Source organism: Chelonia mydas, chromosome 2 (genome assembly GCF_015237465.2).
Source record: "Chelonia mydas isolate rCheMyd1 chromosome 2, rCheMyd1.pri.v2, whole genome shotgun sequence".
NCBI lineage: Eukaryota > Metazoa > Chordata > Testudines > Cheloniidae > Chelonia > Chelonia mydas.
The window spans coordinates 45,747,208-45,819,296 of record NC_057850.1 but is presented as its reverse complement, the minus strand read 5'-3'; positions in this window follow the sequence as shown (position 1 = coordinate 45,819,296).

The window sequence follows — 72,089 nt, the reverse complement described above, 5'->3', positions numbered from 1 at the left end:
TGCAAGATCAGGGCCTAAAGGCAAGGAAAGAAACTCAGAGGGTCTAAAGTTTCCCTCTATGATCCACTGAGTCATATAATTAAAATATATATATATTTGTCTGCCATCTTTGGAGATGTTGTTAAAATGTTTAAAAATTTAATAAACAGCTTCACATGGTATCAACACAGTTTAGTTTAAAAGCTTCAGATCTTTCAGTCCTGCATACAGAGACATCAGAACTTGAAATAAACATAAAAGAAATGCAGGGACACTACAGTAGTGAATGCAGAAAACTATTTGTACACAATCAAGTTAGGTAATGATGCAAAAAATTGCTCCATAAATCAATCAGCCCTCTATGCATGTTTCATTAAGGGATAATATAACTGTGCTATCATTTCACTAAAATTGGCAAGGCTTCTCAGATTTTATTTCCATCCAATTTTTTTAGCAGAACTCAGCACTTTAGAAACAAAGGAAAGAGAAAATCCAATGCAGATGTACGTTTTCATGATGTTTAATGCATAGCAGCAAGGTTGCAGTACATTAGTCATCATGGCAAGCAGCCTATATAGAATGTTAACTAAACTTTGAAGACAAGCTGTATTTCTTCTAAATGCTCATGCAGATCATTCAGAGTGGGCTAAATATTCCAAAGAACTGCTTATGTGAGCAAGTCCTTGTTAGTACACTATAGGCCAAAGTTTGCCCTAAGTATGTGCAGCTCCCAGTGAGACTAAAATATAAATGTACATTCATACTGAAGGGCAACGTTTTGCCCTATGTGCACGTATTGCCTGTTCACGCTGACTTGTATGACAGGAATTCTTTATTTTCAAAGGCTGTATTGATTGTGCAGAAGGTAGTGAACTTAGCAAGTAATACCCACTAGTAGTGCATATTTTCACCTCACTTCTGACTACCACCTGTGCGCTGTGAACTTGATCCTTTGAGGTACTGAGCCCCTTATGGAACGTGCTAAGCTTCCTCAGCTTGCACTGATTTCAGTAGGGTGACACCAAAGGTGATTGTGCAGACACACTGGGCCAGAATCTGTCACTTTCAAGATCTTTCATGGTGGGAGTGAGATGAGATTCTAAATTGGCACAAATAATTTTTAAAAAATCATGTAGCACTCCAAATTGTGACCTACTATACTTTTTAAAAAAATCTTTACAAGGCAGAATAAAATCCACAAAAGAGCCAGTGATATAACCATCTTACAGGTCCCTCACTGAATTACTACAGAACTCTTTGCAGCAAAATCCTAGTGACTTTTCTCAAAGATGCAAAAATACTATTGCCACAGAATGAATCATTTCCATTTCAGCTCTTGGTAGATACCGGAACTGATGAAAATAAGCAATTGACGTGATTATGCTTTTAACACTACATAAGCTAACAGTTCTACACTAATTTTTGCCACTGATGCCTTGTTATTTGTCAAGTTAAAGGAATAGGTTATTTAGTCACATGTTTTTAAACATTGTATTCCCTTTCTGTAATCATCATCTTTTTCATTCTCTGGAACTGATCGTATCTTCCTCTGTTCTTTATTCCAGTACTACAATAAATATATTGTTTTTTCTTCTATTGAGAGCTGGTTGGAATTTTTCTGACAGAACACTGTTTCATCAGAAAATGTTGATTCGATGGAATTGACATGTTACATGGGAACATGTTGATTCCATCGGAACTTTCAATAGAAACTAGGCAGGCAGGCTGGCCAGCTTGTCCAGAAAGCTGCCTACCTACACTGCCCAGGGTATAAGGCAGTCCCAGGAGGCTGCTGCATGGAGGCAGAGCATGCAGAGTTGGGCAGCTGGGAGCATGGAAAAATTCTGTTTTGGTTCTTCTGAAATGTAATTTAAGATTTTTTTCCTCTCTTGAAATTTTGAATGTTTGGCTTTTTTTCCTGTTCTACAAGACTTCTTTCCAAAAAAATTTGAATTTTTTGCAACAGAGGAATTCCTTTTTCCAGCCAGCTCTACTTCTATTTCTGTTTGTTCCTCTACATTTGTTCACTTCCTTTCTGTATTGTCTACCTGTCTTGTTCTGTCATGCACTTCTTCTTCTTTCCTGTTATCCTGGGAGTGACTTCTTTTTTCATAACCCCATCTGTACTGCAGCTCATCTTCTCCTCTTTCTTGTTCCTTTTTCCCCCTTTGATAACTTTCTTGCTCCTGATTCTGCTTTAACTATGGATATTTCTACTGCAGTAATTTAGGCATACCCAACCTAGCTTAAGTAACAATAGCAATGCATATGTGACAGCATGGGTGGCTAACCACCTGAGTAGGTACCCAGGGTCCTCAGAAGTGTTGTGCTCAAGAGGCAAGCCCATGTTGCAACCCCTGCTGTGGGGGCTGATAGTGTTACCCAAGATAGCTTGAGTAACACTATGCCTACAGAAGCTGAAATTACACCTCCTGATTGCAGTGTAGATGTACCCTATGTCTCAACTTGTACGTGGATGGGACATTCCAAGGAATACCCAAAATGCTGTAGAAAGTGGTGCTGAAGATTCCGTAGATTCAGATTCTCAGCCAGTACTGAACAAAGGAACCAGTATGATACTAGGGACAATATGCCCCCTGGAGATGTTTTTTTAGATGATATATAAAATTGAAGATCTGATCATCTGTGGCCATTAAGGGCCCAATTTCTACAAATAAGTGTCAGTGTTATGCCCACAATATATGTCTATTCTGGCTTCAGATCTAGTAGCACCTTTTGCAAGAACAGGGATTTCCTCTCCAATGTCCAGAGCATGTTCCAAGTTGGATGAATATATTTTGCCCAACTAAATTCCTTGTGATAGGATATGTTTAACTTCTTGTCCTAAGTAAACATTTCATGAGTAGTGTTCTAGCCATGTGAAGAGTGAGAAGAGTCTCTGGAATTTTCCAGCACTTCATCCCACCTACTCAAGGATCCAACTCCCCAACTATGACTTGCCAGGAATGTTATGCTCCTCTGGGAAAATGCAGCTAAGCAGAAGTGTGCTGCAAAATGCCTCAGGAATGGAACTAGAAGAGATGGGGATAGTACAGTAGGGGACAAAGATAAGAAAATGGAAGGTGTTCGAATAGATGTAGACAAGATATAGGCAAGTATGTGAAAAGAAGTGGGGGGGAATCGAGCAATAATGGGTATAAGTAAGACACAGTGAAATAGAAGGCGAAGAGCTATGGACAATATACAGAAGATGGGCGTGGGGAGGGAATAGATGAAAATAGAAGCTATAAATCTGATCTTTTTTCTTCAAGTGGAATTATTTTATGGCCATATTGAAAGTAAATGGAAAGCCTTCCATTGATTTTGGGGGGAGACGGATAGAACCCTTAATATCCTTGGAACTGTTGTAAATCACTGATATAACCAGTCATCTGGATAGTAAAGGTACTGCTGCACTGATAGGCAGCATTGCCAAAAGAGTTAATTAAGACTATTCCAGTTCAAAATAGTAAATTGTCAGCTTTCAATTATCCCCATGTTCTGGCCTAAACCCCTGTCTTTCCATGGACAACTATAAAATAGTTGGACAAGCATTGTACATATTTTGATATTACAGATGAACAATTTCTTCTTTTTAAGATTAGGATTATTCTCATAAATTATTCACAAGAACTTGTTGGTGATATTTAGCATTGTAATACACAGAGAATACTAAAGCCAACTGCTGACTCAATAGCGAAGAAAATAAAACTGGGACATATATAACCCAGACCAATATATTAAGTATGCTGCTTTCGAGGGAACCACCTGCAAGATAGGGATAAAGATGTTGGGAAATTTCCTGTAATTATAGTCTTAGCTGAGACCATAACTCAGAAGGAGGTTTGACAGAATCGAGGGTTACTCCAAGGAACTGGGAAAAAAAGAACAGAAATGATACAGGTAAACTTCTTAGGTATCCTTCCAGGGCTGGCTATGGATCAAGAAAGAAAAAGACTAATCCTGTTGACCAGCCACTGATTCTTTCCTTTCTGAATACCAAAACCTTCTCTGAATGTTATGAGGATCCTTGCTTGAAAAGAAGGGTTAGCAACTTTTCAGGAACAAAAATGACTGGGTTTATAAGAAGAGCTTTAAATTGTGAAGAAACAAGTAACTGAAGGAGACTTCATTCTTTTTTAATGCTCAAACAACCAGAGTTCATAAAGACAAAAAGATAAGGATCGTGATGGTCCTGTGGACTAAAAGAGAACAATGGGAAGTAAAAGCAGCCCTCAGTGGTGAAAGAACTGTTAAGGACTATTTAGAAAAGCTGGACATGCACAAGTCCATGGGTCCAGATCTAATGCATCCAAGGATGCTGAGGGAGTTGGCTGATGTGATTGCAGAGCGACTGGCCATTATCTTTGAAAATTTGTGGTGATCGGGGAGGTCCCAGGTGATTGGAAAAAGGTAAATATAGTGCCCATATTTTAAAAAGGGAAGAAAGAGAACCTGGGGAACTACAGACCATTCAGCCTCACTTCAGTCCCTGGCAAAATCATGGAGCAGGTCCTCAAGGAATTCATTTTGAAGCACTTGGAGGAGAGGAAGGTGATCAGGAACAGTCAATATGGATTCACCAAGGGTAAGTCATGCCTGACCAACCTGATTGCCTTCTATGATGAGATAACTGGCTCTGTGGATATGGGGAAAGCAGTGGATGTGATATATTTTGACTTTAGCAAAGCTTTTGATATGGTCTCCCACAGTATTCTTGCCAGCAAGTTAAAAAAGTATGGATTGGATGAATGGACTATAAGGTGGAGAGAAAGCTGGCTAGATTGTTGGGCTCAATGGGTGGTGATCGACGATTTGATGTCTGGTTGGCAGCCGTTATCAAGTGGCGTGCCCCAGGGGTCGGTCCTGGGGCCAGTTTTGTTCAACATCTTTATCAATGATTTGGATGATGGGATGAATTGCACCCCCAGCAAGTTCACAGATGACACTAAGATGGGGGGAAAAGTAGATATGATGGAGGGTAGGGATAGGGTCCAGAGTGACCTAGACAAATTGGAGGATTGGGCCAAAAGAAATCTGAGGTTCAACAAGGACAAGTGCAGAGTCCTGCACTTAGGAAGGAAGAACCTCATGCACTGCTACAGGCTAAGCAGCAGTTCTGCAGAAAAGGACCTGGGGATTACAGTGGACAAGAAGCTGGATATGAGTCAGCAGTGTGCCCTCGTTGCCAAGAAGGCCAATGGCATATTGGTCTGTATTAGTAGGAGCATTGCCAGCAGATGGAGGGAAGTGATTATTCCCCTCTATTCGGCACTGGTGAGGCCACACCTGAAGTATTGTGTCGAGTTTTGGTCCCCCCACTACAGAAGGGATGTGGACAAATTGGAGCGAGTCCAGCAGAGGGCAATGAAAATGATTAGGGGCTGGGGCACATGACTTACAAGGAGAGGCTGAGGGAACTGGGGTTACTTAGTCTTCAGAAGAGAAGAGTGAGTGGGGATTTGATAGCAGCCTTCAATTACATGAAGGGGGGTTCCAAAGAGGCTGGAGCTAGGCTGTTCTCAGTGGTGGCAGATGACAGAATAAGAAGCAATTGTCTCAAGTTGCAGTGGGGGAGGTCTAGGTTGGATATTAGGAAACACTATTTCACTAGGAGGGTATGAAGCACTGGAATGGATTACCTAAGGAGGTGGGAGAATCTCCATCCTCAGAGGTTTTTAAGGCACGGCTTGACAAAGCCTTTACTGGGATGATTTAGTTGGTGTTGGTCCTGCTTTGAGCAGGGGATTGGACTAGATGACCTCCTTAGGTCTCTTCCAACCCTAATCTTCTATGATTCAATGGGAAGGCTCTGTGGAAGGCTGTTCTTACTCCAAATGCTATAAGAAAAAGTGGGGAGATGGGACAAAGAAGAATGGGATAAATGTGTTTTGCAAATGCTAGGAACATATATAGCAAGGTTGCTGAATTAGAAACATATGTTGAGGGAGAAGTGTGATTTAATTGAAATGACAGACTTAGTTAAGCCAACTTATCAGTTGGAAGATTAAATTACCAACATATAGAGTTTACAGACAGGCTGGGTAAAATAAAAGTAGGTGGAGGGACAGCAATATGAGTAGGGGGAATACTGAGTAAACAAAAATAAACGGTACTAGGATTTTGGCCAACACAGCAGGGACCATATGGAGCGAAGTGAAGAATTAAATATGAGAAAGTTGGTCTGTAGCTGTAACCAGAGACTTTCTGGAAAGGATGAGAAAGCACACCAGGAAATGTTTGCTGATAAAGAAAGTCTACAACAATGCCAATGCAGTGATCATGTTAGAAGTTCAATTACCTAAATGTTGACTGGGAAGACAGTGGGAAACCTAAGGAAGGAAGCATGACCTGAAGGGGAGTGCAGGATTGCTCCTTTACAGAGTATGTGTCAAATACCAGCCAGGCCAGATGACAGGATATACTGGATGTAGTAGCTGGAAATGAGCCAGACATGACAAATATTGTGAAAGTTAGGGAGCCTAGAAGATTTAATGATCACAATATCAGGTCTGAAGTGCTGATAAGGCTTTGTAGAATGGGCAATAACAAAGATACAGTGCTGCATTTTAGAAAATCAGACTCCTAAGGAATGTGAAATAAGTTAAAGAAAACTGGTGTGACTTTAGTACCACCTTGGGAGCTGGGGGTGGGAGGGATATAGAGAAGTATTTAAAAGACATTTAGCAAGGATAAAATCAAAATACAGACCTGAAAAGAAATCAGACAGGAAAACAGAAAACAATGTGGCTAAGTAGGAGAAGTACAAACCAGTGTATCTATGCTGGGGCATAATTTAAAAAAATGTTCTCTGCTAACACATTTGTGCATGTGGATGGGATAAAATTTAGTCAAAATTTATTCACAAGACTAAGTGTAGCCTAGGAGAGCCATTGTTTATTACTCTCTGGAACCACACGGGGTAGCCCTGCTAGCATTACCTGGCTGGGCAGTAAAGAGGAGCTATATTCTGAGGATCCTTAGAGCAGAGAACAAAGACAGTCTGGATGCTCCTCACCCCTGCATCAAGAATAGAGGCATCATGCCCCAGTTATTCTGGGTATAATGAAACTCCACTCTAAGTGAAGTCAACCTATGAAAAATTGATTTCAAAAGAGAGTTTACTTACACCAGAATATCAATGAATACAAGAGAAAGTCAGGTCAAATATTTAGTTACTAACTATTCTTAATCATAATTCAAGGAAGCAAGACCATATATCTCAAAAACTCAGCATTACCTGATGAGATGTGCTCTGCATTATCCAGATGACTTACTGCTAATAACCATTCTGCAGATTTCTTCAATTATTAGCTGTTCTCCAGTCTTGCACAATCAACCCCTTAGCCATAATACTGTTTTTTAACAAGAGTATTTTATGTACCTTGCATAGATCTGGCAAGTCAATTTCCCTCCAGCCTTGTTCCTGCCTCTCATTTTGGGCCTACAAATTTTGCAAGTATGCCACATTCCCTCTCACCCAAATAATGCCATCTTTAACTCTTTTTCAAGTGACTAGATTTTGAATTGGTATTGTCCCTTATACCTGAAGAACTGTACAATTGTTACAAGGGCATACAGTGGCAGAGCTAAGGGGAGTTGACTGTCTCCCAGTGGCTTTAGGTGTCTGGTGCCTTTTCAAGCTAACAGGTATAATTGAAGGTGGCAACACCAATGATCCATTGCCTCCCAAGCTCTCTGTGCTGGGGTATGCTGAGCCCTTTGAGGCCCCCTGCTGCAGACCTCATGGTCCTACTGCACCCTGCCCCAGAAAAGGAACAGTGAAGATGGGTCCTCCAAGCCTGCCTAGAAAACTTGCAGGGAAGCAGCCAATCAGGGCACAGGAGGCTCAGATAAAAGGAGTTGCAAGGGTTGAGCAGGTTAGTTGCTGGCTGGGACCAGAAGGGTGAGGAAGAACTGGAAGACTCTGAAACTCTCCAGGTGAGGACACCTGGGGGGAGAACTTGCTCAAGCAGGGAACAGACAATGAACCTAAGGACCATAATCCTAAGGTAATAGATGGAGGTGATGGGACAGAATGGGAAGCAGCCCAGGGTAAAGCAGCAGCAACTATCAAAGGAAGCAGCACATGACTGCTATTTGTAGGATCCCTGGGCTGAGACCCAGAGTAGTGGGCAGGCACGGATCCTTCCACTGGTGAAATGGCAAAAGCCCTGAGAAGGGGACAAGTTTCTTTTGGGAGCACAAGAAAGGGGCTGTGAGTTTAAACAAGCCCAGGGATGGGGCTGAAGACCCTGAAGAAGGTCAACCCTTTGTTGAACTTTGTTACCCCCAGAAGGGGACTGAAGTTAAGAAGTGGCCTGTCTGGAAAGCTGGGAAATTACAAAAGGCAAAGAGTCTCCATGGAGAAAGCTCTGGGGGCACTGCTCTATAACAGGGTAGGGACAGACTTAAAGCTAGCCCAAAGGGGCTGAGAACTGAGCCCAGAGACAGGGCCTCAGATATCAACAAGGGCTCAGTGATAGTCCTGGCTGGACCTTTGTTACCCTGAAAGGGGGTTGTTTGTATATATTGACTGTGTCTGACTTGGCTGGAGGGCTGGGCCACCAAAGACCCACCTGATGAAGTTAACAGCTGACAGGGGGCACCGGGAGCAGAGAGAGAGAGGGAGTGCAGGTTTGCATCCAGCCAACAAGAGGTGCTCATGAGAGTGTCCTTTATCACACTCTGCCACTGTGGTATCCTCCTGCTTGGCAATATCTAAGGTGCCAGTCTGCTCTTACTCTCATATTGAAGTTAATGTGGCTACAAGCATTCACAAGAGTTTGCCTGCACAGACCGGATTAGAGAACCAGGACTCTAATTATTTCCAAACTCTGCAACACATTTATATTCCAAAGTCAACCCTAGAACTTCATTTTCTGCTTACATTTAAGCATGGAAATTAATCATTTGGGACTGTAATTATACATATGATGCTTGGGGAAAGCGTAATAAAATTCAAAGTACCGCATCTTTAGCCTGCATTTTGGGTTTAGACATGTTAGATAATACTTAATGAAGCATTTTATATCCTATTAAAGCTTTATGGCACACAGTGCCTCATACTTCAAAGAAGCTTAGAGCCAGTATATAATTGTAACTTAAAAAGTTACTTATGCAATGTAAACACCTTCTATAATTCCCTTTCTAAATAATAAAGTGGATATTATAAAAATATACACATCCCTGTATGGCAAGTGCATGTTTGTGAAATACGGTCAGCAGGCTGCATGCACATATAGATACAGCTGTTCACAGAATGTTGATATATGACCTGCACAAAAGTCTCCGTATGTAATATCTTTGTCACATAAAGCACCAGGATTGATCATATACCAGATAACAGATTTTTCTATATTTATTAATGTACAAAAAACAGATTTCCTATTTGTAATTTCTGCCATCAACACATTAGCACCATTTGTCAATGAAGTACTTTTTTCTTATGCAATTTAACAAAATTATTTCAAAAGCCTTGGGGCCCACACTCAGACTGTGCTCAGTTGGGTGCAAGGATTGTATCTTTACTCCAGGAGCATGGTATGTAGCTCAAGTTCTCGTCGCAGTAAAACACTTGTGCACATGCTTACGTCTTATTGGAGCTGATGTAGCAAAACATCTTTACACCAGCTGAGGATGTCGCTCAGGGCAGGTCTGTACAAACACTTAGTTCATGGCAGGCTGGGGTGTAAATCTTACATGCACTAGGCTGTCATGCACTAAGTGTCTAGGTGGACTCTGGTGTTGTACACTAAAAGTTCCCTCCTGCACTTTGATCTACCCTCCTTTGAAATGGAAGTAGATAAAAGCACACTAGAGAACTTTTAGTATATAGCAGCAGGGTCCACCTGGTTAGTGCATGTGGTAGATTTACACCCCAGCTTCCCATGAACTATGTTCATATAGACAAACCCTCAGAGGCTCAAGCAAATGCAGAAAATACAGGGGGGCCAATGGAGGAAGGAAGAGCAAGAGTTGTGCCAGTATAACATATTTGCTTATAGATGCTGTTAGATGGCAATAATTTTTGTTTTATTTATTTGATTAAAACTTATGACCTCACTAGGTCATTTGCAACTGATAGCAATAGTGGGCTGCCATCCTCTGAGGGCAAACACTAATGGGAGATGAGGCATATATTTTGGCAGTGGGTTTCACAGCTATTTATTGATGGCAGATGGAATGTCTATTCCAGGATCTGAGTGGGGAGTGTACTCTAGAGAGTATTTTCTGCCCTGCTCCTGCCTGCCCTTTTTTGCCTTAGCCCCTCCAATCTGTCCTAGTCATAGTTCACAACCCCCAACCGGTCCACTTCCTAGCTCCAGTTTTCCTGCACTTCCATCCCCTTGTCCCAGACTCTACTCCCTGTTCCTTATCCCAGTCTGTTTCCTGCCCCCTCGCATGCCCCAATTCCCTTATTCCAGACACTTCCTCTCAGCACCCCTGCACCCTGGCATTCCAGTGACACTACTTTCTCTTCCTCCTCGTTGCTGCCTGGGCACCAGCAGTGGGAGCATTGAGAACACAGAAGAGAGCCGCACTACTACTTTCTGTTCCTCACTCCCGTGCCACACCTGTCTCTGGCTGCCAGGAGCAGCAATTGCAGGGCAAGTCCTTCTCAGAACCTGCAGTCCTGGTCTAGAGCATACTCAGTGTAGAGGGAATCTTCAGGGAATTTTGCTGCCACAGTCTAACAAATCTCTACTGAGCATGTGTGAACTGAGATTTTCAGAGATTTATAACTTGGGCTAATTTTCACAGGGATGACAAAAGGCACATCCTTAACATCAGGGCAATCCCCCTGTGAAATTTAGTCCTTGCTCCAAAGCATGAAGGTGCTAAAGGTTCTCAATGTGATGTTTATAGGGATTTTTAGCATTGGCAAAACAACTTATTTTTCCCTAACCTTGTTCTGAGAAACAGATGAATACTTTTGGCTGAAACTTTCTTAAAACTTAAGCCTGAGGCAGACAGATGGTGTGGAGAACTTCTGCCCAAATGTTATATGTTTATAAATAAATTAAAACAGGGTCTTATAATGGACAGTACTGGACAACCTTAGCTGTCCGCATTACTACAAGCTCCACCTGTAATATGTATAAACTGAAAAGATATTTTAATTTTAAAATATCTCCCTCTTTATGCCATATAGAGGTACCTAAGTGTACATAACTGGTGCTTTTGCTCTGATATAAGAATTCTGCTTCATTCACACCTTATAGTAGATGCCAGTTTTACTTAGCTTCCCTTCCCTGGGAGGGAGGGATAGCTCAGTGGTTTGAGCATTACCTGCAGCAAACCCAGGGTTGTGAGTTCAATCCTTGAGGGGGCCATTTAGGGATCTGGGGCAAATATTGGGGATGGGTCCTGCTTTGAGCAGGGGGTTGGACTAGATGACCTCCTGAGGTCCCTTCCAACCCTGATATTCTATGATTCACCATTCTCTCTTGAGGTGATACTCTAGCATAGAGTCTGAATCTGCAGCCCTCCCCCCCCCCCCCCAATACAATAATTACCAGTTACTCAGGAGAGTAGTCCCAATGACCTCAGGCCTATAATAGGCATCATCTATGGCACATAGGTTGGTCTAATAACTTCTTGTAGTAAAACAACCAGAAAATAAATGTCTTTGCACAGTCACTTGACAGGCTCATTTTGGACCAAATGTTGAAGTTGTAATTTTTATTTGGCCCTAGTCAGGTAAACTTCCAGTGAACTCATTACTATAGGTAGTTCTCAATTGGGGTTTTTGCCTGAATAAGGACTAAGTAGACACTGAAGGTGAAATTCCCCCTGATACAAAGGGCGAGCATAAGCCAAGCACCACCTAATCCCTAAATAAAATACATAGGCTTCTCAGATATCTTACTATCTTTTTAAACTTGCATCCTGTGGGACTAAGCATTTTAAGTGCTATAAAGAAAGTAGTATGAAGGTTACTGGGATTTAGGAACTGCCATACTGCATCAAACTATTGATTCATCTAATCTGGTATCCTGCCTTCAGCAAAGGCCAGTACCGGATGTGTCAGGGGAAGGCAAAAACTTCCAGAGTCCACCTAATGATGAGCTCATAATGAGATTTTATCTACATCAGCTGGAAGCAAGATCAGAGGACTTTTACATCAAGTGTTATAAAGGGTATTTAATGAATACAGAAGGTGGATGGTTTCTTGTTTAATTACTGTTAGAAAATTGTTCTTTTCAGGATGTTTGTTTCTGTACACACCATACATTTTACAGAAAAAAGTCATTTAATTTGCATCTCCCCTTTGTATCTGTGCGTTCCTGGTCCTCTTCAATATCTTCAGCTGCAGGCAGATCAGCCTCAGTGACATTGCCATCACAAACAATGAAAACAAAATCCAGTGAAGCACCTATGTGCAAAATTCAGGAACCAAGGCTTCAGGCTGATGGAAGTAAATGCTGAGAGAAAGTGTTCTGTTTCTTTAAATGAGCTGTTCTTTCAACAGTTGGACACAATTATAGCATTGTCTTTCCACAGAGTAAAGCAGAGCAACCTAAGTCACCTGAGAGTTCATCTATCCTAATCGTGTGTGTCAACTGAGAAAGACTAGGATTGAGGGATGGAAAAGCATGTTGCTTTGTTAAAGTAAGTGCTTTTAGTAAATATGCATGGAAAGGAAGAAGAGCTCCCGGTTAGGCAGCACTGTGCTTAAAGCAGGGGCCCGGGAGGCAGGAGACAAGTTTCAATTCCTGACTCTGATTTGATGTGTGCCCTTAGGCAAGTCTCCTAGGAATACATTTTCAAAGACCTTGCACCAGCCTGCAGCAAAGCTTTCTGATGCTTCTCTCAGAAACTAGTCTAGACAAGAGTATAGCCACAGATTTTTGGAGTGCATCCCCTGCCTTTTCAACTCTCACCACCACTAATCTGACTGTCGGTCTCCCTCTCTCCTATAAACTTGATTCTTTCCCTGAAGCCCTTCCTCTGTCTCTCTTGCTCCAGTAAACTGGCTGTGGGGTTAGAGTTCCATTCCTCAGCTGCTGCCTATTTTGAGCTGTAGTTCCTGTTCAGTCCTCCTGCTGCTGGGCTCTCTCCTCACGTGCCTCTTAACTTACACCTGACTTGGCCACAAGTAGCTGCTGTACTCCTAAATTCAACTGGGTAGCCCCCTCACAATTCTGAAGGCAAGTACCTATCCTGTGGCCCAGACCATTTGTGCATGCCCAAAGCTCACCCTTCTATGCCCTTTTGAAAATCTCATGCAAGCCCCTCTCCCTCCTGCACTATAAAACAAGCTCTCATGTAGGATTTGTGTCTAAAGTTTTTGAAAATTTAGGTTTTAAGCTTTGCCTGAGTTTCCCCATCCATAAAATCGAAAAGCTTTAAAATGCTCAAATAAAAGATAAGTGCATCCTGTGCTAATTATGATTATTTTGTAGCATTCAAGCTCTGCTTATTTTAGGTTAACAGCGTTCTTGGAGGATCAGTATGTGGTGTTAGCTGTCTCTAAATAAAATGGAGCTATCTTTCTAGTCAAATTCTAACAGAAATGGCTGTGCCTGACAAAGGATTGGGATGATTCATAATTCCTAGTAACCTCTTGCCGACTAACATCCTCTTTGTGCAATCACCAAGGAAAATCAAACTAATGAACTGCTGAAAAATAAAGTAAAGGCACTCCTATCAATTCCTGCTCAATGTGTTTAAATTAGAGATGGACCTGAGCTGCATAATTTGGATACAGATTTTAAACCTTCTTTCAAAATGTGGAGGCATCTGTAACTTGGGTTTTGATTCAGGCTCTTCTCTTATTTCAACAATTTCATTTATTAATCCCTGCTACTAAATGATTTGGACCTCTCATTATCAGAGTCACATTGCTATAACTGGTGATATGCGCTAATAGCTACACTCATTAGGGTCGTATGATGGTTTTGTTCAGAAGCGCTTACATTTTTGTAAGAAAAATTGACAGTAGCTGAACATTATCCTGCATGAATCATTCACTTAAGCCTTTCATATTTCACATGTAGCTGTTGCGTGAGGAGCTAATCTGTACTTTCCTCCTTATTTGTGGTAGTAACTAGAGCTGATCAGAAAAATTCAATGGAACCATTTTCCATCAGAAAATGCAGTTCCACCTAAATCAAAACACTTCATGAAATTGTGTTGATTTCACAGAAATTTTGTGGAGGAGAAAAACTGGTAAAAGGTTCCAATAATGTCAAAATGTCCCATGTTTGATATTTCTGGAAGGAAACATTGCAATTTTTGATTTGTTTTGAAATGACTTTTTGTTTTGAATTTTATTTTATGCTATACTACATACTGTAAAATTTTAAAAAGTCAAAATCAAAATGTTTAGATTCTGTTGAAATGAAACATTTTGATTTATCTAAAATTTAATGGAGGGGGGGGATTTTCCTGTGGGGAAAAATTTCAAAATGTTAAGATTTGGGGGGGTTATTCTTACTCAAAATGAAACCAAATTTTGAAATCCTTTGTGAAACAGGATTTCTGTGCTCCACAGAGCTCTAGTAGTAACTCCAATGTGAACATTTTAGATGGTGGCTCTCCTCAATGCTGTTGGATGTTTTCATGGCAGAAAAACAACTTCCATATGTGGCTGGCCCAAAGATTCTGTCCACCTTATCAGGCACAAATCTGGACAGATCAGTATCTACCAGTAAGAGGTCCAGATATTATGGTGATATGCTTACTTGGCTCCCCTAACAAGAAAGATCCCCTTCTCCGTCCATGGCTATTGCCACCCTGGACAGCTATGCTTCACTGGAACTGTGAAATTATTGATCAGTAAATGGGATGTAGGAGACCTTCTGCAGGACCAAGATTCAAGTTGTGTCTACACTGGAGCTAGAATGAATAATTTGCAGCTTGAGTTGACATACCTGCACAAGCTCTGATCGAGCTAGCACACTAAAAATAAAAGTGTAACCACAGCGGCAGCCATAGGCAGTCTAGTCACCCCATGTACATATCTAGAGTCTTGGATGGGATCGTCCTCACAGTGGCTAGCTGTTCTGCTGCTCACTTAGCTATGGCTACATTTCCATTCTTAGAGCTCTAGCTCAATTAAAGCTAGCGTAGTATGTCTACTCAAGTGGGAAATTACACCCTCAGTTCCAGTATTGGACATACTCTTAGACAATAGAGATCATCCGCACAAGGGAAAAAGAGGACCCTGGATCTCACCACTTTCAGAACTAAATGTAAAACTTAGCTTGCCCTTAGTAACTTCTTCACACATCCATGCACAATGAACCCACATCCTTACACAAGCAGAAATAAAGAAGCCAAAAGTACATAAACTAATCAAGCTATTTCTCCTGCAGGTTGGGGAGAAAGAAAGCGTGAGCAATTGTTGATGTTTCAAATACCTTGTAGGTAGCAACTACACAAGTCTAGAACTATGCAACTCTCTTCCGGCTTGCTGCTTTCATTGTTTCATCCACTTTTCCATTCATTTTCCTTTTCTATAATCCCATTCATTCGCTTTTCCACCACTCTAACATTCCCTTCCATCTGTTTAATCTCTTCTATTGTATGTCCTTAATATAATAGCCTTACCCATATAGACAAAAGTACACATTTTCACCTACAAGTCTTATTGCTTCCATGGACATATCAGTTTTCAATCAGGTAAGATGGTTAAATCATGACTTATGAATATTTATAGACCTATTTAATTGTATATCTCATCGCTTTTTACAACTTAGTCAACATTTGACATTCACTTCTTGCATCTTTACATTACAGCAACTCACCCAATCAACCTGTAAGTATCAATTTTAATTCCTGCCCCCACAATAAAAAAAAAAATATGGAGGTGCTCTAAAGAGTGCACTGCTGAGATAACGGTAACTGCAAATTCTCCATCAACATGAACTTTCTATTGATAGGATGCTGATGGGCCCAACAAAATGCCTTCTCTCAGTCTCAATAGTAAATATAGCATTAACTAACTGTGTGTTAATACAAGCGTGTTATGATGGGTCTCTAGCTTTCAGATCATTCTTGATACTAATCTTTCCAAATTCTTACATCAGCTTTCCTTACCTTGAAACCTATTTTAAGAATGCCAGATTGACTAATGTAAAATCCCTACACTTGACAACGTCAAACTTTTCATGATTCCCTCTACATTTATTCTGATGTTGTATCTCAGTGCTGCAAATGAATTCCATGCCTAAACGCTTGTACTCTGCTTCAGAAGATTCCATCCTTGTATACTAAACAAGAGATACGGACAATTTTTATGATCTCCACTATCTTACTTGGGGAAAAGAAAGATCGGGAGTGAAATCCTTACTTCTCTAAAGTCAGTGGTAGCTTTGCCATTGACTTCAGTGGGCCATTATTTCATCCCTAGAATCAATCACTGCCAAATCTCTAGCAGCATTTACTTTCCTGTATGTATTAAGCAATTTTAATTTACCCCTTTGCAGAATAACATCACATAAAAATGGTCAAAATGTGGCATGACAATAAAGGAAGATTTTATTTGGCATCCAACAATACTGGCTCATGAACTTGTCAAGAAATACAACCTTCCACTTTCCCACTGTTTACATTGCCAGAATTTAGAACCTTTGTTACTGTAACTTAATGGGTTATTTAGATTATTTATTGATTTGAAACATTAGCTGGTCAAGGTCAGATTTGGTTTATTAATCATAAGACTAGGCGTCTACAATCAAAGAGCACAAACAGAAAAGGCTAATTTACCAGTTCGGGGGTTCTAGACCTGCCCCCACACTCATCCAAGGGCAATGACCCTGAGAATTTACATAGACTTTCTCCTTTGTTTATCCCACACCACAATTTTTGTGGTTCGTCCAATTACAATTGTATGTTTACCTTGCAGTTAATTGTCTAGACAGTTTGACACTGAGCCAGCGAGGGTTAAACAACCAGCAGGCTAAGTGATCCAAAATCAACTTTTAAGGACATATTAGAGAAGTATTAAAATGGTAAACATCTACAAGAAATGGCCCTAAGTATCAAAGCCAGGTTAAATAGACGAGAGTTCTGTATTGTTAGAGAATTAGAGGTAAATACTAATTGTATTTGTCTGTGTTTACCTATATCTTGTTAGATGTTATTAACAATGTAACCAGATTAACTTGTGGATGCTAATTCCCTTTCATGTCTTAATTACATTATATTATGCACGTGGGTGATTCAGTTAACCTTAAGATCAAAGATGTAAAATATTGCAGGAAATATTACTTGCATTGTCTTGTGCTTAAATGGTCTGTGCCATAATGGAGTGCCTTGAGAGTTTGAATGGATAATTGCCTTATGTTAATTAATACTACTAGTTTATCTGTGTATACATAGGAAATAGAAGTTTAGCTTCAAAGCAACAATATTCACTGCCACTTCGTCTGGGAAGGCCACTCCAGTGATCTTGCTGTCAAGAGGCTATTAGCCCACTAGAGAACTATAAAGGAAGCTTCAGGCCTGATCCTTGCCATCTCAGATCTGCTTAAACTTTGTCAGAGGAAGTTCAAGCTGCAAGACTGAGGTCTCCAGGTCAATTTGGATTACCCTGATAATTCTCATGGAAGAATTTGAACAAACTCTACACATGGACTGGCTATTGGACCGTAACTTACTAAATTGATTCTGGAAGAACTTTTACAAAATCAGCTGCTCATCATTTCTGCTATGAAACTGACCTAAGAATTTTATTCATATCTGTATGCATAATCTTTTAACCACAGTAACTTTCTTTTTTTAAAAATAAATCTTAATTTAGTTAATAAGACTTGGCTGTAAACATGTATTTGGGTAAGATCTGAAATATTCATTGACCTGCTGGGTAATGTATCTGATCTCTTGGGATTGGCAGAACTTTATAAATTGTGAACAGGATTTTAAGTAATCTTCACCATATTTGACTTGGCTGTTTGGGTGGGAGCCAAAGGCTGGGTTGCTTAAGGGAAAATGTAATTTTGGGCTTCGTGGTAACCAGTAAGGCATTACAGAAACTATTTTGTGACTGGCTTGGTGAATCTAATTATAAGAATAAGGCACCAGTTTGAGGGATCATCTAGCCCATTCTTTGCAGTTTGGCCTGATTGAGCATTCTCAGGGTGGCCCCTCCAGTGATCATGGTCATACAGTTATATTTTGATTATGCCTTAATAAACTCCAAATTTCCAGTGTACAAAAGGTCACAACAGGTTGTTTTACCTACTTTAACATGGGGTTTTTTTTCTTTTTATAATGGTTTTTATCTACTTATCCCTTTCTTGAGGTTTTCATTAAAACCTCTAACTTGTAATTCATGCTGCTTAGCCAAACATGTTTTATCTAGCAAGCACATATACTATTAAAAACTTTAGACAATTATTACAAAAGGTTATGCTCTTAAACATATTTCCACTTAACAAGCAGTTTAGCTCTTCTTTGATAATTTTATATCTGCTCTTAAAGCTTTGCACAAAGCAATGCTAAATGGCAGTTTTCTTTTTAGCATAGCCGTGATAAATGCTTAGGTTTTAGGCCTCCATATAGCAACATTACAAAACACATAGGCCTTACAGAGAACAACCTGAGAAGCATCCTCTCCTCCTATTGCTTAAAAGGGGCTGCCCTGCTCATTTTTTATTAATGCAATTTATGCCACTATAAATGCACTGTGGATAAGTCCCCTATGGCCAGAGTAAGGCATAAGTAAGAAACAATGACATAGGTTCTCCCTCAGAAAATGAGCAATAAAGTAAAATGTATACAGGAGGCTCAAACTGCACTTGGAAATACATAATTTACTGACCTAGAATATAATTTATCTTTAGGGCTGTCGATTAATTGCAGTTAACTCACGCAATTAACTCAAAAAAATTAATTGGGGGAAAAAAAATTAATCCCGATCAATCGCAGTTTTAATTGCACTGTTAAACAATAGAATTCTAATTGAAATTTATTAAATATTTGGGATGTTTTTTCTACATTTTCAAATATATTGATTTCAATTACAACACAGAATACAAAGTGTACAGTGATCACTTTATATTTTTATTACAAATATTTGCACTGTAAAAATGATAAAATAGTATTTTTCAGTTCACCTCAAACAAATACCATAGTGCAATCTCTTTATCGTGAAAGCACAACTTAGAAATGGAGATTTTTTTTGTTACATAACTGCACTCAAAAATAAAACAATCTAAAACTTTAGAGCCTATAAGTCTATCAGTCCTACTTCTTGTTCACCCAATCGCTAAGAGAAGCAAGTTTGTTTACATTTACTTGTTAATTACACTGTCATTTGAAAGTGAGAACAGACGTTCACATGGCACTTTTGTAGCCAGAATTGCAAGGTATTTCTGTGCCAGATATGCTAAACATTCATATGCCCCTTCATGCTTAGGCCACCATTCAAGAGGACATACTTCCATGCTGATGATGCTCATGAAAAAAATACTGCGTTAATTACATTTGTGACCGAACTCCTTGGGGGAGAATTGTATGTCTCCTGCTCTGTATTTTACCTGCATTCTGCCATATATTTCATGTTATAGCAGTCTCGGATGATGACCCAGCATATGTTCTTCATTTTAAGAACACTTTCACAGCAGATTTGACAAAACGCAAAGAAGGTACCAGTGTGAGATTTCTAAAGATAGCTACGGCACTAGATCCAAGGTTTAAGAATCTGAAGTGCCTTCCAAAATCTGAGAGGGATGAGGTGTGGAGCATGCTTTCAGAAGTCTTAAAAGAACAACACTCCAATGCAGAAACTACAGAACCCAAACCACCAAAAAAGAAAATCAACCTTCTGCTGGTGACACCTGACTCAGCTGATGAAAATGAACATGTGTTGGTCTGCACTGCTTTGGATCGTTATCGAGCAGAACCCATCTTCAGCATGGACACATGTCCTCCAGCTACAACAGTGCAATGTGAATGCCTGTTCTCACTTTCAGGTGACATTGTAAAAAAGAAGTGGGCAGCATTATATCCTGCGAATGTAAACAAACTTGTTTGTCTGAGCAATTGGCTGAACAAGAAGTAGGACTGAGTGGACTTTGTTTTAATTTTGAATGGCAGTTATTTTTTTGTACATACCTCTACATTTGTAAGTTCAACTTTCATGATAAAAAGATTGCACTACATACTTGTATTAAGTGAATTGTAAATATAAAAGAAATAGTATTTTTCAGTGCAAATATTTATAACAAAAAATAAATATAAAGTGAGCACTGTACACTTTGTATTCTGTGTTGAAATTGAAATCAGTATATTTCAAAATGTGGAAAACATTCAAAAATATTTATAAAAATGGGATTCTGTTATTAACAGTATGATTAATCGTGCGATTAATCATGATTAATTTTTTAAATCATGCAAGTAATCACACTTAATTTTTTAATAGCTTGACATCCCCATTTATCTTCTAGACTTCATTGGCCAGATTCTGCTCACAGGTACACCAGTGTAACAGTGGTAATTTGCAGGGGTTCATATGCACAAAAACAAATAGATTAAATAAAAGCCTGATTAGCCCAGTGTAAACTATTATTGTCTCTATTTCTTCACATAAGTGCTGCATCAGACCTTCCCCTGTCTCCCTTCCTCGTTAGATGTATGTTTGTGTCTGTGTATAGAATAAATAGCTGTGGGAGCTTAGGGTGGGATTTTCAAAGGAACATAAAGTGATAAGCACCTAAATCCCAACTGGATTGAAAAACCTCATCCTGAATATTAGTTGTGATTTAAGTACTAATGAGTTATATCTCCCAGTTGTTGGCCAGATGGGAGGCTACATTTTAGCTGTTTATCTATCTATTTCAACTGGGGGCTGGACTGATGTATGCTTATTAGCACAACTGAGACTTGAACCAAGAATCCTGTAGTCTAATGGCAGAAACCAGAAGCCAAATGGCAACCTACCTGCGCAGATTGGAGCTGGTATTTAGTTTGCCTCAGCTGAAAGTCTCTCTTTCCATATCTTGCAGAAAGAAAGACTTGTTAAGTGTGTCCTCCATTTTTGTTATTTCGGACACTGTAGGCTGCGGTTAAGAATTCAAGGAGAATCTTCAGAGTGAAGCTAATGATTCTGATGGGGATTTCAATGTGAATATGAATTCTGCTGTTATAGACACAGAAAAAAAGACTAGTTAAATGCTGATGGACTCAGCAGGATCCTGATGATGTAATTTATGGGTTACCACAAGGTTACAGTATTGTGCGGTACCGTCTATTGAAACTGGATACAGCACTGAACTAATTGGGATAAATTACTCAGCACTGTTGGAGCTAAAAGGTCAGAGCAGCATACTTTCCTGACTGAAACTGAGGTGTGGTTAGTGTGTGAAACAGGAAGGAGCAGAATTTGCTGGTACACAAAAGGATTTATAATCTCTGCTCTCCGTCATAGGAGATACTCTTAACTGTCTGCATTGTGACACTATAAGGCTGGTAAAGTACCTGCTGCGGCTATCTCCCCCTTATAAGCTTTAGCCCAGTGATTAGGGCACTTACATGGGATGTGGGAGATGCAGGCTTAGTTCCTCTCTGCCTGATATGGAGCAAGGAATTGACTTGTCTCCTACATCCCAGGTGAGTGCTCTAACTGCAGGGCAGTAGAGTCAGTCTCACTCATTCCCTGACCTAATTGCTATTTGTTGTCATGAATGACCATGGGCTTCTCCATACAGCAAGTTAGTGTGTGGCAAGTTAAGATGTCAATATACAGCGCATGAGTTTGCAGAGCAGTAACATCTCATGTGGACCCTGCTAAAGCACACCAAAATTTCTGTAGTGTGCTTTGACATATTCCCACTTCAAAAAGCAGTAGGTCAAAGAGCACAATGGTACTTTAATGTGCTGTAGTACAATCCACGTGGTGAGTTGGTGGATAGCAAGCTAGTGATCTGTAGATTTACACCCTGGCTTGCTGTCCGCTAACTCATTGTGTAGACAAGCCCTTTGAATTGCCACTATGAATGAAAAGAAAAATAAGATACTTTAAATAACTGGAGGTTTTCCAAACTCTTAAGCTTTGTTTTCTGGACTCTTGTAGAGTAGGAGCTGGAACTGCAAACAAGGTTCCAGACAGCAGTGTTTTGCTGGCTTCACATTTCTTGCCAATGGACATTCTTTGGGTGCAAGGAAACTAGTCAAAGGTTGGCACAGGCTGTTTTTTTATGTTATGACTTCCTCTCCCCAAGGTGATCAGTCTTGGAGGTTCTGGAACATCAGGAGTCCCTCACGTGGCTTGTTGACCTGAAAGGTGAGGCTTCTTGGGACTTCTAGTTTGCAAATTCACTTACTCCACCTTTCAGTGCCTCCTGCTAAGGTCTTTGGACAAATCAGGTGTGAGACATACCTTGGAGCCATGCAGGTTGGTCCAATCACGTTCAAATTAGGTCATCCTTAGCTAGTGTCAATTTTGGAGAAGTCTTGCTTAAATCAGCAATTTTAAGACTATTTGGTATTTTATATACCACAGAGCCTGTCACTCACATCAAAAGTACAAACACATTAGATGGATACGTGAGGACACTGGCATGGTCTTATCCAGGCAAAAGGGTCTTGAGATGACAATATGTCACTTGTTTACAGAAAGCTCAATATCATCTAAACACAGCTGAATGAAAGAAGAGTTCTAGTAACAATCAGCTGCTCAACATCCATCCATCCATCAGCAAAAATAAAGTAAGTTTATTCAAACTTATGATCACTTTTATCACCTCCAGTTTCTTCTTAGAAATAGGGATTTACAGTAACTTCCCTATTTTGGAAGTGACCTATCAGTCAAACAGCTTCTCTTCTGAAAGCTTCATCCTGATAGATGAAAGTTACTTTAAAACTCATCAACATGAAAGCTGGACAGAAATTTTTCCAGTGGAATGTTTTTTTTTTCTTTCAGAAAATGGCAGTTCATCAGAAATGAAACATTCCACAGAAATGGGTTGATTTTGATTAGTCTTCTAGTAGAATCCTGCATAGCAGGAGACCAGGCTTTCAGCCATGGAGCTGGAAGCTGAGAAACCTTAGGCTGTCTCAGGGATTCCAGGTTCCCTGCTGTAGATCTGGGCTTCCAGGCAGAATTTTGTTTTGAAATTTTCAAAATGAAACATTTCTATTACTTGGAAATGATATTTTTTTGGATTTTCTCTTCCACAGGAAATTTTGAAACTAAACTTTTTCATTCCAAAACACATTTTAAAAAAAATTAGAATTTCTCTTGGAGAAGAAATTCCAACTTTCATCTAATCAACTTGAAACCCACTTTAAACATAAAATTGTAATATTCCCATATAAGCTATTCCTTACACACTTTCTAGGTGGGATTCTGAGAGTCTCACATGCCCCATTTACATTTGGGGTCCTAGGCAGCCAGATATCCACTTTCTCTACTTGCCACTTCTGTTTCTCCTTGTTCCCTATAATTCATAATCATTATATTATGGTGGCATCCACAGGCAAACCACGATTGGGACTTGATTGTGCTGGGTGCTGTACAAACATGAGAAGAGTCTCAGACACAACGAGAAGTCTGTCAGCTACATTTGAAGTACCAGCACTTACTTACAGCCCACTACCAGGATTTTGCCAGTGAACTCCATCAGGGGCCTGAACAGATTCCACACAGCTTATTCCCCATTGCCCCTTTGGGGTTACATAAAATTAGAAGTTTATGATCCCACCACCAAAAGGAAAAAAATAATTTAAGCTATGTTTCAACGAATCCAAGGTGGTCTGCCCCCTACTACAGCAAGAACCAAATACAAGAGGAATTTTTGGCACCTAGAAAGCTGACAATAAGAGATAAGATGTGTTATTTCTTGTTAAACTATATTTAACGGTAAGCAATATGTATCACTAAACTGAGAAAACTAGGAGCTTGATCTATTCATTTTTGGAACTGAATAAGGAGTGTTTTTTAGGTCCAAGTTCCTGAAAAGGTCTGCCTTTTTACATAAGCCACTATTAATTTTCATTCAGATCTTTTTTTGACCATTCAGCTGCAGTGGAAATAAATCATGTTGTTCTTCAAATATGAAAACAAGATTTATCTACCTGGGGCATAATAAATCTTGGTTAAAATAGAAATTTTCTTTTTTTTAACTTAATAATTCTGTGTTTGAAAAATGTTGAAAAATGACAAAAATCAACAAAAGCCATATAATGTTGATAATGTCCATAAAGCACCTCATTAAGCCTTGTAATTGCATCCCATATGGTACTGACTGTGGGATTGTATAGTTTCCAGAGACATCTGCAATTGCTCATGTTAGGGGGCTTATTCCTTCACCCACTTACTTCCCTGGTCCTTCTCGCATGAACAGAGAGCAACAATACCCGAAGTCCAAAGGTGCAAACAATTCGATGTTTATTGGGGTGAACTTCCAGCAAGCATGATTCCAGTTTCCTTCTTTAGTGTCCCCCTTCCCAGCTCTGACACCACAGAGCCTTACACCTGTGTCCCTGTTCCCATTCCTGCCCTTAGCCAAACATGATTCCAATTTCCCCACACCCATTCCCTGTTCCCATTTCCCCCTTTAGCAAAATATGATTCCAATTTCCCCACCCCCATTCCCTGTTCTCATTCCCTCCCCACACACACCCACTCACTTCCTGATTGACTGTAGACTATATAGTAAAACTTGAGTTCTGCTTAGCTATACCTTAACCAATCATTTTACTGAAATTTAACTAACCAATCCTAACATATTGTAACATGATTATTTAACCAATTATATCCCACCACCTTAATTAGTTTACACCCAGCAAAATTAATTATACAGCAGATAGAAACAATCACAGAACCAGACAGAGATTATACAGACAAACAATAGGGAAATGGGGGCTTCAGTGATAGAACAACAAACAAATGAGGATTTCACATCCCAGCTATTGATAAGTGAGTTCTTGCCAGACAGGATGCTATCAAACTAAGTTTCCTTTTACATCTTCTAGGCACTTCCCTTTCTCTGGAGGTGATAGGCATGATCAGGACAGGATTGTATTCCTAACAGCCCAATAGCACCTTATTTCAATGTGACTAGTTTGGAATGTGAGGATCTGACCATTCGCTTCCCAACTTATGGCTGCCTCTGCTGCTTAGCCAAAGGCCTTAGCCTAAGAACAGGGCCTCAGACTGTCACAATAAGAGAAGGCCCTTACACCGGCAGACAGTGATTTTGATTCTTTCTTTCTTTTATACCTCTATAACTAGCTAAGTGATAAGAATACACCTAAATTCTTAGAGTATAGGGCTTTACAGACGGGCCTGAATATCTATATCCCAACAGCTCACATAAACAGGGCATGTAGAGGACAGAATGTCAGTCAGTCGTCCTGATCCAGCACAAAATAATCCTTTGCTTTCCAAGCTCCGTAAAGAAGCTTGTTCCACGTGGACCAGCCTAAGAAACTAAGTGAAACAGGTCAGCTGGCATAGATGCCTCAAAGAAACAACCAAAAAAATCTTGGTTAGGAGTTGGTGCAGGTAAGTTTGGTGGGGATGGAATGAGGAGAATTAATGCAAATAGGCTCCATACTTCCTATATCCTGATATTTGATCCATGTATATTGGCCCACATTTTCAAAAGTGACTGTTGATTTAGCTTGTCTCATTTTTGTGGGGGAGCAATAAGACATCATAAAAGGCCCTGCTTTGGGGAAAATTCTGAGCAACCACCCTCTGAAAATCAGGACCCTTTAACATGTTTAAAGTTCAGCATCCTAAAACTGAGCTATCCAAAATCATTTGTCACTTTTGAAAGTTTAGGTCATCATCTTCTCTCCTTCCCACCTCCATCAGCCAGGGCAAATTCAGTTTGATCTATCGGCCCTTTAAATGCTGACTTAGTCTGTCAGAGATGAACCAACTCCCATGTTAGACTACTAGAAACCACCAGGCTATTCTGTTTGGGTTGCTTCCCCTCCCCCTTCAGCCGCCCCCCCCCCCTTCAGAATCAGTAGCTCCTGGCTGCAGAGCCTAGAAAGCTTCTTTGAGAAAGCAGTCACAAAGGCAGCCTTTAGGGGATATAGTTTGATACATTAACATTTTCTCAAGGGACACTGTCAAGTGGCTCAAGCCCAGAATTCAACCTATCTATAAAATTCACAACAGGACTATCCCTATTTGATCCCCCAACCCTCATGTCCCAGTTGAGGGGCAGTTTGCCCCAGGGTTCCAAAGCAGTGTTGCAACCTTGGTACATGGGTTCACAGCATCACTTATGTTTGGTCTGGCTGCCCCTCCATCTCCAGAGGGGCGATGGGCCAAAACTGGGCGGAGCTGTGTCTTGCTTTAGCCATTGGAAATGTTGGAAGTTATACCAGTACGGGGTGGGGGGAGGAATTCTACAGAAACAGTAGAACTACTATTGTATGAACTAATTGGGGCTTGAGTGGCTAATAAAATTGAAAAGTAAATAAAACTGAACATCTCAAGATTATAGGGGGTACAGTGTGTAAGTTAATATATAAATCACTCAGTGGACATACCAAATGGTCACAAATATATATAGCAGTGTGCCTGATTATTCTTTGTTTGACAGAACTGCAACTCTTCTTTGCTGCCAAATCTCTGTCTTTTCAAACCTGTACATCCACTTGAACATTGGCTAAAGTCACATTTGGTGGCATAAGATCAATGTTCATAAGATTGGGGTTCTACTGTACTTAAGTGCTATTGGTCTAATCCTGATTTTACTTACACTGATGTAATTCCATTGTCTGCAGCTGAGGTTACTTCTGATTCATGCCAATATAAGCAAGATCAGAAACAAACATTTTAAGTATTTCAAATGTATTGTCTTCTCCCAGGAAAACAAATTAAATAAAATGTAAGGCCCATATTTTTAAACCTGGTTGTCTGAAGTTAAACACCCACATTTGTATTTAAGCACCTACATAAAAGTGGCCTTATTTTCAGAGGTGACGAGTTCCCACAACACCCACTGAAATCAATTCATACCTTTTCAGGTACTTAGAAGAATGCACATTCAATCAAGGTCAAGAATGAATACATCAATCTCCTATTTGTAGTCCTATAGGTGAAGTTACACCAGCATTTGTAGTTGCAGACTTTACCGGGTGTTAGGCTCAACACCCCTGAAAATCAGAGCACTTTTAATTAGGTGCCTAAATATGGAGTTAGATGCCTAACTATAGACACTTAGATTTGAAAGTGTTGGTCACAATTGTCTCTGTTTATCTCCTTTTGGCTCAGGAATAGATTGACATATATTATTCCTGTGTGTTCAGTGACAACATTGATACTTTTCAGAGTAGAGCCATGTTAGTCTGTATCCGCAAAAAGAAAAGGAGTACTTGTGGCACCTTAGAGACTAACAAATTTATTTGAGCATAAGCTTTCGTGAGCTACAGCTCACTTCATCCGATGCATTCAGTGGAAATTGATACTGTGGCATTGATACTGTGGCAGTAAAAATAAAAGAATATATACAGACAACTGTGCTAATTACAGCTGAGTTTAATGTTTATTAGCTCAATTACAATTTCTGCAATCTGATTCTGATTTGACTACATTGAAAACTGGTGAAAGATACTGTGAGCATTTCAGCAATACTTGCTAACAAAAACATAATCTCTTGGAAAAGAAAGCTACTAGAAAGGCACTTACAAACAGGAGTGACTGGAAGAATTCAGACTAATAAAAAGCTGGCTATGTCCTTTTAAACATGTAGTAGGCGTCTGCATTTGCTGTACCATAATTATGTTTCTCAAAAACATGTTTATGGAAAGTGATAAACATGATCCTTACCTAATATACTAGGGAAGCTGTGAAATGGAGTACAAATCTCTTAGGTGAACTTGTATTTGCATATTAAGAATAGGACTATTACTATATATCATTATATTTCCATTTTTACTGCCTGAACTCCTCTTTTAGTTCAATATAGTCTTTGTTCCCTGTCCTAAAATGTTGTGTAGGGCAGTTGTATGCTGCTAAACAGCTGCTGTGTTCCACCTCAGAAAGGGTTGTATTTCAGTGGTAGGTGAAATTCTTCTATCTACAGTTCAGTGGGTTAAAATGCTTTGGGATCCTCAGGGATGAAGTGATGAAGACATGAACAGAAGCTATTATTTCAAGGATGCAACTTTATTTGCCAGGTATTAAGCTGAGACTGAATCTTTACAGCTGAGTTGTTAACCTCTGAAAATATGAATTTAAACTGCAAGCACTGACTTAACCTTGCCTATAGGAGAGCAAATGATACTGCAGTAATAAAGAATTACGTGGCCTTCGCCTCCCCTCATAAGGCAAGGCAAGCATTTTATGCTTCATTCTGTGCTTTTGTTCTATTTCTTTAGATTTGACTGTAGGCAAAACAGTAATTCTAGCGCAGGGGTTCTCAAACTGGGGGTTGGGACCCCTCAGGGGGTCGTGAGGTTATTACATGGGGGGTCACGAGCTGTCAGTCTCCACCCCAAACCTCACTTTGCCTCCAGCATTTATAATGGAGTTAAATATGTAAAAAAGTGGTTTTAATTTATAAGGGGGGGGGTCACACTCAGAGGCTTGCTATGTGAAAGTGGTAACCAGAACAAAAGTTTGAGAACTACTGTTCTAGTGGTTAGTTAAATAGTACTTCAATCCCTTTGTACCCTCCCCCGCCCCCAAAAGACTGTCAGTGGGATAGGTCCCTCCTAGTTGTGTTGTCCTGACTTGTGAAGGATCTCCCTCCAATAGCCTCTTATCATTCATTCATCGTTAATCAGCAAACACAGGAGCATGACCAGGAAACCCACAGAATCCACTTTGTGGGGAAAACACAGAGAAACACACAGACATGGAGACCAAAGGCAAAAAGGCAGGTAGACAAGCTGAGGAGCTGGAAGATGGCAGGAAAATGACCATTTCTGTGGATTTCAGCAGTGCAATCAGATTTATGTGGTATCTTTGCAAAAAAAAAAAAAAAAGGAGACTTTGCAGCCTTTACACAGCGGCATAACAGCGGTGTATATGGAGCCTGGGGCGTGGTGTTGGAGCAACCAGAGAGGAAAAGGGAGAACTAATTTAAAACAACCTGAAATGTTCACAAACATTCGGTGTTGGGGTTGGCGGCAAAGCAAAAGTGGGGCTCTTCATCCAGGCTACTGGATGGATTCATACCGTGCTATCTCCTACCAGCTCCAGGGTCAAGAGACAAGTCCAAAGCAAACATGAGCTTTAAAACACATGATTGCTAATGGCCTGTCTGCTGTTGCATTTTATTCTTTGAGTTGGGAGACCTCAAAAGTTTTGTCTAAGTATCCAACCTCTTCTGGGCTTGTCTGAATTCAGCCTGATAAAGTTCATCCATCATCAGTAGGGGGAAAATGAGTTGTTTAGCTGGTTTAATGGGGTGGCTATTGTGATATCTGATTAAAAACAAAGACTCAGATCTGCCCTTATTTACCCAGATGCAATTCTAATGGGAGTTTTGTCATACAATCATAGAATATCAGGGTTGGAAGGGACCTCAGGAGGTCATCTAGTCCAACCCCCTGCTCAAAGCAGGACCAATCCCCAACTAAATCATCCCAGCCAGGGCTTTGTCAAGCCTGACCTTAAAAACCTCTAAGAAAGGAGATTCCACCACCTCCCTACGTAACCCATTCTAGTGCTTCACCACCCTCCTAGTGAAAAGTTTTTCCTAATATCTAACTTAAACCTCCACCACTGCAACTTGAGATCATTACTCCTTGTTCTGTCGTCTGCTACCACTGAGAACAGTCTAGATCCATCCTCCTTGGAACCCCCTTTCAGGTAGTTGAAAGCAGCTATCAAATTCCCCCTCATTCTTCTCTTCCGCAGACTAAACACCCCCAGTTCCCGCAGCCTCTCCTCATAAGTCATGTGCCCCAGCCCGCTAATCATTTTTGTTACCCTCCGCTGGACTCTTTCCAATTTTTCCACATCTTTCCTGTAGTGTGGGGCCCATGTATCAGAGGGGAGAATCCAGCCTTATTCAGTGGTTTGTGTTTGACTTTTTTATTTTTTATAATGCAAAATAAAATACATTTCAAAACAAAGTCATTTTGAAAACAAAAGGTTGAAATGTTCTATTCTGAAAATGTCAAAATGGAATATTATTGAAACACTGTCATTTTTTGGAGGGAGGGTTTTTTTCTAAATGAAATTTTGTCAAAATTGAGACAAAATTGAAATCCTATAGAATGTTTCAATTTTGAAATTGCAGAAGTTCCCGCAAAATGGAAATTCAGTTCCTGCACAGCGCTGCTCTCCGTGTGTAATATACATGATGTATGTGTGTTTTACATGCATCTGTCTGAAGTTTCTTTTTAAGTTATTTATTTTCGTAATCCAGTAAAATAAATACAATGAACAGTCTGGCACTTATCCATATTGTATTATTGTTTTAATAAAAATATAAGGTTTTCCCTTCAAATAATGTATAATGCTTCATAACTAATTCCAATAGCACAGCATATCAGATCTGAAAATAAAGTCGTCGAGAACACAAGCACCACCTCCAATATATATATTTATAGAATCATTTTATAAAAATAAGGAAATCTGCCATAGGCTAAAGAGATGTGGGACGAAACCTTGGTTTCATAGAAATCAGTGGCAAAACTCTCTTTGACTTCAATAGGGCAAAGATTCACCTCTGAACTAGCAGTCTTGTTAGTGGTTTTAGTATCTTTATCTTTATTAGATCCAATCCTGGGTCCTGATTATCTTTTAGTTGTACATGTAACTCCCATTGACTTTGGCAGTAGCTTCATCTACACATTTGATGAATTTGGGCTCCAAGTTTTGGCCTAAAATATGCAAAACAAAGTGTCAAAAGTAAATATTTTTTATCTCTTTTATATGCTGAAACAGACAGAGATAATGAGAAATCCAGCAGCAATCCTGGCTCCACCTGGAAACCTGAAAATAAGTGTTCATACTGAGCAGGTAACATTATTCATCTCTCCCTTCTACCCTACAAGTTATGATAAAGAAAACAAATGCTGGATAACAAATATGCAGTGTTCTAATAATAAATATTAAAAAATAAAAAAGCTTTGGAAGGGAGATAGACCCTCAAGCTTTGAGGCATAAGTCAACCTCGAACTATTGGGAGTTTGGAGGAAACTTTCCCCAGGGAGAAATTATCCCATAAGATTTTTCCCATGAAGCAGCTGTTGCTAGTCACTGTCAGAGACAAGACACTAGATTATATGCATCACTGGTGTGATACAATATGGCAATTCCTATGTTTTAAACTTCCACCTGAATCAGTGCAATTAAATGTGCAATGCAGGTTTAGTTATGCTCAGCTAGCAGAGACTGTAGTCTTTTCACGCCGTGCACTTCTACTCTTACAGGGTATTTGTGTGTGCTAAAGTATTAAATCTAAATATTGTCGCTGTTAGCTGCTGTGCTAAAAGGACAATACTTCACTCTTCTGATGAATATACGTGTGTGTGTGTGTGTGTATGAAACAATACACGGTGTGCTGTGAGGGGTTTTATTGGCTTGGATTTGGCATGCTCATATTACTTATAAGTGGCTACGATGCAAAAGCAATGCAGGTCATCCCAAATGAATGCCAATAAAATCTTAATATTAAGGCACACCAGCACTCACTGTAAAGAAAATGAAACTGTCCGGTTTATTTTCAGTAGCCAAGCGGAGTCAACTGTAAAAACTGAACAAAGAGTGAAAAGGAAATGAGATTTTAAAATTCTTTCAATTTTACTGATCTAAGTTGCTGTTTTTAGGAGGGTTAGGTGACTAGAATAATAAATGAGATCACTCTGTTCTGAGAATCGATCCGGTGTGGAATATTTTAATGGTTCACCTTATCAGTCATTGCATTTGGCCACTGTTCCTCTCTGGTAGGTTTGTTGTCCTGCCAGTATCTATATATTATCAGCTTTGTTAACAGCAGAGCTAATATCATCCAGAGTTCCCTTAACATAGCTTTTCCATACATAATCAGGCTCAGATCTGGCTTTCTAATGGTATGAGGCACTCATTTTATGCTCCAATGGCTAGGGAGATACTGGACCTTGCATTTTACACTGGTCCAGGACTGAATATTGCCCATCTCGGTCTTTGGGTCAGTGTCATTTCGATTGCAAAATCCATATTTGGGGGAAAGAAGGAAATATCCTCTGGCAGGATGTTTTATTTCTGAGGGTTTTTTTTTTCCCTGCAGGAGGAGGCGGTCATTTGATTTTAAAATGGAAGCTCTTCGCTCAGAGGTTTGGAATGTTAGAAGCAATCCTGGCAATGCAACACCCATTGAAACCAATGGGAAGTGTTCAGTGGGAGTTGGATCAGGTCCCTGGTGTATTTCTTACAGAGGAGAAAGGGCGAGAAATGGAGGTGCACTGCTTGCCAAGAATGTGGGAAAGTTCTCGGAACAGGCGTATGCCATACAGTTCCCAGAAAGACTTGCAGCTCTCTCAGGACGTCATCAGCAATGGGCAATGTTATTTTCTATAAGTATGGGGAAGATTACGTTACTATTTTCTAGAACAGTTAAGGCCTGGACCTTTTCCCACTAAAGTCAACAGCAAACTCCCACTGACTTCAACAGGAAGATTGGGGCTGTGGTCAGTCTTTTTTTTTTTTTTTTTAAATTCCTGGCAAGGAATATACAAAATTAGGACTCTTATTCACTAGATCAGTCAGATGAAAATTAGATCTAAAATATAGCACTCCTGTAGTTACTATGGCAAGTTCACTCTGGTCTAGCAGCCTATTTTAAAAAAAAAAGTATCACTTCAGATAACTGGTTTCTTGGAGCCAGATCCTTTGCTGGCATAAAGATGTCCTAACACCAGTATAAATGGCCACAGGAGGATCACCCCAGCGTAGGGAGATCCTGAACTCACATAGATCCTTCACAGGAACATAGGAACTGCTACACTAGAACAGAACCTGTGGTTCATCTAATCCAGTATTTTGTCTCTGACAGAATCCAGCACCAGATGTTTCAGAAGAAGGTGCAGGAAATGTCACATTAGGCAGATATGGGGTGATCTGCCCTCCACATTAGGTATCCTCCTAATCCCTAATAATTAGAGATTGGCTTAAACCCTGAAGCATGAAGTTTAATATCTCTTCCCTGGTCACTCGATTACAGACCTAAAAGTCGCAATATTACACCAAAAAAACTTCAGAAATAGACTCCAACTAGAGACTGCTGAATTGGAATTAATTTGCAAACTGGACACCATTAAATTAGGCTTGAATAAAGACTGGGAGTGGATGTGTCATTACATAAAGTAAAACTATTTCCCCATGTTTATTTTTCCCCCCTACTGTTCCTCACATGCTCTTCTCAACTGCTGGAAATGGCCCGTCTTGATTATCACTACAAAAGGTTTTTGTTTTGTTTTTTTCTCTCCTGCTGGTAATAGCTCACCTTAACTAATACTCTTGTTATAGTGTGTATGATAACACCCATTGTTTCATGTTCTCTGTTTGTATATATATCTTCCTACTGTAGTTTCTACTGCATGCATCTGATGAAGTGGGTTTTAGCCCACGAAAGCTTATGCTCAAATAAATTTGTTAGTCTCTAAGGTGCCACAAGTACTCCTGTTCTTCTTCCAAATTAGGTCAGCATTAACTGTTGTAACTCTGGATATTCTTGTTGTCCATATAACTGTCTAATTTCACTTTGAAACTTGCTAAATTTTGGCTTCAAGGACTTCCTCTAGCAGTGAGTTCCACAGTTTAATTACATGTTGCATGAGAAAATATTTCATTTTATTGGTTTTGAATTTGCCACCTTTACTTTTCATTGAGTGTCCCCTTGTATTTGCATTATGAGATAGGGAGAACAGAAGCTCCTGATCTTTCTTCTCCAGACCATTTATAGTTTTATATCTTTTTATCATGGTCCCTCATATTTGTCTTCATTCTCGGGTAAAGAATCCCAATCTTTTCAATCTCACTTCATATGGTAGGTTTTTCCATGTCATCAGCCACTTTTGCCACCCTTCTCTCAACCCTCTCTAATTCTGTACTATCTTTTTAGAGATGGGTGACCAGTACTGCACACAGTATTCTAGCTGAGGCTGCATCATTGATTTATATAATGTCATTATTATACTCTCCATTGCAATCCCTATACGCTCTTATATCACAGTGCCTTGAGACCAGTGTAGAAGGCATGGCCTAGGGAAAAAATATATGGCTGGGGCATCCTTGTGCCCTCACAATGCCTAGCTGCTCTAGGTGCTCGAGATCAGGTGCTCTAACCAGATGGATGCAAAATGGCCCCAGGACCAGTGCTTAATTTGTGCCAGGGCTTGCCAGGGCTGAGCCCCGGCACCTCTAGGCTTGGCAGTTCATAGCCCTTGCACCTCTAGGCTTGCTGCATCAGTTATGAAAGTAAAAAAAATTGCTTGAGCCCATGACAAATTAAGCACTAGCCAGGACTGTCTTGGCAGTGCGGGGGGCGGGGGGTGTTAGAAACGTTCATTAAAGCCACCTTTGCACCCCTTCCTGCCTCCTCTGCAAATACTGTTACAAGGCCCCCATTCCTTAGATAACAGGGTATTGTTGCTGATCAGCACTATAGCATGAAAGTGAGCAATGGTGAAGTGGGAAGTAAATCAGAAATTTCAAAATTCCATCCAGTCCTTATATCTTTTGATAAGAGCAGAGATTTCATAGTTGGAATAAAAACTTTTTTCTTCTATGCCATATCACTTGCAGTTTCTAAAAACCTATTAAATTCATAGTCATTTTGCCCACTTCCTCAAGTGAGGCTTTTATCCGTTTAGAAGGAGATATCAAGAAACAGCAAGAAGTAGGGAACAAGGGAGATCTGAGAATATTGAGACCTTCCCTGCACAGTAATCTGTTAGGCTCTGACCCAGCAAAAAATCCACTCTGTTTAATCCTGGGCATGCCAGCAGAAGCTCCATATAAAAAGTGGAGACAGGAAGATGGAAGGATTTCTGTGCTGAAAAGGTCCCTAATTATAGTAGTAGGGTTTTATATTTGTATTTTATATACTTTAAAATGAAGGATAAAGAATAATAATGTAGCATGTATTAAATCTATTGGTGTATGATTTGATCATATCCTGCCAACCACCTTTTTTGAATAACAGAAAGGAATGGCCTAATGGGCCAATGGTTAGACATGCATCAGCCAAAATCTGTGTCTGGGCTGATTTCAAGGCAGTAACAGACTTTTTCAGGGTCACCAATTTGTTGTAGGTTTAGCATTTTAAAATAAGTAAAAGAATGCCATGATTGTTTTCTTTTGCATAGCGATTTGATGTTCCTGTTCAAAATGTTCTGTGCAAATTAATGTGTTTTGTGTGTGAATGAGGAATGTGTGTGTTAAGAGATAAGTGTGAAGGCCATGGCTGAACCAGATGTACAAGGGAGGAACCAGAGACAGATGCAAGGGCGCCAGGAGGCTGCAACATGCCCCTATTGAAATGTCAGAGGAGTGCAGATTGCCGGCTCTAAAGACGAGACAGGCACCTATCAATCGGGACAAGATAGCTGTGATCAAAACCAGCATGGAATAACTTCCTGAGGAACTTGATGAAAGAACAAGATAAAGGATGAGAAGGACAATTTAAGAAAATGCATATTGTAAAATGGGTAAAAAAAATGCAAAAACATTACAAACTTGGTCTGTTGTATAAAAAAAAACTAAGGTACAAACTCAAACACTAACAAAAAAAGTTTGGGCGCTAATTCAAAAAATGGGGTTCAAAGTAGCCTTAAACAAGGCTCAGTTGGTGCTACCTCAGGTTATATACCTGGGCATAGTCATTAAATAAAAAAAATAAGTAAATCAAAAAAAGGTAAGGGCACTGGTAAAAATGCCCGGCCCTACCAGAGCCCACTCTTTAAAAATGCTGCTAAAAAAAAGCAGCATATAAAAAAAATATTGCACAGTCAAAAAAATAAACATAAATTTACCAGTGGGTAACAAAAAAACCCTTAACAGTTAAAGGTCAACATGTAAAAGCACACGGTAAAAAAACGGATATAAAGGCCACCTAAAATAATCAGGTAAATATAATAGCCCGACAGCATAACATCGCAGTTATAACCAAAAGTAAAAAAAAAAATGTCTGTGCTAACACATCTAAGCCAACAAATGGCACTACAAGTCGTCCTAACCAAGTTCCAAAAAAAAAAAAAAAAAACCCAAAAGATACTTAATGTAGCCCATCAGTTTGCGCATAAAAAAGTAAAAAAAAGAAAAACTTTCAAAAGGCTAACGCAAGTAGCAAAATAAAAGTGTATACAAAATAATGGTAAAACATGGGTGCAAAATTGTGTGCTGTGCGCTCAGGACAAGGCTCGTCCTCCGCACTGACAACCCATATTGCACCAACAAAGGCTTGGGCTGTAGCACAGGGTTCAAGTTAATTTTATAATAAATTGCCAAAAAGTTCAAAAAAATTCCAGTATTTATTGGTAATAATTAAGTCCTTTCCAAAATGGGTAAAGGCATTTCCTACCAAAAATAAGAGCACCAGGGTAGTGGCCAAAAAGTTCTTTAATGGGGGAGCCTTTGTTTTTTTACGACAATAATTCAAGCCTTAAGAATTAGACAAAAGCTCCAGATACCATATACCATATACTCAGTCCTCAGGCCAAGTAAAGCACATAAATCGCACTATTAAAAAAGCTCTCCGAAAGGTAGTAAATCACACACACAAAAACTGGCCGGATAAACTGCCTCTAATTTTGGCTGCCATCCACAGCAGTAATAAACTAAAAACAAAAATTCAACCCTTCCAAATTCTGTTTAAACATCCAATGCACCTAATAATTAATCCTAGTTATCTGGTACAGGGTCAAAAAAAACCCTCTTATATGACCCAGCATAATTATTTTCAATGGCTTAAATAGTTATAAAAAACTAAAACCACCCTCCAACATAGGGTTAATCAGAACATAAACCGCATAAACAACACAATTTTATATAATTTAAAATAAAAAATAATAATGTAGCATGTATTAAATGTATTGGTGTATAATTTAATCATATCCTGCCAGCCACCTTTTTTAAATAACAGAAAGGAATGGCCTAATGGGCCAATGAGTAAAAATGCATCAACTGGAATCTGTGTCTGGGCTAATTTCAAGGCAGTAACAAACCTTTTTAGGGTCACCAATTTGTTGTAGGCTTAGCATTTTAAAATAAATAAAAGAATGCCATAATTGTTTTCTTTTGCACGGCAATGTAATGTTCCTGTTCAAAATGTTCTGTGTAAATTAATTCTGTTTTGTGTGTAAATAAAAAATGTGTGTAAAAGTATAAAAGCCATCGCTGAACCAAATGTACAAAAAAAACCCCGAAAACGCAAGGGTGCCAAAATGCTGCAACATGCCCCTATTATAATGTCAAAAAGGGTAAATTAACAACTCTAAAAATAAAACAAGCACCTATCAATACAAACAAAATAGCTGTAATCAAAACCAGCATAAAATAACTCCCTAAAAGACTTAATAAAAAAACAAAATAAAAAATAAAAACAACAATTTAAAAAACCAAGCATTCATCAAACAACAATTAATGACAGCATAATGGTGCAAAAGTCATTGGTCCTAATGAAAAAAAATCACTATATAAACAGGGTGCCTTGCCATAAAACTTTGGGCTCATCCTGCCAAGACTTCCCTGAAGCACTGTGTCACGTCCGACGAAACCCTGCTCCTCCCTACCCATGATCAATCTAGCTGGCCACTTACATTGATCCAAACTCTGAACTGATAACTATAACATCAACTGGAGGAACAGTGTGTGTGTCTGTGTCTGTGTGTGTGTGTAATTAAATGCATATACTAATTGTTGTATCTTCAATAAACCCTGCGTATTGTCTTTTCCCCGAAAAAATCCTGTGTGCTTCTTATAAGCATAACACAAATAGCCTATTACATTCTAATGTATTAGAATATTTTCCATTGTTTGTATGCAGTGTTGTTGTAACCATATTGGTCCCAGGATATTAGAGAGACAAAGTGGGTGCGGTAATATCTTCAGCTTGAGAAGTTGGTCCAATAAAAGATATTATCTCACCCTCCTTCTCTCTAAAACGCTTATTATTCAATAATATTTTCCAACGACAAGGGTGAATTTTGTCTTGTAATGAGAGGCAGGAGACTGGGAGTCAAACCATGCCATTAGTTTTAAGGAGAACTCCCCACTGATGTCATGGATTCTATTTCCATCTTTGTCATTAACTGAAGGCTCAAGTACACAGTTGGCAATGTGCCCCACAGGTGTGTGTTTTGTACTGTATACTAACGTGTTGCACATTAATTGTTCCATGTAGACCCTGTTGGTGTGCACTGAAGGTTCTCTAGTGTTCTGTAATGTAGTGCTGTTTCAAACAGTATTACATTAAAGTGCACTAAGGAATCCTTAGTGTGCACCAGCAGGATCTACACAGACCAACCAATTAATGTGCAGTACGTTAATACGCTATAGAAATCACATTCCCATAGAGTGCATTACTACTTGATGTAGACAAGCCCTTAATGTGCGATTCAACCATATTGTGACTCAGGGTTGTTTTTTAAAAAAATGTTTGTAATATTTAATTATTCAAGAAGTCTATTGTGAGGCTTGATAAATTCATATAAATATTTTGAGATCCTCAAAGTGCTATGTGACTAGAAATGTACTAATAGTAATGTATTTATGCAGAATATTCATTATTTCTTGTAGTGGATGAAATTTAGTCATATAAATGTTAACTTCTCTATGCAGTTCCCGAAGTTCAATACTCATTCAGTAAAGGTATCCATTTTAGAGAAGAAATCTTTGTCATTTCCATAGGCTCATGTTTGCTTTAAATATTTTTCTTGCTATAATTCACAGAAATATTCTTTTCCTGTTCCTTCTTTTCACAGGTTCACAGGTGGCACAGTGCTATAGTCTTAGATACTAATAGCCTGGTAAATGTGTAAACACCAGCTATCTAGTGTGTACATGTATTCTTTATTTGCTGAAAATAAATCGTGTTAATATGAATGTATTAATCCAGAAGGGATATTCTAATGCAGACTCCAAAAATAGACAATATTAAGGATGATTGCTGATGTAAGAAGGAACATTGTTGGTAGCAATTTGTGTGTGAAATGTCGCTCGCGATTGTAGAGTCTTGCATGTAAATACCCCCAGGGCACACTCAAAGGTAAGTGGCATTTGAAAAGCACTAAGAATATTAGAATCGGAATTCTTCAGAAGAAGCAAATACTTTATTTCTGAGGAATCTTCCTTTGCAAAAGTGCATTAATGGACATTTTTACCCTACCGTCTTATGTAATTAAAGAATTGAAATTTAGGGGAGAAAAACAGCTGGGCTATAAACTTACTCATTGTATCATTATTAACCAGAAAACACTGCCTTTTTTTCCTTTAAAATAATAATAATAAATTGTTATTTGGAATTTCAGGAAAATGGAGAAGGGCAGCAGAGGGGTTGGCTGGTCTGTTTGTTATATAAAATCTATACTGCAAAGGTTTCCTATTTCAGGTCTTGTCTACATAGGAAAATTGATCCGTAGGGCTATAGTAGCATAAGTTTTTGAAGTAATTAATCCAGAATAGTGTGTCCATATTCTGGAATAGTGATAGTGGAATAGTTTATTGTGCTTTACTCTGCTGGTCAGTTTCCCCATGTAGACAAGACCTGAGACAGGAAAGCTTCATTATGTAAACTCAGATTATACAATAAACAATTAGGCCAACCTCTCTCATCTCCATGCAATTTCTTAGAATGAAGTCAGCCCCTCTTCTTAGAAATTTCTTAGTAGCTGAATTAGAATATGCTGAATTTGTGAAATATTCTGAATCTGAAACATTTCCTTTTTATTCTTAATTTAGAAACTACAAGAATAGCAGCCTGAATGGAAAGCCCATTCAGAGATAATAGTATCTTGATTACAAGTACTTAAGATCCCGTTTGCATGCAGGTTCATCAGAGAGCCTACCAAACATAGGAAAGCATGAAATGTATTACTTTTGGAGCACTGTCTCATCATGGCAATATCAAGGTCACAATGAAATAGTAATGCACATCTGCTGTATCTATTCCATGGCTTTTAAAGCCTGGTTGACCTTTATTTTTTTTTGTTTATGTATCATACCTGACCAATCCTGGGTATGTTCAGGCCAGTATGTAAGAAATGATGAAAGGAGGTATGCTTATTTATGTGGAGTTACTTGTGAGCAGAAACCTCCTTTAAATAATCTCTTCACCCACCCCATACAAATGTATTTGATGCCCTCTCCCCACTACTCAGGTTGTGGTAGATCCCTGATAGGGGTAGGCGCTGCTATAATACAAATAATAACAACAACAGGGAATTAGGACACCATGAGTTCTAGACCTACTTCTGCTGATGGATGCTAATTATGTTCCCTTTCCAGTCATTATTAACCAATACCTCTGCAAGAGGTTACACTGGTTGGGAATAGAACCCTGACCTCTTGTCTTCAACGTAGCGTTAACTCAGTTGAGCAGCACCATGATTAGCCTAGAGCTGCTATGCTGCAAAGGTACATCTAGCAACTGGTCCTAAGTGAGTTCTTAGAACTTCTGGGACCACATCCCATGGTTTTTTGTACTGCAGTAAACTAAGTCACTCTAGAACTCTTCCCCAATGTATTGTGAGAAAACTTGCTTATCCTTCTGGGCACAAAGAGGAAATTGTGGAAAGGCATTGGAGAGCTATCAGCACTCTAATGATGTAGCCTGTATCTGAACTGCAAATCAGCTAGGTCACCAGACCAAGTGAAAAAGCTGCATTTGGGCTTTAATGCACACCCTCAGCCATGCCTAGGGTGACCAGATGTCCTGATTTTATAGGGAGAGTCCTGATTTTGGGGACTTTTTCTTATATAGGCTCCTATTACTCCCCACCCCCGTCCCGATTTTTCACATTTGCTGTCTGGTCATCCTAGCCAGGCCAGTTAGCCCAGGTTGAAAGAACCACCAAACTCAGGTGAGATGAGTTTGTGTGTGTGTGTGTGTGGGAGGATGGTCAGGAGAAAAACCTGAGTGAGAGCCCAAATTAACTCTGCCGTTAGTCCTCTTAGAATCTTTCATGTATTTGTCCTTGGCTATTCTAGCAGTAAAACAGCGCTCCTCATTCACAGGTAACTCAGTTCCTGTGTGTTATGCATTCTCCTTTAGTAGCTTGTTTACACAGAATATAGCTGCCAGCTACTGTAGTTAGTCCAGTAGCTCCAATGGTAACACTTTGTGCTGTAATGGTGAAGATTTAGCATTCAAATTTTGATGATGGAGGGGGGAAGGGATATTAAAGTTGTGAATAGTATAATTTGTTTTTACTTTTTTTAAAAAAAAGTGCTGAGGTGATTTCCTACTAAAAACCTTTTCTCTAATCCTGCAACTTCCCCCTGCTGACTTGGTGGGAACTGTTTATTATCCCATTAAACTCCTGTCTCTTCTCCTTGATTGAGCTAGTTCCACTTTGGTGTTCTCAGAACAGGACAGTATTTCTTGGGCTGTTCACTCCGTTAATTCTCTCCCTTCCCTGGGCCCTGATCCTTAGTGGAGGCCACTATTGCATGCATACAGCCTCCTTTGACATCAGGATCTATTGCTTCATTGCAGTATATGTATGGTAGTCAGGCTGAAGGAAATCACAGCCTCTTGTACTAAGGAATGGGGAAGGAGTTCATCAGCCATTTAAGACTCATGCTGAAGGCAGTCACTCCACTCCAAGCATATGCAGATATGCAGCCCTCATGGGCCAAGCAGTTTTTGCAGATCTCACGCTGCAAATGTTGCTAGTCTCAAGGTGTGGCCCCTTGCATTTTGGTCCCAGCTATTCTCTACCTTTGCTGTTTAGAATCTGTGCAGGTTTCAGATGAAATAAGTGTTCTTAATACCTGTTCTCAAATTCTCTTTTGTCAGCAAAGTGTGCACAATGTCTCTCTGCGTCTATACCATATATCTAGAGAAAGAATACATGATGGATTATTGTGCACTTGCATTTATCATCACAATAGTGAGAAGGATAACCCTTGAGCAGTGTTCAGTAGCCAAGAAGATAAATATCACAGCAGAGCACAGTATCATGTATAAAATGTACTCTGCACTCTAGATTCCATTTCATTATGAGATATTTTTTTTAAAAAAAGAACCATTTTCTTGGTGAGCTTCCAAGTGCCAGCTACCACAAAAGCTAATTTCAGATTGCTTTAAGCCTTCAGAAGCAAAGATGGTTTCACTCAAGATGGTCTGGATATTAATTAAAAACAAAAATCAGAGAAGGACCCACCCAGGCCCTTCAGAGTAATGACATAGACAAGTTGTTTTTTTTCTAAATATAATAACTTCCAGAGCTTTCTCAGAGGCATCAGCATTTTACTGGCTAACTTCCACAATGGGGAAAACTTTGGGGAGGAAAAAATAGAACATATATTTGTGTGTGTATGCAAGGGGAAAAGGGTAATTTTTCATTTGGTCAATACATGCCTTCTTTTAGTAAGAAATTTCCATAATCGCTGAGCAATACCTCTCAACGTATAACTCCTACTGCCTGCTGTGGTCAGTTTTTTGGCTGTGTGTGTGTTCTTTCAGCATGCTGTCCCAGTTCCGCAGAGATAGCAGACTTTGATTGAACTGCCCAATAACCACAAAATCAGTTCGTAGCGAAGGAACTTGGTCAGGTTTATTGTCAATGAAGCACAGTATTGGTGCCTTATACTTGCTACAAGTACGCTCAGTGTATGTATACCCATGATAATGGACGCAGCTCAGTTAGTGTTGGGACTTTCCACTGTGCCCTCAGCTGGCCAAAGACACTCCCTCTGAGATAACTTCTTCATACACCAATACAAAAACAAATTACATATTGCTCCTCTGATGTATCTATGTGCCACCCTCTGACGTGTTTGGGTGCCACCCATTACCTTGTACCTGTTGGGTTAATCAAAACATCTTTATCCATGATGCTGTCATCCTGACCTTATCTTTAAGATGGGTCAGCATGTTCCTGTTGTCTTTGGTGAATGTGCTGGTGTTGGGGTGTTCTGGTACCACCTTTTGGAATGTGTTTGTGGGTATAATCTTGTATCTAGCACTACTGAGGAATATGTGTTTCTGCGGTATCAGCCCTATTCTTGCCAAATTCTGTGGACAGAGCCTGCCTCTTGCTCACAACTTAACTTTACTTTATAGCAGTAAAGCTTTGACCCCCTACTTTAGCTCAGGCCTCATACCAGGCCTTTGATACAAGGCCTTATGTCTCAGGCCCTCTTTCTACTACACCTGCCATATCTATAACTGATTATGACATCACTGTCATTATTTGAGAGGAATGAATGGTTTTGTGGTTATGATACAGGAGGGTGTCTCAGGAGTTGGAAGTTCAATCCCAGGCTCTGCCACAGACTCTGTGTGACCTTTGGCAAGTCCTTTTTAATTTCTCTGGGCCTCAGATCCCCACCTATAAAATGAGGGTAGTAGAACTTCGCTATTTCATGTGGTAGTTGTGAGAATTATTACAATAAAGATGGTGAGGTGCTCAAATACTACACTAGTGAAGGCCCATACAAGTACCTTAGATAAATATACCAGTTAGAAAGCATGAATTACTCAAGCAAGGTGCTTTTCCCTACATACCAGATCATGCATTTTCTGATATGAACAGTAGTTTGGTTGGTGGTGCAGATAGCAATTTTTGAAGCTAGGTAGTGGAGGCTGCCTAGACACCCAGAGCTGATGTAATCAGTGGATCACAGCCCAGACTGAAAGTAGGGCCTAGTCCTGTTGAAACTCTTACTTGAATAAGTGTCATTGATTCAAGAGAACTATTAGCGTGAGTTTAGGTTGCAGGACCATAAGTCTCTTTGCTTGTAATGTATAATAATACCTAGCTCTCATAGAGTATAGTTTGTCAGTACATCTCAAAGCACTTTACAGAGGATTACCCCCATTTTACAGATGTGGAAATTGAGGTACAGAGAGAGGAAATGTCTTACCCATTGTCATTGAGAGGCTGAGCCAGATCTCCTCAGTCCTACTCTAGCGCTCTATCCACTAGGCTGCAGTGCCTGCCCTAATATACTTTAGACCTGTAATAAACTGCTTCTTTTAATCAAACATCATGAGTCACGACAAACTACAAGACTTGAGTGATTTGATCACATCCTCACACACACCACAAAAAAAGGCCATGCTTGGCAAATGTATCGTTTGATTATGGTTTAATAATTTGCTAGTCCTGAGACAAACCAAATGTTGAATGTTTATTTTACAGGAAACACTATCATAAACACAAGTCATTCTCTTACTCATAAATCAATTTTTAAAAATCTTTAGGGAGACGTGGGTGGATAGCTATTGTAAATGTTGGAATTTATTCAATCCTAAAAAAAACTGCATTGGGACAAAAATACTATACGGACCATTTGTTTAGTTAGATTCGTGTTTTATGTCCAGTAAAACATATGGAGAGTCAGTCCCTGCATACCTGGTGCATACTGAATTCCCACTGTAGTCACTTGATCTTAGCCAGCAGGTGACTGAAGTGCATCACTCTGCACAGATGAGCATTGTCTTTGTAAGTCTTCCCTTGTGTTCTTTTCTGCACAATAGCCTTTGACAAAGGTGTAGTCTGCAATCTGTGAGCTGAAATTGGCCCTCTCCATTCTCTTCACTGGTTTTTTGTGTGTCTTTTTTTTTTTTTTTTTGTAACAGTAAGGCACTTCTTAAAGTGGATTTTTTCCCCCCAGCTTGAAGTTGGGAGTAGCATATGTATTTTTAACTAGGAACTATACAAAGATGCAAGAGTTAAAAATTTAGCTGAGGTGCAGTGAAAAGAAGGATATTTCATAAAATCCTCCGTAAGAGCTTGATCCAGCCCTCTGATATGAGTGTGAGGAAAGAAAAAAAGATATGCTCTTACAGATTTGATCCTAAAGCAAAGCATAGCAGTTTTGAATAACTGCCTTGCAGTACCCCTATCCCCGAGACTAGATGAAGCAGACCATTTCTCCTTCCTCATATCACACACGAGCATTTCTGCTTGAATGAAAAATGTATGGCCTATTTTGTTTTTGAGGGAGTCAACATTTGTGAATTCTACATTGTTTAATGTGTTTCAGGATGTCACTAACAGACTGACCTATAAAAAGGAAATATTAATTCTCCTTGAGTACCCTTCACTCTCAGAATGTGCATGGTGACCATTCTCATAGCAGGAACTACCGTGTGAGGTAGATTGTTCTCCCTGGATCTTGACATCCCCGCCCCACCCCTACTCATGCTTACATGTGTGCAAAAATCTAAGCCTTCAAGAGAGTATTTGATTACTCTTTTTGATGATGATTTTTCGCCTGCTAAGTTGGATTCATGGGTCTCTTCGTTTTTGAAATCTGATGGTGTGGCCCTTTAATACAGTTCACCCTGGCCCTGACCCCCTTATTTTTCTCATATTTCTAAATACATTTCATGTTAGGTATTTCGCAACCGCTCTACTTGTTTGGCTTCATTCATGTTTCAGTGCTCTCATGTCATCCTCAAGGTTTATAAAGAAAAGATTAATTCTAAAACTGATTAAAATGTTCACTGGTAAAGCAAGACAAAAGAATCTGATTCACTGCCTGTCGTCATGCTACAGTACCTGGGTATATAGACATACTTCAGAGCTCGGATAGTCTGTCAAGTAGAAGAAAAATACACACTTTAAAAATTGCCATAGTATGTGAGTCTTTAGTAAATGTATTTCTCCACTGTGGTACTTTGAGAACTGTCCAAAATAATGGGAATGTCTTCTAAATAATCTTATAATCTTAATTATTATTATGTTTTATAATGTCTTTGTAATGTGAATGTCTTATAAATCCAATATTTCTGTAGGACTTTTTTAAAAATTCATGTCCCATCTGACAGAATCTAAACTTTCAGATGTGAGTAAAGACTGACATCTCCCAGGTCATCACTGACATGACATATTCATTCATTTTTTTACTGACATTACTTTAAGGTAATCCTGTGCTACTATAGGATTTTCTATATGGGGATTTCAAGGTCCTTTATAAATATTATTACATGTAAAGCTTCTGAAGAAACTATTATCCCCATTTTACTGATTGAGAAACCGAGGCACAGAAAAACAGAGCCAAATTTTGATATGCTTTCTCAAGGTCAGTAGAAACTTTGAAATCCTTTGAAACAGGAGTAGATTAAAGCACACTAGGGAACTTTTAATGCATGCCAGCAGAGGCTGTATGGACACTTAAGGTTCATATACACTGCAATTAAAAAACAGTGGCTGGCCAGTCATAGGATATCAGGGTTGGAAGGGACCCCAGGAGGTCATCTAGTCCAAACCCCTGCTCAAAGCAGGACCAATCCCCAATTTTTGCCCCAGATCCCCAAATGGCCCCCTCAAGGATTAAACTCACAACCCTGGGTTTAGCAGGGCAATACTCAAACCACTGAGCTATCCCTCCCCCCAGCTGGAGGAGGCTCAGGGGCTGTTTAATTGTGGTGTAGACGTTTGGGCTCAGGCTGGAGCCCAGGCTCTAGAAACCTGTGAGGTGGGAGGGTCCCAGGTATCCAGCCAGAGTCCTGGGACCCTCCCACCTCACAGGGTACTAGAGCCTAGGCTCCAGCCCAAGCCAGAACATCTACACCACAATTAAACAGCCCCTGAGCCCGAGCATCGTGAGCCCAAGTCAGCCGGCACAGACCAGTGACAAGTGTCTAATTGCAGTATAGACCTACTCTCAGTGTGCAACAGCCTAGTGTGAGGTACTTGTACTGCAGCTTGTCACGAGCTAAATGTTCATTCAGACAGTTACTCTGAGTCAGTCCATTGCAACCAATCAGCTTTCTCGAGGCAGCTACAACTCAATGTGAGTAAAAGGTGGCAGAATGACTTGCCCAAGTCCAACTGCCGGAGCAAAGAGTAGAATCCAGATCTTCTTACTTTCAGCCTTTTGCTTTACCCATTAGAGCATGTGTCCTCTCTATATATCTCGTATGCCTCTGCGAGGATTCATTTCTTGTTACCTATAGGATGCTATATTAAGAGAACATAATGTTTATACAGTTAGGCAGTCAAAATCACAAACTAACAAAGTGAAGGCAGCACATGCAAACTTAACTCTGCTCCCTTTTTTATTCATTACAAAACACTTTAGCTACATGAGCCCAGGCCTTTTCTCAAATAACGCACTATACTGTTAGCAAAAAGAAAAGGAGGACTTGTGGCACCTTAGAGACTAACCAATTTATTTGAGCATAAGCTTTCGTGAGCTACAGCTCACTTCATCGGATGCATTTCGTGAGCTACAGCTCACTTCATCGGATGCATTCAATGGAAATGCATCCGATGAAGTGAGCTATAGCTCACAAAAACTTATGCTCAAATAAATTTGTTAGTCTCTAAGGTGCCACAAGTACTCCTTCTCTTTTTGCGAATACAGACTAACATGGCTGCTACTCTGAAACCTGTATACTGTCAGCCAGTTTTCTACTGCCTTTGAAATACACGTGGAACACCTCATAGTATTATATCATTTCTGTATTCTTACACTGTTTTCATTCTCATGGTGCTCCAGTACATCTTTATTGACATAATCGCCTCTCTAATATATGTATTTTTTCATTAACTTTGTGACAATCCAGCTACTGTCTGCTATATTTTCTTGTCAGCCAGAAGCATAGCTATTGTTAGGTGCAAGTCAGGAGTTGAGGAAGCTGTAGCACCTTAACTGTGCACACACAGCCAGTCATCTGAATGTGTGCAGAAAACCAGACTCAAAGGTGCACAAATACAAAGTGGATCATGAGTCACAAGTTAGTGAATACATTTTCCAGTTACTTTACCATCTCCTGTACAATGGGTTTTTGATGCGGCTCCTTAGTGGGGCAGGAGACTTGGGTTAGAAGCTTCAGGGAGCTAAAGGATGCACAGGAAAATTTGAGGTCCAACCAGAGGCAGTCTCTCCTTATCTTTTTTTTTTGGGGAAGGGGGGGTCCATAATATTTTGGAACCCAAAAGTGCTCATTGGATTGAGACAATATGACGAAAATTAAAAATTTAGAATGAAAGTGCCTTTGCCTTTAACACATCCGCATCCTTACCATAGGGCCTTAGACTGCCAATTGCAGTCAGGACAAGAATATAATAATAATAAATAATAAAACTACTACTTAACTTATATCACTTTTCATTAGTAGAGCTCAAGTACTTTGCAAAGGAGGTCAGTATCATTATCTCCATTTTACAAGTGGGGAAACTGAGGCACATAGAGGGGAAAGTGACTTGACCAAAATCACACAGCAGACCAGTGGCAGAGCCAGGAATACAACCCAGGTCTCCCAAATCCTAGTGTAGTACTTAATTTACTAGGTCATGCTCCCTTAATGTGACCTCCATGACATCATGAATTTTTACCATTCCACCCTAAAACTGGAGCAATTTGACATTCTTGTGGGGGGCAGACAATCAAAATGTGCTCACAATAAGGGTGTTGCAAAAACTGCAAATACACCTGTTGTGCCCATGGAAAATATGGTGTTGCAGTCGTACAACCCACCCCACACACCCCTGTATCATGTTTGTATGCAAATAGGTAGTCCGAGTTCAGTGATTTGTACGTACAAATAACAATTTTGCACATCGAAATGTGCAGGTCTGCACATACGTTGTTGCAGATGAACTCATTATGCCCAAATTTGAAAACGTGGCCCTAGCTGGCTAATAGTGGTTCAGTTTGAGACTAGTCCTTCCATGCATGCACAACAGGATGAGCTAATGGCATACATACAAGCTAAGAGAGGTTCTAAAGTATGCTGTCGCTCATCCAAAAATGATGGGTTGCATTAATGAGTAAAATTCTATAGGCTGTGTCGTTCCGGAGGTCAGACTAGATGATCAAATTGGTGCCTTCTGGCCTTAAAATCCAGGGGCAGCGGAACCCAGGGCAGGGGGCAATGGGGGCTAGCATCCTTGCGATGGAAATACTGTGGGGGTGATCTGTGTTTACACCCTTGCATGTGTGTCAAACCATTTCAACCAGGCCACTCCGGTTGGGTTCCTGCAGCTGCTGGAGGCTGAGGGGAGAGCAGGACCCAGACAGTCTGCAGCGGCTGCTGCGGCACCCAGGATAAAGCCAGGGAGCAGGTAGGAACCCGGGTGATTGGGTTGGGCCTAGAAACAGCTACCTTTCCCCAGCTTCCCCCCTCTGCCAGGACTCTTGCCTGCACCACCATTCCCAGCAAGCTTCCACTGCCTCTGTTAAAAATCTATGAAAAACCATAAACTAAACAAAGTTAATTTTCCATAGTGTCCTACTCTTGCAGGTCGGTCACTTCAGTGAGCAGCACTTATCTTTACAACAACAACTAACAGTAAAGGCGAGATGAAAATATGAGTATGCTGTACGTTTGGAATTTGCTTTGAATCGCACCTGTAACTCTCCTCCTTGAACCATAATTGTTTCACTTTAATACCTTTACGGAACCATTTTGTTTGTCTGTTAAAGAAAGACAAAAGTGTCTGACATGCTGGTGCTAAAATATTTCTTTCTAAATTAAAACACATGCGGTGCCTGAAGTGTGTGGAGTTTCTGAAGGTTGATGGGCACCTAGCAACATAACACGGCTGAGTAATTCATCAGCATTATGGAACAGCAAGGAACAGCAGTTAACAAATGTGTTTATATTTTCAACCATTATTTGTGTTCTCTTCTAATTCTTTTTTCCATTTCCTTTAAATCCCCATTGTGGATTTTATTACGCTCAGCAGGGGAAAGTCTGTGGTGGTTTTCAAAGCAGAACTCAGAAACACAGGTTGCAATGCTTATTAAAGCACAATAAATACGAATAGACAGCAGATTATATAAGGTATGAAGTGATTGTGGTTGATTTGCCACAACATGGAAAGGTCAGCTTTGAAAATGCCAAAATTGGGGCTTCAACTGGCCAAGGCCAACCATGGCTCACTGGCTACAAATACAAACTAATGGAGATCACTGTGAAAGTGAGTGGAGATGAATTTACCCTTGTCACTTGGTATGTGCTAGAATATATTTTCAGTTATCCAACGTGAGATGAAAACGGTCATATATTGCTGTGAGTTTGATGGTGTTTCACCCTTGGGAAGTAGAAATCTCTGTAATTCTTTCTAAACAACATGCAGCTCATTTTTCACTCACAAATATTTGTTTCATCAGCATTATGCCTTTTAAGTAAAAGACAGCATGACAAAGATAATACACTAGGGTTCGAAAGAAGGCTATAAGAAATGTACACATTTTTCATTAAATATGGGCTATTAGGCCTAAAATTTTCTAAGATAAACTTCATCCCTGTGAAAACTCTGTCCCACTTAAATGGTGCCCTGAGCCTTGTCCTGACTCTCTGCACAGAGATGCATTTTACTCCTGTTCTGTATTACCATATCTTCTGTGACATATACAAGGCTTATAAATGCAGTTAAAAAATAGCTGCTAATAACAATTGGAACCATATTACAATAGCAGAGAATTCAAGAGGTCTGGGATGAAAGAAAAAATAGGGCCCAGATCCACAAAGGGACTTCAGTGCTTTGCCACCCACTTGAATCCACAGCCCTAAATTAGACACCCAGGCTCCCTCTGCAACGCATGGGGAGAGTGAGGAGCTACAAATGGGATCCACAAAAGCAAAAAAAAGTAGGGAGTCACCTAAGCCAGTGGTGTGCAAACTTTTCCAGTCATACCCGCTTACCATTCACAGAATTTGTCATGCGCCCTCTCCCGCCCCCCACATTACTTGTAATCTGTAGTAATCCCTTACTTCTGTGCTGCTGCTGGCGGCAGGCAGCTGCTGCCCGGGGCACTCATGTTGTTTGCAGCATGGGAGGAATTCTTTTTTAATCCCACCCCTGTTCCGCCCTGCAAAGCCTACTCTATTGTTATCCTGCTGTCTCTATTATGGCAGAGGGTCCTGCAGGACCCCCAGGATCCCAGTTTCTTCAAGCCCCCACAGCGAACCTCTTGTGCCCCCCAGTTTACACACCACTGACCTAAACCAGTAGGAAAGGCTGAGAAGAGTGGCATGGCCTAAATCCCACCCCCTCAGGGAATCAGGCATCTAAATCCAGGCCACAGGCAAGTACCAATCTCTGCTTGGGATTCTCTGCTGTGGAGCCTTTAACGCAGTTGGGTATGTAAGCTATTTTTTACAAGAAACAGTGGGGAAAGTGGAGCATCCCACCCTTAAAGACTTTAGCCTTGCAGTTAGGGTACTAACCCAGAATGTGGGAGGGCTCAGTTCAATATTCCCCCCCCGCCTGAAGTGGAGGAGGGATTTGAATTTGGGTTTCCTTCTTCTTAGTCAAAAGCCCTATCCTTTGGGCTCTGGGGTACCTGGTGTGAGGCTGCCTCAGTCTCTCCTGTTGAAGCTGTTCCACTGTAGATAGATAATTAAATATACATTGTGCCAGAGAGAGCATGAGACAAACAATAGACCAGGGGCGGGCAAACTTTTTGGCCCGAGGGCCACATCAGGATTGCAAAACTGTATGGAGGACCTGGTAGGGAAGGCTGTGCCTCCCCAAACAGCCTGCCCCCTGCCCCTATCAGCCCCCTTCCACTTCCCTCCCCCTGACTGCCCCCCTCAGAACCTCTGACCCATCGAACCCCCTGACCGCCCCCCTGGGGCCTCCACCCCTAACCGCCCCCCGGGACTGCCCCGAGCCCTATCCACACCCCCGTCCCTAACCGCCCCCTGGAACCCCAGCCCCATCCACCCCCCCACTCTCCCTGTCCCCTGACTGTCCCCTGGACCCCCTGCCCCTTATCCAACCTCCCCACCCCCTTACCATGCCGCTCAGAGCAGCAGGAGCTTGCCACCCAGCCGGAGCCAGCCACACCACCACGCTGCCCAGCAGGAGCAGCGAGCCAGAGCGCTGGTGGCGCAGAGAGCTGAGGCTGCAGGGGAGGGGCCAGGTGCTAGCCTCCCCAGACAGGAGCTCAAGGGCTGGGCAGGACGGTCCTGTGGGCTGGATGTGACCCGCGGACTGTAGTTTGCCCACCTCTGCACTAGACTATAATGTTAGAGGCGCTTTACTAAGAGCAAGGAAACCCATATTCAATTCCCTTTTCTGCATCAGGCAGAGAGGGCAATTTGAACCCCTGGGATGAACAGCTAATCACTAAGCTAAAGGTTATAAGGGAGGCCACCACCACCTCCATCCCCATTTGTGCTCCTTCTCCTTCTCTCTCCCCCGCTCATTTTGTGTGGAGTTAAGCAGGCTCTGAGAATATTCTGCCTGCAGGGTCCATTCTGGTAGGCAGTTAGCCAGGGTTTTCCTCAGGAATTGAAATCAGAGTGGGTGTTCGAATTTACAGGAGGGTGAAAGCCAAGGGATGAGACCGTGAGGATGAAGGTTGGCTGCATCGCACCATAGTAAAAACTGAAAAAATGTTTCATGACTATTTTATTAGATTTAATTCATGTTTTAAAATCATCGCTCAAATTAAAGCCTTCTTCTGGAGCAGTACATCTGCACCCTTCTTGGTTTCTTGTTGTAATTTTGTACAACTCTGTTAATGAACTTCTCAAACGCAGTACGTTCATCTTTGGGGGCTTCTCACATGTCCGGTACTTCAATTCATACGCTCATTAGTTCATTCACATGATCAGGCAGATGGTGACTTCCTTCAGAACCCAAAATTCTATTCAATGCCAAAAAAGGATGCTCACCTATAGCTGTTGTGACTGGGAGTGGCAAGAAATGAATTCCTTATTCCCAGCAAAGATCAGGCCGAGCCACTAGTGATAAAAAAGAAGTTGAAGTCAAATCTTCTTTCATTTATCAGATGACATTCTACCCTGTGTTCAAATTCTCTAGTCTGTCCTGATCACATGGGAACCCATTGCTGGTAGTGCCTCTCTCCACTCAGCTGTCAGTATTTTATAAGACACGCAACTGTAAAAGCTCCATAGAGGCTGAGTAGAATCTAGAAGTCACTGTTGTAGATTTATAAGATCAAGTCTGTGTATGTTTTCCACTAGCTTAACAAACACTGGTTGTCCTATTCATTTAAGGATTCAATACAAGTGCCTCCATTAGTCAACTTCTGGACTGACGTCTTTGCTTCTCTGTGATGTTCTATGAATGAACTATGACCAAGTATATCATTGTTGCTACCACTGTTATATAATTGCAACAAATCTTGTACAAAGTATGTCATGTAAGATATCAATAGAAAAGTTATGATTTGCTGAATGACTATGCTATTTGTATGCATGTATTATTGTTACATCTGAAGTTATGAATATTGACTATATAACTGTATTTCAAATGTGTTTGCTTCTGGGGTAACATCCACAAGGTAGTTTACATCCAGTCTAGCCAGCACATTATCAGTGAACCATTCAGGTTGATGGCCCGTTAAGGAAAACAATGGGTTATGGAAGAAGCTTATCCTCACGAAATGGACTTTCCTGTGGATGTTAGCCAGAATATGGACAATCGCCCTGGCTATGACTCATTGAAGCATACAAGGGCATGTGACCAGCTCATGTGACCTGAGACTCCATCTTCTGCCTATACTTTTCCACAAACTGCTGGGGGCTTTGCTTGGAACAATGAGTTTCCCTCCATAAGAGAGAAGCTATAAAAGGCCCTAAAAACATCTTCATTTTGCCTCTTTTCTGCTTTGATCTCTGGACTTTGGGCTTATACTAACAGGAGCATTACGACCAATGGACTGAGGACCTTCCAATCTTTTCAATGTTACCAGAGACAATAAAAGCCAGCAGTTTTATTCCATCACTGTTTCAAACCTGATACAAGAACTTTGCAATTATTGTATGTATTTGATTCCTTTGACCATTTCAACATGCTCCTTTCTTTTCTCTTATAAATAAACCTTTAGATATTAGATACTAAAGATTTGGCAATAGCGTGATTATTGGGTAAGATGTGAGTCATAGGCATTGATTTTGTAGGTGCCGTTCAGAGGCAGGCAGGAGGCACAAGAGTAAGAGGGAGAAGCTGGGGCGGGAAGGGACAGAGCAGGGGTGGGAGGAAGCGGGACAGGGGTGGGGCCTTGGGGGAAGAGGTGGAGTGGGGGCAGGGCTGGAGGCAGAGTGGGGGTCGAGCACCCCCAGGGAAATCAGAAAGTCAGCTCCTGTGATGTGAGTTATACATTGACCTGGGTATGTGGCTGATCCTTTGGGATCAGAAGAACCCTTTATTTGATTAAATTTGGTTTTAAATAACCACTCATCATTAAGTCTAGTATCTGGGTGTTGAGACAAGGGCTGGGATACCTAAGGAGATTGCATTTCTGACCATTGTGGTGAGACAGAAATTTACTTTTGTTACTGATTTGGTATATCTTATGGAAGAATAGCCACAAGTTTAGGGGTGAGTCTGCCCTATTTCTCAGCAACTTGTCCTGAATCTGGTATTCTCACTGAGGCACAGTGACATTCTCCAAGTACGTTTTCAATGGATATCTCTCTGATCCAAGTGAAAATGGCAATTTGTCTTCTCTAAATGTAGCAGCAAACATAGTCCACCAGCCTCACTGCTTAGATCTGTCCCATCTTCGTAGATACTTTCCAAAGCCAGTAATAATGGTTGCGATAATTTTAAGGCAACAGCCAAGGATTGCTCATGAGAAAGCCAGCGGGTTTTCCCAGCTTGGACTAATTTGAACTTCAGTCCCAGAGCATCTTCTATTTTTTCCAAGATGTTCAGTCTTTTTGGACTCTTTTTGAAAAAAGTATAACAAAGACATTACATTTATAGATTTTAATGTCTTTTGAAAATTCTGCAGCTCATGCTAGTTGGAATAAATGGCCTCTGCAGTGTGTAAAGGAGAGATTAATGTTATGCTGTTCTCTGAATAAAGCTTGTACTCCACCATCTCTTCCAGAGAAATTTGCAGGTCCATCAAATGCACAAGCAGCCATCTGTTTGGGGGTCCAGTTTGCAAGCATTTTACTCTTCTAAGATGTGGCTTGTCACAGATACTGCTGATGTGTCTTCTTTAACCTGAATATCTAGAAATGCAGCTACTAGCCTACCACTGACATCAAGATAACATACACAATGACTTAATACTTGAATGCACCAATGCAAATTGGCATCATCAGCCATGTATGCAATTTTTTTGATTGTGGTCAGAGAGTCCTTCAGTGTTGCACTGCATGCTTCTAACTAGTCAGTTGAGTTTCTTGCAGAAAGATAGTGAGCATTTGCCGGTCGTCTTTGGAATCAGTGTCCAACTTCAGGATTAACCAGTGACAATGCATTTAACATTGGCCTCCAGTTTGTAGTGTGTGGTATTTCCTGCTTACATAGAAAGTATGATGTGACAGCCATGTTTGTTTGCATAATCTGTATTGTGTCTTCAGCATTCTTAACAGCCTCATTAAGTATTTCTAAAATTGGTTTTGACAGTGACTGGCTTATAAGGCTTTCTGCATGTCAATGCAGTCCAGAAGCTTTATGTTTTGTAGCCTTTTCACATAGTTTGTCAGCACTGGCTTTGCTGATCAGTTTGGCAAACCAAGCTCCTCCAGTTTTACCAGTTGTAGCAGAGGGAAGCTTTCCTTCTTTGTAAGCTTTTTTTATGAGAGAGAAAAGATGGCTATAGGTGCATCTAGATTCAGGAATTGGGAAAAGTTTGACTGACAAATATCAGGAACTGCCTTTAGGTTGTGGGGGGCACTGTTTCTTCAGTAAGTAGCTGTATTTGTGCTTAGGGCTGTTTGGATGTAGATACACCACTTGAACCTTCAGATACCATGTTGGTACACTGCGTGTAACTAGTTAATCACTGGGGGGGGGGGGGCGGGAATGGGGAAGTCCAGGGGGGTGTAGGGAAATCCCTGCCAATACTTGCAGTGGAGGAGGTTTAGGTTGGATATTAAGACAAACTTTTTCACTAGGAGGGTGGTGAAGCACTGGAATGGGTTCAAGCCTGACCTTAAAAACTTCTAAGAAAGGAGATTTCACCACCTCCCTACGTAACCCATTTCAGTGCTTCACCACCCTCCTAGTGAAAAAGTTTTTCCTAATATCCAACCTAAACCACCCCCACTGCAACTTGAGACCATTACTCCTTGTTCTGTCATCTGCTACCACTGAGAACAGTCTAGATCCATCCTCTTTCGAACCCACTTTCAGGTAGTTGAAAGCAGCTATCAAATCCCCCCTCATTCTTCTCTTCCACAGACTAAACAATCCCAGTTCCCTCAGCCTCTCCTCGTAAGCCATGTGTTCCAGTCCCCTAATCATTTTTGTTGCCCTCCGCTGGACACTTTCCAATTTTTCCACATCCTTCTTGTAGTGTGGGGCCCAAAACTGGACACAGTACTCCAGATGAGGCCTCACCAATGTCGAATAGAGGGGAATGATCACGTCCCTCGATCTGCTGGCAATGCCCCTACTTATACAGCCCAAAATGCTGTTAGCCTTCTTGGCAACAAGGCCACATTGTTGACTCATATCCAGCTTCTTGTCCACTGTAACCCCTAGGTCCTTTTCTGCAGAACTGCTGCCTAGCTATTTGGTCCCTAGTCTGTAGCAGTGCATGGGATTCTTCCGTCCTAAGTGCAGGACTCTAAACTTGTCCTTGTTGAACCTCATCAGATTTCTTTTGGCTCAATCCTCTAATTTGTCTAGGTCCCTCTGTATCCTATCCCTACCCTCCAGCGTATCTTCCACTCCTCCCAGTTTAAAGTGTCATCTGCAAACTTGCTGAAGGTACAGTCCATGCCATCCTCTAGATCATTAATGAAGATATTGAACAAAACCGGCCCCAGGACCAACCCTTAGGGCACTCTGCTTGATACCGGTTGCCAACTAGACATGGAGTCATTGATCACTACCCGTTGAGCCCGACGATCTAGCCAGCTTTCTATCCACCTTATAGTCCATTCATCCAGTCCATACTTCTTTAACTTGCTACCAAGAATACTGTGGGAGATCATATCAAAAGCTTTACTAAAGTCAAGGAATAACATGTCCACTGCTTTCCCCTCATCCACAGAGCCAATTATCTTGTCATAGAAAGCGATTAGTCAGGCATGACTTGCCCTTGGTGAATCCATGCTGACTGTTCCTGATCACTTTCCTCTCCTCTAAGTGCTTCAGAATTGATTCCTTGTGGACCTGCTCCATGATTTTTCCAGGGACTGAGGTGAGGCTGACTGGCCTGTAGTTCCCAGGATCCTCCTTCTTCCCTTTTTTAAAGATGGGCACTACATTAGCCTTTTTCCAGTCATCCAGGACCTCCCCCAATTGTCATGAGTTTTCAAAGATAATGGCCAATGGCTCTGCAATCACATCCGCCAACTCCTTTAGCACTCTTGGATGAAGCACATCTGGCCCCATGGACTTGTGCTCCTCCAGCTTTTCTAAATAGTCCTGAACCACTTCGTTCTCCACAGAGGGCTGGTCACCTCCTCCCCATGCTGTGCTGCCCAGTGCAGTAGTCTGGGAGCTGACCTTGTTCATGAAGACAGAGGCAAAAAAAGCATTGAGTACATTAGTTTTTTCCACATCCTCTGTCTCTAGGTTGCTTCCCTCATTCAGTAAGGGGCCCACACTTTCCTTGACTTTCTTCTTGTTGCTAACATACCCAAAGAAACCCTTCTTGTTACTCTTAACATCTCTGGCTAGCTGCAACTCCAAGTGTGATTTGGCCTTCCTGATTTCACTCCTGCATGTCTGAGCAATATTTTTATACTTCTCCCTGGTCATTTGTCCAATCTTCCACTTCTTGTAAGCTTCTTTTTTGTGTTTAAGATCAACAAGGATTTCACTGTTAAGCCAAGCTGGCCGCCTGCCATATTTAATATTCTTTCTACACATCGGGATGGTTTGTTCCTGTAACCTCAATAAGGATTCTTTAAAATACAGCCAGCTCTCCTGGACTCCTTTCCCCCTCTTGTTATTCTCCCAGGGGATCCTGCCCATCAGTTCCCTGAGGGAGTCAAAGTCTGCTTTTCTGAAGTCCAGGGTCCGTATTCTGCTGCTCTCCTTTCTTCCTTGTGTCAGGATCCTGAACTCGACCATCTCATGGTCACTGCCTCCCAGGTTCCCATCCATTTTTGCTTCCCCTACTAATTCTTCCTGGTTTGTGAGCAGCAGGTCAAGAAGAGCTCTGTCCCTAGTTGGTTCCTCCAGCACTTGCACCAGGAAATTGTCCCCTACAGTTTCCAAAAACTTCTTGGATTGTCTGTGCACTGCAGTATTGCTCTCCCAGCAGATATCAGGGTGATTGAAGTCTCCCATGAGAACCAGGGCCTGCAATCTAGTAACTTCCATTAGTTGCTGGAAGAAAGCCTCGTCCACCTCATTCCCCTGGTCTGGTGGTCTATAGCAGACTCCCACCACAACATCACCCTTGTTGCTCACACTTTTAAACTTAATCCAGAGACTCTCAGGTTTTTCTGCAGTTTCATACCGGAGCTCTGAGCAGTCATACTGCTCTCTTACATACAATGCAACTCCCCCACCTTTTCTGCCCTGCCTGTCCTTCCTGAACAGTTTATATCCATCCATGACAGTACTCCAGTCATGTGAGTTATCCCACCCAGGAGATTTCTGTTATCCCAGGAGATCTGTGTCTCCTGTCCATTTAAATTTTAAGTTCTTCAAGGGTCTCTTCCATATTCCTTTTAAATCAATGGGAGAATTCCCATTGACTTCAACAGACTTTAGAGAAAGCCCATAGGCAATAACTCTTACTAAATGATTATACAGTGCTTAACACAATGAGTTCTACTTCTTGATTGGGAGCCTGGAGGTGCTACTGTAATGCATATAATAGATCCTTCTCATCAGAGAGAGGTATAGAAGGTCATTACCTTTTCTGCTTTTGGCCAGACAGTTAATTCCCCAGTGTCCAGGGAACTGGAATTGCAGTTTTCAGTATCTTAGCACATCTCCATTCAGTAGGCTACAAAAGAAAATATGATATGCTTTTGTATGTCTACTGTAATAGCAATGGGGCTGAACTTGATTGAGACAGCTCTCTATCCATACAATTGAAAAGCTACAGCAGGGAATTTCCGTGAAGTAGCAAGCACTGCATAAGTGAAATTGAGTTTACTGCATAGCTAGTTGACTTCTGGATGCTGAAGAAGTCACTGTTGTGACCTCCTGGATAGTATGTTCAGCTAATAAGAACACTTAGTCTACCAAACTGATTCTGAGAGGAGTATAAATGCAAGACCAGCAAGTTTACCCTCTGAATGACATCTACGTTGTCCGATACTATGTAATCATTACAACTGTAGGTGAAAGTATAGATCCAAGTCAAGTACTTGGTGCACGTTATTCTTATAATAGGATTCACACACTGCTAGTGACCACTTATTAATCTGCTGACATAATAGTTTTATCTTGCAATTTTAGTCATGATGGTAATTCTCAAATTGACAATCCAGATATCATACATGTGGCTTCAGCCCAGCCTCCACTTGTGCGCCCTCACAATTTCAAGTGCACTTTTTGTGCCTTATCGTATGTATGTACCTGATGGATTTTTCACATGACAATTTGGTGTGCACAGGTGTGATGCTATATAAAAGAAAGGTGATCATGTTTACACTAATATATTTTCACTGTTGCACAATTGTGGTAAATCTTCTACAAAGTGTGCCTTGTAAAGTATCAATAGAAAAATTAGTCTATTCTTATCCTGTTTAAATCCATGTATCATCATTGTATCTGAAGTTATGAATATTTGCTATGTTTGTATCTGAAACCTGTTTGTGTTTCTGGGTAACACCTACAGGGCAGATTTACATATAGACTGGCTAGCCAGGTGTTGATGGCCTATTAAGGAGTATCAACTCTTCCAGTGGTCCCCTCCTAAATAAATGGTCCCCTCCAATAAATGCCTCATGCTTCAGCAAGGCACTCATGACCCAAGACTCCATGTTTGTGCCAGTAACTTTCCATGCACCTGGACTAAGAGGTATGAATTGCAGACTGTGACATCATTCTTTGTCTTCAATCCTCTGGACTGTGATTTTCTAACAGAAAGGAAGCATTGAACAAAGGACTGATGACCCCCAATTTTTTGGGTGATCCAGAGAGATTTATTGCAAGCTAGCAGAATTACCATCCCTGCTATTATCCTGACCTTCAGACTCTGAAATCAATTGTAATGTATATGATTCCTTTAACCACTTAACCCCCTTCTTTTCTCTTTTTATTAATAAAATAGTTAGTTTACTAATGATTGGCTGCAGTGTAGTATTTGGTGAGATCCTGAAAGTACATGTTGACCTGGGGATGAGTGGCTGATCCTTTGGGATTGGAAAACCTAATGTGTGGTGAATTTTGGTTCTAATCACTTTCAATCACCAAGTCCGGTTGTCTGGGTGGTAACCAGGGGCTGGAGTGCCTAGGCGACTGCCGTGTGACACTTTGTGAACAAGTGTAGTGACACAAGAGCTCACTTTTGTTACTGGCTTGGTGAAATCTTATGATAGAATATACTACCAGTTTGGGGTACATACCCTGTATTTTGGCAGTCTGACCTGAGATTGGAGCTCTTAGCTGTGTCCCATACCAGGCAATGTGACAACAGGCAGGAGTGCATAAAATATGTGCAACTGGGGCCTAATCCACTGACTTCAGTGAACATTAGATCAGGCCCTCAGCAATGTGTGAAACTGTATACATCTTCTGATAACAGCTTTACAGATTGTCAATCAAGTGCAATGAAGAAGCAATACAGTGTTCACATGTTACAAAGGCATAATAGAGGTTAAAATTATCAGACATATTTGATGCCTCAAAGCTAATGTATTAAGGATTTTTGTTACTGCAAAACTTGGAAAATATTTTTGGACATTTTCAAACGTACGTAATTGTTTTAGGTGGCTAAGGGCCAGAATTTCAAAGGTATTTAGGCACCCAAAAATGCAGATTTGAGAATCTCAGTAGTTGTCTAGCTCCCTGCCCTAAGTCACTTTTGAAAAGGGACTTAGGCTCCTAAGGGTATAGCTAGCTGTGTACAATGCTGTCTGACACCTAGGCGTGTATTCAGGCAGCTAGCCGTTACCAGCACTTGTGCTGCTGTGGCTACACTTCTACTTTTAGCCCTCTAACTCAATCAGAGTGAGTATGGGTATGTCTACTCAGGCTGGAAATCACACCTTCCAGCCCCAGTGTAGACACGCCCCAAGACAATTTATTTAGGCAGTTTTGAAAATTCTACCCTTTCCTTCAATCTTTTTTGTTTAAAGGAAACAATACTTGATCATGTCTGCTGCAGGTTGGGAAGGAATAAGCACTACTAAATCTACTAAAGCATTTCTCAGTATAGAAATCCAAATAGCTCTGAATAATTTAATAAACTTAGAAGTTACTTATGGCTTTTGGTCATTGTTACTAGAGTGGTAGTAAAAGAATTTAAAAAAAATCTATGATTAAAAAACAGGGTACTATGTGAATCCAGCATCAGTTTAATTGAGTTGATTCTGGACTTGTGCTGGGCTGCCAAGTTTTGCACAGCCTTCATGACACTCATGCATTTGTCAGACCTGTCACTCACACCTGACTGCATCTCTGCTGAGCTATGGTCAGGAGCTGTTGTCCCCTGTCAGCCACCACATGCTGCTGTGGCACCTTTCTCTCAATGCTCCTGTAGCTCCTGAATTTGATACTCCTGCATGTACCCTGGAATTTGGCAGCACTGCAGTCAGCCGTCGTGTTTGTTTTCAGCCACTGCCAGCTGAAAACCAAACATCACTTAGCTAGGACTAATCTTAAGCCATGAGAGGCAAGGCCATGCAGCTGCATGTTTGCAGCTGTGCTAATCAGCATGGGAGGCTGGGACAAGGAGTTAATGGTCCATGAAAATAGAAGGAATGTTTGGACAGCTGACCTTGGTTTTAGGTGCCTCTGACATGTAAGTTTTATTGTTGTTCTGACTAGAAATGCTTTGCTGATAAGGAGAATAATTAATTTTATTGCCTGTTGCTAGGGAAGTTGCTAGCCTATTAGGGGCTATTATGAGTTATGTGCTTTGTCTGGAGAAAAAGTATAAAACGTTTGGTTAAAAAGCGTTCTTTGGCGCAGTCTGAGGAAACTTTTCTCTGGGCAAGGATCTGACACCTAAAGTTCCCTATCAGCTGAATGGAAGGAAGGGCCCCAGAAGACCAGCTGGTGATCACTCAAAACCCATTTCATGGTAAATATAAATGGTTGGAATGCTCTGAACTTACTGCTACAGCATGTGTGTGTGTGTGTGCGTGCATGCATGTGCTTGAGAACTAATAAAGCAGTTTTAGGTAAAAGCACTCTGGTTTGTGTCAATCATAGATCAGATAGAGGAGCTGTGTCCCCGCTGATTTATTCCTGACGGTGCCTTGAGCGTAACAGTAAAGTTACCACTGCTTTGGGTTCTGAAAACCCTGGGTAACACTCCCCACTCCATCCCCCGCCACCCCATGCTTCCTGCCTAAAAAGAAGCAGTGTTAAGCCGTGGTAGCGGCCAAAGGAAGCAATGTCAGCAGCAGCAAAGCATCAGGGGCCCAGCACTGGTATTAGGATCCCTCAGGTCTTCCCCAGCAAGGTGCACTAGACTTCCCCAAAGCCCATCAGCAGCAACCCAGCACCAGCCAACCACTGAACTCCCAGCAGCAGTCCCAGAAGAGCAGCTTCCTCCCTTTCAGTACCAGTCACCCTAATATGCCCCTCCGAAGACAACCACCTCAGCAACCACCAAACAACATCAGGATACCTCAGCTGCCCAGGGGAACCGATGCCTCCAGCATCTCCAGGCACCCCACCACTCCTAAAAAACCCTACCACCCACTAATTACTCTGACTATGCAGGTGGAGTGGATTGCACATGAGGTGAAAAACAGGTGCTTCATTCTTCAGTAGAATTCTGAAAGAAGCAATGGAGAGATGTGCAGGCAACCAAATTTGATAATTTTACAAGTGATAGCAAGAGGTTGGGAAATGTCTTTCATTCTATGTGTATTGCTGTTTGCCACAAATACTGCAGTAAATGCGAACAATCTTGCGGTAGAAACTCATTAAGGTTCAGCTATTACTATCTTTAACTGAGACTGGTCTAATTAGTTAGGTGACCACACCAAACAAAGAAGGGATGATTAGATCAGAAAAATCCAACCAATGGTTGAAATGCACCCAGGACATAAACTAAATCTTAAATAAGTGTATAAATTGCATTTAAAATCAGCATCTTCAAACCTAAAAGTTACCTCTCTTGGCCATCAGTACAGAGCTTTCATTAGCGGTGCTGTACATATTGTTCACACTGTAAAATTATATTTAAGGCTCAATGAAAACTACTCATTGAACCTACTAAACCAGCAACATTATTTTAAAAGAACGTTCTAATTATTCATATATTAAACCTCATAATCATCTCTCAAACTGTGGAACTACTATTCTGCAGATGAGGGTACAAGCATGGGGTATAATTTAGCCAAAGCCCCAGGGCTATTATAAGCCATCTAGTGCCTTAAGTGCCTCTACAGAATATGAGTGGAACAGATATGTGATAAGTTGACTCAGACACCTCACTAAAATGCATCTGCCAGCAGGACCCACTTGCCAAACCTACTTCCTCACATTACAGGGCTGCCTTTGTTCCAGTAGCTACCTTGTCTCCTTTCCAGCTGCTACTTATACACACATTCTTCATCTCATAAGGAGCACATTTGCTATGAATTTATTATAAAGGCTTACAGAAAATAACTGCTGAACCAGTTTACAAAAAAGGATTGTTCCCTAACTAGTTCTTCAATAATTTAACAACTTATCTAGTTAAACAGTTTCACCAGGAGAAGTAGCGGGCAAAAAACACTTGTCCACTACAGTACTGCATTAGCCACAGAAGTGATTCAAAACAAGTCAGGTCCTGACTTCAACGGAAGGTGGGGATGCACAGCATCAGCAAATCAGGCCCATAATTTGTTAGAATCTGGATTTTAGAGGGGGATTGTGGGGCACTCACTAGAAATATTGATAGCTCATCATTGGGTGTTCTTGAAATCACTAAAAGAAAAGGAGTACTAGTGGCACCTTAGAGACTAACCAAGGTGCCACAAGTACTCCTTTTCTTTTTGCGAATACAGCCTAACACGGCTGCTACTCTGAAACTTGAAATCACTGAAATTCTCAAAACTGATTATAGTTTTGCAGTTTGGTTTGCCAGAGATCAGCAGTGGGGGCTTGGCTTCACTGCAGTTACCTCATGTTACATACATACAGTCAGGTTGTTGTCAATTTAGCTTAGCTCAAGAGAGAGCAGCCACCTTGTGAAATAACAGTCGAGTTGTTGAGTCCACACTCACTCAACTGCTGCACTCCCCTGTGGGCACTAAGACGTCTGGAGGCACACCCCGTCGGTCTTTATGCTGAAGTAGCTGAGCCTCTTGATCAATTATTTTCCCAGTGAATTGTGGGAGAACTTGTCTGTCCTTCCTGGGCACACCGGAGGGCTAGCAGTACTGGAGTGGAGCTAGCCTTCATCGACATTGTAAGGTGGTAGTCTTAGGAGCTTACAGGTTGTGCTCACTCTACCTTTAACCTATATCTCCAGCCAGCAGGCTCACCAGCTTGGATTAAAAACATTACTGCCCTTAGGGTAAGTATTTTTGTGCATCGATGGGACTTGAGTTAGGGGCAACACTCAAGTTATAACTTGAGTTAACTTTGCAGTGAAGACAAGGCCTGGGACAGTCCTTAAATGTTTGCTCAGATGCTTGAGTTCCCAATCTGTAAACCCCAAGGGAACATCCCAAGTCCCAGACTCACTATTTCTCATTACTAGCTTGAGGGAGTGGGTTGGTGATGTTCTCTTTCTCCACCCCACTACCTCTTGGGTCTAGTGGCATCTTCCATGGGTCTTTGGAAAATATCACCTGTCCATTTTGGGATAGAGGAGAACCACACATAGGTTTGACCAAACCCAGGGGTCTTTTGACCTACCAGAAAGGAGCCTGTAATAGCCCATTAATACTACTAATAATAAAGAAATGCAAAGAAAAGTGCAGCAGAATAGAGACTTTCTGCTAGTGAACTGAGTCTGCACTAAGCCTCTGGGGCAGGTATCATGTTGCAAGGCCTACATAAGTGACTAGGGGTTACTGAGCTTTATGTCTTAGAAGAAAGTTAATGAATTCCTAAGAACTCCCTAGTTAAGGAAAACAACAAGAAAGAACTAAAGTAAAGCCCTCAGAGAAGCAGAGAAAGCAAAGTGGTATGGGAGTCTTTCCCTATAACACGCTGCCACAACTCTGAGGACAGAATACCAGCTGTCATGGCACACAGAAAGAGTTCTTACAAATCTAAAGATGCAGAACTGAGAAAACAAAAGATATTCCAATTCCATAACTACTTACACCACAGATAGAAGGTCCAGTACAAATGCAATGGCTGCCATTTAGAGACTCTGATATGGGGGATGATCATATTTACTTATCTGCTTCAGAGGTTATATGAGGATTTCCTTGATAACCCTAAAGCACTTTGAAGATGAAAAATGCTGTACAAGTAGAATGTTGTGTCATATCCTGTATGTATTAAGCAAATGCAAGTTGCTCAGGGAGTCATTGGATATAAATGCCATAAACTCCAAATTATAACGACACACAGAAGAAAGACCATAGATCATACAAGTTCTTTATTATACCAGACAAAGTAATGATCCACTTTTGGGCTTTGCCTTTTTTTGTTTTAACTAAAAGGACAAGCAACGTTTATTTTTGCCATGTTGTCGTCTCACTTGGTGCTATTCAGTGACCCAGTTATGCCAGGATTCAAGTATGTCCCTATGCTAAAGAAATTGCTGCAGGTAAGGCCGTTGTTAATGGGTACAAAATGGTCCTAATTGGTAAGTGTCACTGCATTCCTAATTTCAGACTTGGAGCTCTGCAAGCTGTGATGTGCTCCTGCAGAGCCTCCTGTGAAGCCTGTGATTTCAGGTCCCCTGACCACGAGGATTCTCTCAACATCACAGCTGACCTCAGTTGTCATCTAAAGAAAATGACAAGCTCTTTTTGTTGCAGAGGGAATGTCTGTCGTAGTGATTTTTCGTAACATTCATGGATTATTCTCAGCTTGCCCTACCGGCATCCAGGGCTGTCCTTTAGGGTCTGTGAAACCCATGGTTATGGGTCCCTCTATTTTTGAGAGCACCCTAAACCAGTTTGAGGATACTGGGTGCTACCAGTGGCATTAGGATGGCAGCAAGCTCTCTTCTGGTTGTTGCCTGCACTGTCCCTAAACCAGGTTTAAGGTGTAGCCCTTAGGTCTGCTTATCAGTGATTCGGTTCTGGTAATCACTGAACAGAAACAGGTTTCAGAATAGCAGCCGTGTTAGTCTGTATTCGCAAAAAGAAAAGGAGTACTTGTGGCACCTTAGAGACTAACAAATTTATTTGAGCATAAGCTTTCGTGAGCTACAGCTCACTTCATCGGATGCATTCAGGGGAAAATACAGTGGGGAGATTTATACACATAGAGAACATGAAACAATGGGTAACAAATAAATCTGTTAGTCTCTAAGGTGCCACAAGTACTCCTTTTCTTTTTGTGAACAGAAACAATGACTCTCAGTTGAGTTTAATCAGCTCTGTCTTTAAACACTGGCAAGGAGAAGGTAAAATTGTACCTAAGACTCTTTGGACAGACTCCTCACAAAGTAGGAAAACCTGTCCCCGTCTGCTGGCTCTTCTTCTGAGCAGCTGCTGTAAGCTGTGGGTCACAGGAAGCATCAGCTCAACAATGAGTCTGTATCTCTACTATGGTCTAGTGAACTCAGCACGGGAATGAGTGTTCCCCTGGTTTGGTGAATTTTTTAGGTCACAGTGTCATGAGTGGTGTCCCACAGCAAAGAACTAATGGTGTACAAACTTGTAAATCATGATAATTCCAAAGACATTCCTCCAAATGTGTGGCTTTATAACTTCCAAGAGGGAAGACATACTATTTTGGGGAGTGTTAATTAACAATTTTCTTCCCAAGTTTAGTTGACAGCCTCTGTCAGAATAAAGCTTTAATGCAGAGATGTGATTTTAGTTTCTCTCTAAGTATTTCTAACATGTCCCTCAGCAAGTTTTGTCACTGCATCTAAATAACATAATGGTGCAGTAATTACTTTAAAAACACTACTATTATACAGACTGTCTACCAAAACTTTTTCAGTGCCAATTTAAACTAAGCTTAGATGATAAAATTGAGTCCAAATACTGGAATTTTCTTAGTAAAGAAGAAAAAATCCAGTCATTGCACATGCAGCCTTGAGTAGCATATTTGGGTTTTAGGCATATATTTAGCTATGAATGCATTAGTAATTTATTTCTGGGTTGCACTAACATTTCAAACTGACTTATTCTTTCGTGTATGGTAGAGGGGAGTGCATGCATGTGTAACACCAACAGACCCTGGTCATCGGCAGGCAGGATTGAACAGGTGACCTCTGAAGTTAAATGCATGAGCCTCTCCTGCATGATCTCAAAGCCACGTGCCCCTTAGCTAAGGCTGTAGCAGACTCATTAATCTCTAAGTGGTCTCGGTGCCACTACATGGGACAGAACACCAAACCCAGGAGGTGTGTGGGTTACACCTGACAGTGAAAAGAGTTCACCTACCAGCCCTAAAGACTGACGTTCTCTGCTTAGCCCGGAAAAGGTAGAGCACAGGTAGTGCAGACATCTTCAATCTTGAGCCTGAATTACTACCTCTAGGGGCGGGAGTATTAGCCTCTAATAAATATGGGCCCAACTGAATTAAGTGAGAATTATGCCTGGATGAGGAGTGCAGGAGCAACCCCTCTGGATTGCACTCCATTGACGTGACTGACTAGTGCTACTCACCTTTTTTAACAGCGCTCTACCAGTCCCAACCCAGGCTGAACCAGGGACTGAGGGTAAAAATGAAAGAGTCCATTACCAATTCCCCTCATGTACAGAAAGTCTTTACCATCTCAAAACCGAGCTAATCTGCATCTTCAAGCTGCAGAGTTGTTTTCAAACAGTGCAGTTAGACTTCAGTAAGATGGATGTGTTAGAGTCTGAATCTGAACAAGGGCAGAGTTTAATGTCAGAAAAACCTACTTCAGCTTTGGGATTCTTTCTTAGCACTAAACCAGACATGTCAATGATATTTTTATGTTCTTCTTATGGAAGGTCACAGAATGAAGTCATGCCCACAGGTGAGCAAATGCCCCACTTCCTTGTGCCTTTTGAGCTTGCAGCCTAGAGAGGAACCAGTATAGTGTCTAATGACTCCTGCAGCTGGACTTAAAAAAAAAGATCCTCATTTGAAATAAGACACCACCAGCCCATTGGCCTGTCAAATGAGGCAGGAATGGGCCCTGGCAGGTTCCTTCCATTGATTTGATTACAGTCAACTGACTGCCATGATTCCAGACATGGGTCCAAATTCACAGGACATGTGCATGATGGTGAATATTATGTGTGCATAAACTGGTGTGGTTGGCATGGAAGGATAGGTTTGCAATAGGAAGCGACCTCCTCCAGGGTGTGAGAAGCAGTAAGGTAATGTAGCAGTCCCACTTTATCTTCTCACATCCTCATGTTGTTTTTTCTCTATTATTTGTGTGCCATAACTGAGAGAAGCCAAGAACACTGACAGGTGGTTCTTTGCCAGCATCTTTGTTACCTTGCTGACAAAAGGGAGATTTGTAAACACTGGTTATTAATATGTGATGTCACTGGCACTGAATAATGGTTTCTTTAGTATTGGTTAGACTATTCATGTCTTAGGGTGGGTGGCAGAGTTTCTTCAAAGGTGTTGACAGTCTCTGCTAAAAGGGGCCCCAGATGTTCACCACCCTTTTCCATCATTCATAAAGGACAAAGGTCAGATTCAAAGGAGGTGGCCCTGATTGCCATGAATGCTCCAGGACTACATCTCAGCAGTGGCATAGGTGTGTAGAAATTTTTTTTTATTAAAGTCTGCTTGTAGATTGGACCAGGCAAAGGACTCATGTAGGGGACCAGAAGGAGATGAAATTGGAGAAGTAGGCAGAAGTTAAGTTGTTCTGGCTCTTGAAAACTAGGACAAGGAACTTAACTTTGATACAGAATTCAAAGGGAAGCCAGTGGAGGGATTTGGAGGTTTGGACATGGCTAGAGTGGCATGCCAGTTACATAGTTTCTGCAGCAGTATTTTGGATAGATTGAAGTGGAGAAAGGTGATAGCCTGGGATGGTAAAGAGCTGGTTGGTGATAGTTATAAAGGCAAGAAATAATCAGGTCCTGGAAAAGAGTTTTGGCAGTTGCAATGGAAGAGAATGAACAGATTTTGGAACTTTTTGTATAGAAAAAGCAGCAGGATTTACTGACAATATTTATGTGAGCAGAGCAGAAGAAAGGAGTAAATGCTGGCACCAAGGGTGTGAGCATGAGGTCAAGGAGAACAGTGATTTTGTCAAATGTGTTGGAAAAGATATGAAGAGCAAAGACTTTGATAAGAATGATGAGTTTTGGTTACTTTCCCTACTTATTCTACATCCACCCTGTCACCCCACCCACTCTCTCTCTCTCTCTCTTTCTCTTCCTTTCTTCTCTTCAGAAAATAGGTGACTCCAATATAAACCAGCTTGAACTCATTCATACCATCAATTACCTCCCTTCCAAATGTAGTCCACACAGTTTGAAATGCAAAAGCATATCAAATTCAGAGACCTGTGTACTGCCTGTCATTACTTAATTGCTAACACAGTTCATATTTGCAGGATGTGGAGAAAGTGGGATGAGATTGACAGTAGTGCCCCATGACAAGTGAGTGTGTGAAAATGTTTCTATTCTAACCAGTCATCTTAATTTGGTTTAAAATCTCAGCCTTGACATTACATTAACATAGGTATTTGCATATAATTGCTGCCTTTTTAAATGGGACTTTCTGTAGAAGAAAAAGGAAAATCAAAATGGGAAGAGTTGGGCTTTTTGGTTTCTATAGCAGAATGCAACTTTTCATAAGTGTAGTTGAGACCACCAAGCTGTGACATGGCTTAGGAGGCTGGGTAACGTTTTGCACAGATGATGTAGCCAACAATGAGCAGTGCACACCACTAGAGCTGGTCTAAAAATGGAGGTGGGGAAAGTTTTCACAATCCTCTAAACAAACAAACACCCCTCTTTTCTGTCATAATTTTAAATTGACTTTTTTTAAAAAAACTTCATCCAACTCTAGGACTGGTTGGAAAGAAAATGAAAATGTCAGAATTTTTCTTGAACAAGTCTTAGAGCAAGATGATTATTTTTTTCCAAAATCAACAATTTGATGGAACTTTTTACCAGAATTTTGAATTTCTAAAAATCCTGACCAGCCATCATCATCAAACTTTTGCTGCATTGCTGTTTTTAACTGTTTGTTCTCTCAATTGTTACAAATTACAAGCCACCCACCCGTGAACCATCAAGCACATTAAAACTGCTGATGTATCAAGACCATCCTGGTAAAATAATCAGAGGATTATCCATCAGGAGTATTTAGCCTCAGTATAAGGCCGTCCACAGTTTCTGCATTGTACACAAATGGAAAATATGTTTAAGTTAAGTAGCGCAGCCATATCTGTGCAACATCTGACCTCATAATTAGAATTTGTCCTGGCGTGGGTGGCCCTCTCTGATTTCAAAAGATAGACACTGCTTCCTGAAAACTATGAGGGGTTGTGTTGTTGTAAGTGATATAGTTTGATTATATTTCGCAAAGAGGAAGGTAGAATGGACTTCTAGCCATGGCAAGCCGCAGCATATCAAATCATGCACCATTTAAACTCACATAGGTTTATGGTACTCTGTGACTACTCTTTCTTTCCAGAGTCTCTGGTAGCTTGATAATGGACGTAGGCCTTGACATTAGTGCATTTTGGCAACTGAGATATATGATCATCATTTGGTAGTTAGATGGCTCTCCATAAATTAGAAAAATGCCACATACTATGAAGATAAATCTTCTGTCTGTGTCAGCAGTGGAAGAAAGTGGTGGAAAGTGTCCTTTAAATATTGATATACTGAGAACAAAAAGATTGTTTGCTGCTCTTATTGTAAAGTGCTGCTGGAGGGTTATTTTGACAGAATATGAAGAAGCAAAGACTGGGAAGCAATATTAAAATAAAAAATGAAAGAACCACTTAATGTAAAGTTTCAGATGTAAAATCTTGCATCATCCTTCCCTTCTTCCAGACAGTCCTGTGTTAGACAGTCCCAAAGAAATATTATTTTAAGTGCTTCCAGACCTGAGTTGTCATTTATACTAATAGAAACATAGCACGAGTCTAGCATTTCCCCCCTCATATCAGCATAATAGTCTGTATGTTGCTGAATGCTGGGAGAACTTTGTCATTAAGCCACACTGACCCTGTTGTGAATACTGGCAGCTAGCATTTTTCCTTTGGATGGCTGTCTTCTGGCAATTATATACTTCAAGGCATCTCTTCCCAAATGTCAGCATAAATAATTGTGATTTTGATTTTAGATACTCTGTGCTTTAGCTAGGGACAGGTTGTTTTCATGAGTCATATGTCTATATGCGTTTTGAGAAGGAGTTTTTGTTTTGTTTTAAATAAATAAAGGTCAGTGCGCAGTCAAGTACATGTTGGAAATTAAGAAGAACAGGAGTCATGAAAGTGAATTCCATTTGAGAATTGTTTAGGAAAGCATTGACCTTGTAGAACATTGGAAAGTGTGACACAGTTGTGAATGTATGTACAGTTGTATGCTTTACTGAATTAATTTCATGTTTTTCTGTTATTCCTTACGTTAATTAGGCTAAAGTCCCGCTGCCTATGGCTCTAATGCAAAATCATAAGCCTTGATGCCCCTTCCCATTCACAGAAACTGTTATTTCATCCGTCAGTTGCTTTTACAATATCACTGTCAGCTTTAAAATAAGGTTAAAGGGGAAATGAGCATCTCTTTAAACATTGTTTCCAACTCTACCCACTGGTCTTTGGGGTTTTTTTGGGTTCTTTGTTTTGGTCTGGGTTGGGGTTTTTTTGAGCTCTCCTTATTACCTAACTCCCTCAAAAGAACCAATTTCACATCTTCTGAGAATAAGACAAATCCTCTTATACAGTATATTTGACTCAGCTGTTGATGTAATTCATCTTTTTATATACTCAGAGGACTAGAGAACTACTGTTACACTCCATTTTG